We start from the raw sequence: 72089 nt of genomic DNA on the forward strand, positions 1-72089 counted from the left end.
CAGTGCACTCTCTGGACTCACTGCAGTGCATCCCCAGTGGTGCCAGTGCACTCTCTGGACTCACTGCACTGCATCCCCAGTGGTGCCAGTGCACTCTCTGGACTCACTGCACTGCATCCCCAGTGGTGCCAGTGCACTCTCTGGACTCACTGCACTGCATCCCCAGTGGTGCCAGTGCACTCTCTGGACTCACTGCACTGCATCCCCTCTGGTGCCAGTGCACTCTCTGGACTCACTGCACTGCATCCCCAGTGGGGCCAGTGCACTCTCTGGACTCACTGCACTGCATCCCCAGTGGTGCCAGTGCACTCTCTGGACTCACTGCACTGCATCCCCAGTGGTGCCAGTGCACTCTCTGGACTCACTGCAGTGCATCCCCAGTGGTGCCAGTGCACTCTCTGGACTCACTGTACTGCATCCCCAGTGGAGCCCGTGCAGTCTCTGGACTCACTGCACTGCATCCCCAGTGGTGCCAGTGCACTCTCTGGACTCAATGCAGTGCATCCCCAGTGGTGCCAGTGCACTCTGTGGACTCACTGCCCTGCATCCCCAGTGGTGCCAGTGCACTCTCTGGACTCACTGCAGTGCATCCCCAGTGGTGCCAGTGCACTCTCTGGACTCACTGCAGTGCATCCCCAGTGGTGCCAGTGCACTCTCTGGACTCACTGCAGTGCATCCCCAGTGGTGCCAGTGAACTCTGTTGACTCACTGCACTGCATCCCCAGTGGTGCCAGTGCACTCTCTGGACTCACTGCAGTGCATCCCCAGTGGTGCCAGTGCACTGTCTGGACTCACGGCAGCGCATCCCCAGTGGTGCCAGTGCACTCTCTGGACTCACTGCACTGCATCCCCAGTGGTGCCAGTGCACTCTCTGGACTCACTGCACTGCATCACCTGTGGTGCCAGTGCACTCTCTGGACTGACTGCACTGCATCCCCACTGGTGCCAGTGCACTCTCTGGACTCACTGCAGTGCACCTCCAGCGGTGCCAGTGCACTCTCTAGACTCACTGCACTGCATCCCCAGTGGTGCCAGTGCACTCTCTGGACTCACTGCACTGCATCACCTGTGGTGCCAGTGCACTCTCTGGACTGACTGCACTGCATCCCCACTGGTGCCAGTGCACTCTCTGGACTCACTGCAGTGCATCCCCAGTGGTGCCAGTGCACTCTCTGGACTCACTGCACTGCATCCCCAGTGGTGCCAGTGCACTCTCTGGACTCACTGCACTGCATCCGCAGTGGTGCCAGTGCACTCTCTGGACTCACTGCAGTGCGTCCCCAGTGGTGCCAGTGCACTCTCTGGACTCACTGCAGTGCATCCCCAGTGGTGCCAGTGCACTCTCTGGACTCACTGCACTGCATCCCCAGTATTGCCAGTGCACTCTCTGGACTCACTGCAGTGCATCCCCAGTGGTGCCAGTGCAGTCTCTGGACTCACTGCACTGCATCCCCAGTGGTGCCAGTGCACTCTCTGGACTCACTGCACTGCATCACCAGTGGTGCCAGTGCACTCTCTGGACTCACTGCACTGCATCCCCAGTGGTGCCAGTGCACTCTCTGGACTCACTGCACTGCATCCCCACTGGTGCCAGTGCACTCTCTGGACTCACTGCAGTGCATCCCCAGTGGTGCCAGTGCACTCTCTGGACTCACTGCAGTGCATCCCCAGTGGAGCCCGTGCACTCTCTGGACTCACTGCACTGCATCCCCACTGGTGCCAGTGCACTCTCTGGACTCACTGCACTGCATCCCCAGTGGTGCCAGTGCACTCTCTGGACTCACTGCACTGCATCCTCAGTGGTGCCAGTGCACTCTCTGGACTCACTGCAGTGCACCTCCAGCGGTGCCAGTGCACTCTCTAGACTCACTGCACTGCATCCCCAGTGGTGCCAGTGCACTCTCTGGACTCACTGCAGTGCATCCCCAGTGGTGCCAGTGCACTCTCTGGAGTCACTGCACTGCATCCCCACTGGTGCCAGTGCACTCTCTGGACTCACTGCACTGCATCCCCAGTGGTGCCAGTGCACTCTCTGGACTCACTGCACTGCATCCCCAGTGGTGCCAGTGCACTCTCTGGACTCACTGCACTGCATCCCCAGTGGTGCCAGTGCACTCTCTGGACTCACTGCACTGCATCCCCAGTGGTGCCAGTGCACTCTCTGGACTCACTGCAGTGCATCCCCAGTGGTGCCAGTGCACTCTCTGGACTCACTCCAGTGCATCCCCAGTGGTGCCAGTGCACTCTCTGGACTCACTGCACTGCATCCCCACTGGTGCCAGTGCACTCTCTGGACTCACTGCACTGCATCACCAGTGGTGCCAGTGCACTCTCTGGACTCACTGCGCTGCATCCCCAGTGGTGCCAGTGCACTCTCTGGATTCACTGCACTGCATCCCCAGTTTTACCAGTGCACTCTCTGGACTCACTGCAGTGCATCCCCACTGGTGCCAGTGCACTCTCTGGACTCACTGCAGTGCATTCCCAGTGGTGCCAGTGCACTCTCTGGACTCACTGCAGTGCATCCCCAGTGGTGCCAGTGCACTCTCTGGACTCACCGGGGTGATCCCCTGTGGTGCCAGTGCACTCTCTGGACTCACTGCACTGCATCCCCAGTGGTGCCAGTGCACTCTCTGGACTCACTGCCCTGCATCCCCAGTGGTGCCAGTGCACTCTCTGGAGTCACTGCAGTGCATCCCCAGTGGTGCCAGTGCACTCTCTGGACTCACTGCAGTGCATCCCCAGTTTTGCCAGTGCACTCTCTGGACTCACTGCAGTGCATCCCCAGTTGCATCCAGGGCATCCCCAGATCCTGTTATGTACACCTGTTTCCTGGATATCAAATTAAAGTATTTCCTTTGGAAGAAAGATCTCAACATTTTATTCTTTTGAATATGACATCTTTCCAACAGTCCACTTCAGTCAATAACAATCTTCTGTTGAATTTAGCAGTTTGGGATTTGGTCCATATCAAGCAGTTCGTAGGAACAGAGACCCATTAAAATATTCCATTTCATGCTATTATTGCTGCAAGAAGGTCTCAATTTCCATATAGACTTGAAAGAAATTCACAGAATCACAGAATCACAGAATCACAGAATCGTCTAGTTTGGAAGAGACCTCCAAGATCATCTAGTCCAACCTCAAATTGGATAGAATTAATATACGCTAACACAGGAATGTATGCTATTACCTACTGGGAGAATCAAACAACTGATGTCATGTTCTCAGCTAGTAATCGGATATCATTTATCTTTCTTACAGTTCTCTAAGAGAAAAAAAATTGCATATAGCTTTGTGCATTTTATGAGCAATGAGTGGCAGTGGCATAATTGGGATATCAGTTCACAGAGATTGCAGCAGAATCCTGTGTGCATAATGCTCTAGGAAAGCTATTTAGTTACAAGCAGTACAATAATAACAGCTATTCAGAGTGCTTCAAACTTACAAAGCCCTAGGTAATTAGTCAACACCTAGTTAATAATTTAATTAAATGTAATTTTTAGCAGGAGTATTTATATCATTAGAAGATGATTAGTCCTTCAGTGACTTCCTCCTTCTAAGGGTTGAGTCAAATGAAACATTTAACTTTTGCAGTATGTATTAGACTTGAACAGTTATTAATATGGCTATATTTGCTGGGTTTTCTTCTTGTGCTTAACATTGTTGGTATTTTGTCTTCCCTTTTCCTGTACAAATATAATCAATAGATTATTTATTCAAGTCCCACCCCAAAATACGGTGATACTAATGAACATGCATATTCATACATTCAAACTGCTGTCAGGATCAAAGATGACGGTCCTGAATTTCAAGGTAAGTTAATGCTTATTAAAGCTATGATCCTTGCAGTTTGTCTTGTCAACAGCTAGGCAGCAAGAGTACGTATATCCCTTGCAAATCAGTTTGTCGTAGAGGAGGCTATTTTAGGGACAGTAAGTCTGCATAAAGTATCTATAGAGTAGTCTTCAAGATCCTTCACAAGATATGCATGCTATTTCCTGGTGCATTAAAGAGATTAAAATGGATTACAAGCAACACAACAAATCTTTGTATTCTAAAACTTGGAGTGCATGCAGTTCTTAATAACCATGTGATGCTTTTGCTTCTTGTGTTCCATTTGGAACAGACATAATGTTGTGAGCTATTAAACGTTCAAAATTTTTAATGCATAAACAAAAAAATTCATGAAGCAAACTCACTGAATTTTTGTTTTCAGCAGTATGTAATGTTCAGCTTCTTACAGAAGTGGAATGCGGCCTTGTGTCTACACTGCGATGATATTCATTTGCTGTGAAAACATCTGACAGGCATTCACCTTGTTTATTTTAAGAATTTAAATTTCATGCCAAGCCAGAGGAGACAGGGAGGCTCCTGATTTGAGCTCTCTCTCCCCCAGTAGTACAAAAGCATAAAAACTAGGTTCCCAATTCAGGCTGGTAAAGTCATAAACTTAAACTGTAAGCCTAAAGTAATCATAGAATATCCCAAGTTGAAAGGGACCCATCCTTATAATTCACTTTCTATGATTACCTAGTTTGTTGCGAAAAATATGTTCTACTGCTGCAGAAATTGTCATTCAAGCTCAGCTTAACAAAGTGGTCACGACACATCACGTGAATGAAGAAGAAGGAACTGTGACTGCTAAGAGATGAAGCACTTCACAAGACAGAAGACCTCTCACTTCAGGTTCACAGTGGTAGGGGAGAAGGATGAACAAAGAGAAGAAGCTGTCTCTTTTTTTATTCAGAGCTCTCAGGGAGTGGGGGTGGGCAGGAAGCCCCAACTAGAAGTTCCAAGTTCATTTTGTATTTTCTGCTGAGCATGTGCATTGTGTCTCTTGTGGTGTGGAAAGAGAACCATGCTGCTGGTTCAGGGAGCAGAGCTAGGTGGGTTTAGTGGCAAAATGTTATGCTGTATGTTAAGTTACACAGAAGTCCAAAGCAGAAGAGATTGTTATCCATAGCTGATGGGTTTTTGGAGCGATCAAAATAACTGCTTCTATCAAAGCAATATTCTGATTTATGAGAGCCCTGTCATGATTCCTATACACATTCCTGCATGCCCTGGGGTGAGAAGGAAATCTCCCTTCACAGAGAATGCATGGAAGTTCAAGACTTGCAGGATGATCAAGGCACCACCTTTCTCCAAAAAAAAATCTGATATGTATAGCCTTGCTGCATGTATCTGTGTTATATAGTTTGGAAAGGAGAGCAGGTGGATGGTCTCAGTACTGGCTCATTCTGTATAACTGCGAATTAATCCAGTTCATTCTCATGATTACTAGCCATTAAAGCAAACTTTTTATGTTTGCTACTTACCACCTAACTTCTTAAGTAAAAATCTCTCGAAGAGTAAAACATGGCTAACTGATGCTCTCTGACATCTGTACTTGTTCTGAGTACTACCTTAATTCATTCCTGACAGAGTTGTGCTCAATGCTGCATTTGACCCTGTTAACGGCAATTTATGGAGCTTTTGAACTATGAGGACAGTGTCTTGAAACTGCTTTCAAAGTACACAAATTCACATTTATCAGGCTTGGTCTGCGCCTTTTCTGCTTTTATGTATGGAAGAATTATGATCATCACCTTGAACTGTGTTGATAGCAGCTGGGGGAGGTACTGCTTTGATTTTGTTAACAAAGATGATTATGAACAGCAGAAGTTAAGAAACATGAATACATAGTTATATATAATGATTTTGTAAAGCAACCGAGCATCTTCTGATGCAAGCATGTTAAATACAGACCCTACTAAGGCAAGCCAGGAGTTACCGTCTGGTGATGGTAACGGTTCAGTCTGTGGCCCAGTAATTAACAGTCAAACCTCCAATAACTCAGCAGGTCAAAAGTCAAGACAAGCCAGCAGAGCAAGGTCATGATCTGTGTATTGCAAGCTTGGATGCAGCCAACCTTCCACAGCTCACAAGAAAGGTCTAAGGGCAGGGGCCCAAGCCTAAGCCCAGCTTCCAGCCCATGGGCAGAAGCTGTGGAGACCCCCAGGTACAAATTTTCACAGCTCTTTCTCCCCCCCGGAACTGTTTTCAAAGAAGCCCCATCCAAGGTTACACAGCTGTGCTATATTAGTGTTCATCTTGAAAATAGGCAGCTAAAGCCTGGAGAAGGTGGGAAGGATTATAGGGGCAGTAATTACTCTGTTGGAGGGAGTCTTCCTAATTGCTTTAGGGAGGGAGGTGGTTACAGGCTGGTGGGGGCAGCTTGTTTGGTTTAACTGTATTAATGCATTCAGTGCTCTGGCAAGACTGCACTGCTGAAGTTGGAAGTTAAGGCAAGTAGACTTAGGTAGAACTAAGATGTTTAGCAGCTGGAGGAGCTCTGCTGAAATTAAAAGTAAGCTTGTATTTACCATAGAATAATGAGACAGTAATATATTTCTAAAAAGTAACAAAAATTGTTCTCTCTGTTTGCCTCTAAGGCTCTTCATGTATGCAAGTGTGTTCTTGTCATCCTATAAGAACTGCATCCTACAGTTAAGGCTCTTGAAGTAAGAAAAATCTCTACTGTCTTCCCACTTCTGAATTTAAGGACTAAGAAAAAACCTTCCTTGGTTAATTTCTTCCCTCTGAAAAAGGCAAGAGAGAAATAACAATATTCCAGTATGCCCATTTGCAATTTTAGAAACGTTCACTAATTTTGTCTTAATCTTATATTGACAGTGCTGAGATGTCCCACAAATGACTTGTGATAGCATGAAAATCTACTGATTTTCCTGATGTTATTACTGTGAATCTTGAAAGCTACAAAAAAATATATTATTAATATAATAAGTTTTTAAAGACAAGCATCTGCATAACTCTTGCAAAGGTCAAAGAATTCAAGAGTTTTTTGCCAAGTGTAGCTGTGATTTGTGTGAAGATGAGGCCTTGAGTTGTTGAAGGCTTAACTCTAGCACAGCTTCTGAAGGCAAAGAGTTAACTGCTATCACCTTTGTATCGTGTTTTTATCTGTGGCCTTCCTTTCCAGTGATTTTCCACTTATGTCTGAGATTATCTCAATACACTATGTTTAAAGTTTCAGTGCTTTAAGTCAACAAATTAATCATTGCAGCCTTCTTCATTTTGGAAGATTGTTTTGAAATTAAGAGCTAATGTTATTTTAACCTTGTTATTGTTTGGATGTGTGGGGAAAGAGCATAATAGCATTGATCTTTCAAGTTTAAAAAAGTGCAAACTGTCTCAGATAACATTTGAAACATTTTTCTTGGGATATCTGCCCTCTAAGATCTTGTGTTATAAAAATGCGCGGGTAGTACCTTTTTTGTTTATTGTTTTTTTTTTTTTTTGGTGTCAGTGAGACAAGGCAACACACAAACTATTGCAGTAGATTAGTTACGCCATGGATCACTTATTACAGCCCTGATATGGTGTTAGAAGTTGGTGTGGTTAGACTACTTGTAGTCCAAAAGCACAGTCAGTGGCCTGGGGTGAAACCATTAGAAGTATGCTGTTTAATCTCTGCAGGCAGCAATTCTGATGCATGCATCATTAAGCGTTTGAGAAGCACACGTGCTGCTTGATGTGCTCTGATATTCACCCGAGCCACACAGCGCTCTTGAGTTCTTAGCTTGGGGTCTTGGTCTTGCATGTGGGTGAGAACTAAAAGGCTGAGGCAAAAAATTGAGTGAAGAGTGATGCTATTAAGCTAGGGGAACTAATAAAACAGTGTGGGAAGGATGATGACTCCTCCTGTGATTTTAGATAATTGCCAATCCTTTGTAATTCACTTCATACAAGGCTTTTGAATCATTAGTGATTCAAAAAGCATACAAAGCTTTTTATAAGCATTCAAAATTGTGCTTATTGACACCTTTTGTCATCTGCATGCAGAAAAGAAATACCAGCTGTCTTTCAGATGCACCCTTTGTAGCTATGAGCTTTTCCAACCTCAAAATGAGGGTTTGTTATCACAGCCTGCTGTTACAGAAGTTTTATTTCAAATCTATCTGCCATATTGAATAGCTTCCAGAGGAGAGGGAGCCATCAGCTCATAAGCAAGATATGCCTCAGTTTCACTTTCTATTCTTGGTGGCTATATGCATTTTTTCCACAAGAGTCACAGAAGAGAACTTTGACATGTGGTAAAATGCAGTCCTCGCTCACAGCTTTGTTAGCTGGTGAAACCTATGTTGTGATGAATGAAATGAGATGGCTGAAGTTGGCGCAGCTGAGAAGTAAGCTGGAAAAATAATAATTCTGTTTTAGCCGCCTCAGATGACAGCATGCCCCCACTTCTGCTCAGATATGCAGAAGTGACAAAACTCATAACTAGAAGCGGGCTGGATCTAGAGTGGTTTATGCTTCTGCACATCTTTTCTCACTCCAAACTGCCACGACTGCAAACAGTAGGTCACTGAATTCAAAGTACACCTAACTAGCTGTTGTTCTCCACTTCCCTATCCAATCAGAATAAATACGCAGGGGAATGTCTGGTATTTCTTAGAGATAATATGCTAACCTATATTAAATAATAATAATAATAAATTAATTTTGATTCAGTGTTTAAGACAACAGAGGCATCAAGTTTCTTGTGATTTAACTGTGCCTATTTTTTGGGGTAGTTTTCAGAAGATGATATGTAACTAGTTAACTTGTAGATTAAATACTTTCTTTTTCCTTCTGGGTAAAGAAGTTAAAATTATGTGTATAATATGTACTAAAGCTTCAAAAAGCTACTGCTATGAAATATCCCTCTTGCTTAGATTCAGGAGGAAAAAAAAAAAAACATACTTTGTCTTAAGACTAAGCCTGATTTTGTTATTAACTTCAAGACATTCCTTGTCCCCATTACTCATATTTGAAGACTGTTTCAGAGCATCAATGCATTAGAAATTTCTAGTTAGAATCCCAATGGCAGCTTATGCCCATTTTGTGCACACCAATATTATCTTTTAGCCTAAAGAGGTACCCTAAACAGAAAAGACTTCTGCCCAAAAACTTTTCTAGAGGGTGATTCTATCCACGCAGCTTTTCCTGTGCTAGATGGAACTAGCCAAGCTCCAGACTCCTTGTACAAGAGAGTGGGGGTCTCTATTTACTTAGTTGTGTTGTTATTCCTTATCCATAGCTGTTTCAGTTTTTAACATATGGGACTATACATGGTACTTCAGATGAGGTCTCAACAGCACTTTGTACCACAATCCCTCTGATTCTGTATCCCATGTACCTCTATATTTGTAAGCAGTCCCTGCTGGAACTGTTTTGCCTGATACACCCTAGGATTTCTTTCACCTTTTTGACAAAGTTATTGTATCTGTACAACAACAAAGGTTATAGAAATAAAATAATGCTCTCTTAGGGTGCAATTATAAAAATAGTTGTATAGAAATTCAAAGTTGGCTTTTAGTTTCTATGTTTCACATGTTAATATGTGTTCTACACATAAAGAACCAGTTGATACACTGCTGGGCTTGTCTATGGAAAAACACACTGAGATTTATGCAGAACCCTCTAAGGACCTGGATTTTCTCAGCAGTCTGTGAACGGCTGGAAGGCTCATTAGGGGAGAAGAAAAGTGGGAGTTCTGCCACCGAGTCTTTCTCCCAGATCTCCACGCTGACATGCAGAAGGATGTGTCCTGAATACTCAATGTAGAAATAGTGTCTAATTCTTGCAATGAAACAGGCTAAAAAATTCAAAACTTACTAAAGCACTTATAAACACTGTGGATGCTTTAATACAATTGGTATATATTTCTATGTACTTTTGAAAATAAGCATAATTCATTGCTCTCAGTATGAATGTTTGCTTGTGTGTTTGCAGACCTTGTGGGTTTCCACCAAGGACACTTAAAATTATCTGATGCCAGATGATATCAGCAATCCACTCCCCTATAATCAGTGGTATTCAAGCACCAGAGGCTTCCAAAAAAAAAGTGAACGTATTTCTAATATTCCATTAAAAATGCACAATGTTGTACATAATAAGATTTGTAAGAAAAAAAACACCTCCTGACAATTCAGTTTATACTCTACAAGAGTAAGATTTAATTACTCTTATCTTTACTATCATAATTTGGCTTGTGCAGTAACTGCAGATATTATTATCAGCCATAAAATTATTCAGCCAAAAAATTTAGGTGAGGTGCCTAAAGCGCTGTTTTCCATATGTCTGTGACAGTTAAAAATGCTTTGCTTTTAGTCTAAATTCAATGGACATAAGTTTCATGGGAGTGAATTTGATGTTTTTCCGATAAGGGACATAAAGGTTGCAGTTAGTTTTTCAGAAAGGCTTCCATAGTCTATGTCAATGGAAACATTTTATCGTATTTTTGAACTGTTTGTACAGCTTTTACTCACCTTGTGTCCAGATGGAAACATCTTTTGCTCACATAAAACTGTAATTGACTTCAGTTTCGTAAAACTGGTTCAAAGATATAAGTGCATCTCTGCAGGTACTTCTGTGGCTGTTTCAGCTGGTTCTTGAACTTTGAGCTTAAGCTTCTCTATCATGCAGCTTTTCTATTTTTATTTTTTTTAATTTTAAGATTATTTCCTGATACAGTATTCAAAGAAAAAAAATAAAAACACAACAAACCGCTTATTAATTTAATTTTCTAGTGTTTCTGCAACTTTCAGTAACTGCACCAAAAATGTGCTTTGTTCTTCTTTTGCTCTGTGATCCTGCCCCTATTAAATTCAGGCTTTGCCAGACACTTTTGCCAGGTACAACCTCTTATTTGTGAGCTTTTCTTTACAAAAGAAACCTCCTTCTTCTTATGAAAACATCTAGTGAATTACTATGATCAGATTTGAACAGCTAGCTGAGGAAAGAATGCTGAAAAACACCACAGATTTTCTTTTCTGGGAGAAAAGTAAGTTAAAATACATCCAACGAATAGAAACACAATATTTCTGGAAGCAATTAGATTTTGCTTTATAAAAAAAGTAAGCAAAGGAGATATTACTGTAGGAAAAAATATTCTGCCAGAAGTTTGGTTTCTGGCACCAACTTGCATGTACACGTGATTCAGAGGAACTTTTCCTTAAATACTGTAAAAGGTATGGTGGATGAAAAGTAAATGTCTGACTTCCAGAAAGTGCACTAGAATAAGTTGTGACCTCAGACCTCAAATTCATCAGTGTTTTAAAGGTGATTGTTTTCAATGGTTCTGAAGGTTCAGGTGCCTGGGTTTATTCTACTTCTCTTATCACAGGTCCATGCATGGTACAGGCTTTAAGGAGCTGGCTGGGGCAGAGCTGTTCTGGAGACACTTAGGGATTGCACAGAAATTGACCTTGAGTCAATGACTACACAACTAAACTGAGCAAAGCAAGACAATCATTTACTGAACTAGAACTGACCGTCACAGAAGAGCTGTCTCATAAGTTCTACTTGTCCACTGCTAAGGATCAATAAAATGACATTGCAGGTGTTCTGATACATAATTCTGGGCTATTAATCCATGCAATTGTAGGATTGATCAACATACCTTTCAAACATTCCTTCGGTATTTCTGCTTGTGTATACTTGTGTTTTTCTTTAGACTGAAGCTTTCTGTTCCCACAGATAGCAGGGGAACAAATACTTATAACCAGGGACTTCAATATTCATGGTAGAATAAGATTTTAGAAATGTTTTTGTCATTTACTTATTGTTAAAATAACTCAAAGTGGTACGTTTGATTAAATGATCTATAATGACATAGTAACAGCTTTCCACTGTTTCCTTTCCAATGCAGGTAGTTCATGTTGTTGCCAGAAAGATTATTTCTCATAAAATATAGGCAGGATGATACTTAGCAGGAAAAATTTTTAGAATGTAAACTACTTCAAGAGAAACCCCCCAAATCTCTCATGTTCCCTACTTTGTTGCGTTATCATTTACTTGTAAAAGACATCTTAAAAAGCTTCTGAATGGCTGCTTTGTTTACTGCAAGCATATTTTTAGTTCTGTAGATTAAATAAATACATAGTTACAAAGCATAAGACAGTGATTTATTTTTTTTTTTATTATTACAGACGAGTGAAGTTGGATCAGGAACAATCATTCCCCTGAGAAGTACTGCCTCCGAAATAATCTCACAATGCAAGGGGAGGTGGGGGGGCGGGAGGACAAAATGAGTGATAATTAACAGAGCTTGCTGACATGCTGTTCTTTAAAACTTAAAGATGTGCATCAGTTGGAGACAGGATATCGAATATCAGTAGGCAAAGCAGCAGGAAACTTTTTCCACTGGATGAAAGGGATAAAAAGAAGAAAAACAAGTCTTGGCCTCTCATTGCACTAGCAGCTGACTAAGCTCCCGACATGCTCAAAGCACAGCCAATTGTAACGAATACTAGGGAAACCAGTATCTTCTAAACAAAAATCGTTACAAACTTAGAAACTTAAAGTCGAGATAAAAAATATAAGTCTCAGAATAACATCGTGGCAGAAGATAGGTGGATCACAGAAATGAAACAGAATGTTGCGGCTGCAACCTGCTTGCACAAGATGATCTGTGTTCTCGGTGAACTGAGGCCTGTACAGACAGGGGCTGGGAGGCCCGGTTGAGATAGAAATGCAAAATCCTGGCGTGTGAGGGGGAACCAGAGGCACTGCTACTCTCCAACAGTGCTTTGAAGAGAGGGGGGGTGAAGCTGGAATGAATGCTTCTTCCTTTTCACTTGTTAAAAGTTCTGTGGATTCAAACAAATCAGGAAAGTTGTCACATCCTGAAGCATAAAGACTGCTGAGTTGAATCAGCTGTACAAGCCAAAATACTTTAAGGCACAAGAAGATGGGGGAAAAACGGAATTTAGGAAAGCTGATGATAATTAGGGATGTGTTTGTTTACCCTGCAGTGAAGCTTCCGGTTCTCTTTCAAGGCAATTTGATAAAACTCATAATGCCACTTGAGCTGTGAGCTCCTGGTGGTATGGAATGTTGCTGTATGGCAACTTCTGTTCTTTCTTGATTTCCTCCCACTTGCAGTTTGAGCTGGCACCAGCTGGGCAAGCCATCCTCCTCCTCTGTGGTCCTCTGCTGCTGTGATTGGGCTCCACAGCCTTATGGACGGGAACACAGACCTTGGTAAAACTTGGCCGTGTGTGTTTGCTACAGTTTTATTGTTTTTTACTTTTCCAATGTGAATATGTAGCTTTATTGTCTCTAAACATAAAACTTAATGTTCCAAGCTCTCTCTTAACAAAGGCATAAAAGAAGCTGGCTAATTCAGTGATTTGCCATGCGTAGCAGCAGATGCAGATAGGGAATCTGTAAAAGATATTTACAAGCCAATGATTAAATACCAGGCTGTTCTGAGGTGCTCTTCTCTTATGCCTGTGGTTCTTCTTTGGCACGCCCTCTAAGAGGGTCTGTAGGAAAGTAGTCTAAGTACAGTCTGTAGGAAAAGTAATGTAACAGATAATACTAAAAAAATTAAATCTGCAGGACTTTCTAGTGAAAACAACCACCTACAACTTGTAGGTTTAGGATGGAAATGGGAGTGCACTTGTGAAAGTCAGATTTGCTTCCCCAGGGGCACGAATGGCCGTTAGCGGTCCCCTCTCCAGTACATCATCCCCATTAGCCCCTGCCAACTTCTGGCTGGAGGTGATGGGATAGAGCCTGGGGGACAGGCCCCACGTTGCCTCGTGGCCCCAGGCAGCCCCTGCTGCTCCCCACACAGGTGGAATTTGCACCCTCACTGGTGGTGGGCTGAGAGCAGTGAGAGAGCAGAGCTTGGCTGTGAACTTTAATCCAAGCACATGTGACTGTACAGATGTAGCCTGTTCCACTTCATTTGGCTCCTAGTGAGGTAAATGGTAGTTTTCCTGGTGGATGGGCACTGAAACAGGCTGTGCAAAGTTCTGTTCCTCCAGCGTAACTGATTTTAACCAGACTGTGCTAGTTAGCAATGCACTGGCGTGCAACAAAAGAAAAACACTACCAAAGAGAAGGCCAAAAGGAGACAAGAATCTAGGAAAAAACTGAGACAGTAGGGGAAAAACAGAACAAACAAAAATAAGCATATAGATTATAGAACAAAAAGAAAAAGAAAAATGACTGTAGCACCCCAGATTGATTTGAGGTGCTTGTTTTTTGGATGCGGGACTTCCAAGTCCATTAAGGGTCTAGTCAAATATATATGACATACTTCTAGTCTACCAGAGGAAACTTGGAAGGGCAGAAGATCAAAATAAAGACAAAAGAGGCAAAGTTTGAGCAGGGGATACTAAACTAGATTATGCTATCTGATTTTAATTCAGATAAATTGGGATTATGCACCTTTCAAAAGTGCAGGGACCTCTCCATTCAACCCATTTGAAAAGTGGCAAAAACAAGAAGTGTCAAGTAAAAAGACAAAAAAAAAAAGTTACAAGTTCATAGGTAGCAAGAGAACAGATAAAAGCTTAGCTCTCCTCTTCTTTCTTTCAGTGAGAAATAAATTATAACTTTTTATTAATCTGTTCAAGAATTTCCAGAATTACATGATGCAAAACTATCTTTGGGATTTAAATTTCCAGTGAAATTCTGAAGCCCTGCCTCCTAAAGTCATTAAGAGAGGATAGAAAAAGTCTGGTCACCTTAACCTTAATCCTGTAGGAAATACCCTATAAACCAGGTTGGAAGCGAGGCTTAGGGAAATGATACAAAGAGGGACACACAACCAACCAACCAAACAAAAAACAGCATTCAGTCTGGTAGACAGATGCCTGGATGTGCAGGCTGCTGGAAATCTTAAAGAAAGGATGTGATGTTGTTGCCCCCGAGTTCTTCTAATTATCGTCCAACTTGATGCAAAGGGATTAGATACAATTGAGAAAGCAGCACTATTTCTGTATAACTTCTATGATTCTTCAGTCCCTGATTTCTTGAAACTACCAACAAGATCACTTAAGAGTAACATTTTTTTGTGAGGAAAACACCTATGCCAGTTTAGTGATTTCTCCTCATTGACATGGAATCACAAAAACTGCCTATTATTTGCTTTCCCTTCTTTACTACCCTTTTTTTGCCTTTCCTTCTTTATTATTGATTCAAGTTACATGTGAACTGGCAGTAATTTATATGTGATAACCATATTCTTGGTCTCTCAAGACTATACTGTATGTATTTTTTAAATTTGTTTTAATTTAGTTCAGCTTACTCCCCCCCCCCACTTTTTATACTATAAAAATGATTAAAGATTTCACTAGAGAAAACAGAATAGCAATCTGATAATGCCTTAAAAATAAGAAAAAAAGTATTCTAGGCTTCTTTTACAAGCTAACATAATATTTAAATGTACATTTGATACTGTCTTTGTTCACAGGGTTTCAAATTACTGAGGTTTATAACTTTTTCCTCTAGGAGGATGTTTTATTAGTCAATAATATGTTACAAAGATATTTCTAGAAGATATAAAAGCTGTCCAAATCCTCCTTTTACGTTGCTGTGTGTGAATTTATTCTTGCATGTGAGGCATACTAAATCTACCCCAGTAGACTCAATCTGAGTACATACACAGTATGTATACTTGTTGCCCTTGAGAAAAATCTCAGGATATGGCAAACTATTGGATGCGTGTACAGTTCAAATTTAGATCAATCAACTTGCAATTACTCTTCTTTTTTTTTCTATTAAAATAAATGCAGACAGTGGTCTTTTTGTGGTATTTTATTTTGTGCTGCTTTACGTAATCTATATTTTTGAGTAGCATAATTAGTATGAAGATTTTATTTTCTTTCTTTATACGCAAGGGCTACACAAAGAGCCTTGCCTAGTTTTATAAATACCCATAAACAAGCGTACAGTTTAGTCCCTCCAGGACAGAGAAATAAGAATTTCTTGCTGAGCTGCTCGTTGTGATTTAACACCTGCTTAAGCATGTATTTGGCCCTACTGACTTAAGCAGGCTTTGTCTCTTCATTGAACTGAGATTAATTTAAATGCATTTAAGTGTTTTGCTTAGTTGAGGCCAGGTTTCCTGCAGTATGTGTGACTGGGTAACTATCCATGGCAGCTCAACCTGTGGTTCCCAGACTTTGAGCCAGGGACAGAATAGAGGGAAGACATCTTTGCATTTACCTGAAGCAGCCTTGGAGGTAAGCAAGCCTATTGCCACAGTTGTCCAGACTTCCAGTAGGAGAACTGCTAAGGTTTCCAGGTGAAACCCTGAAAAACTGAAAGAGATGGAAACCACTAAGCTATTTCACATGTAATCACACTTGTTATGAAGATTACATTATGCACAGCACCACTCCCATAATGGAAAAATTCAGGGGTAAGATAGCCAGCAACTAGGTTATCATATGGAATGTGTCACATGCATGTCACTAACTGGTCTACTAGAAAATGAAGTAATAAAACTGCAATGAGCATTGAAGCTTTTACTCTATCACATGTGGCTTTCAAAATACGCTTGAAAAAGCTATAATCCATTATTCTGTCAAGCAACTTGCACAAGAGGAGTTTTTACCATATAAACAACATGGCAAGCAGTATCCATCTTAGAGAAATTTATAAACTGCCAAGATTTTTATAAAATAATACATTTCAAGCTAGTCTTCACCAACATTAAAATGAAATCTGTTTATAGAGTACAATAAACATATGATAGAACTATCAACTTTGTGTGTTGAGAGTTGTTGCTGGTAAATCAATATGGATGCTAGGGCACCAGGCACTTTAAAAATCAATATAATGAATAAATATAAGAGTTGAATTACAGTTTAACACTGTGTGTACAGAGATGTGATTCATCTTGACACAAATAATACATGCTGGATAATCAACAGAGATGACATTCTTTAAAGCCCTGAAGAAATGCTGTGATCAAAGGATTGGACTGAAACTCAAAAATTATTTCCAGGCCCACTGACTGACTGGTTTAATGGCAGGTTTAACCTTATGACTCGATTTTTCTATCTGTAAGATTAAGACAATATAAGAACAGTATTTTGAGACTCTCAAGTATGCAAACTATTATTAAAGTTAATTATGGCTAGAAGGGGTACATTTTCGACTCATAGTCACATTTATGCAGAGTTCTTCTGAAGCAATTACTGAATTACTGGGTTTGGCAAGCAGCCAGGAGAACTGCATCTGGGAAGTTACAACTGGTTCTAAGCCTGATGTTTCTTCCTTTTTTTTTTTTTTTTTAAAGAGCTTGTAAAGCATGCAGCACTGACCTAAAAGCAAGATAAAAAATGTAGAAATAAATGAAATGGCAGAACCTGGTTTCTGATTAGCAGAAGATGGAAAAGAGAATGGCAGAATCGTGAGGATAAGCAGTTCAAACAGGCTGTAGGTAGTCGATACCCAGACTGGCTGGTAGAGCGCAGCCTGGGAGAGAACTAAAGCACACGGGTTTTTCCAGTTCCACGTTGTGTACATTTATAAGTTCAGTCTTAGGATGACTTTAATTTAGTATGGTGTGTCTAAAAAACATGCATTTTGTGTTTCCAAGCCTTTATTTCATGAAACATCAGGTCTTTTAAAGAACAGGTCTGTAGCTGACCTGAATGCTTTGTAGCCTGTGAAGATTGCACTAGAGTTCCTATTAATGAATTTCACAGTTTGTAGGGTACAGGTTTCAGGAGGATTAAAATGAGGAAAAATATTTTTTCTAAAAGGAAAAAAATAATCTTCCTGCAAACTTTGAGTAACAGTCCCTGTCTTCAGAACATGTGTTCTGGGGTTTGATTCAGACACAGCAAGTATTTGCAGGAAACATAAAGTAAAGAGGAAACAGAGCTGGTAGCTAGCTCTAACTTTTCTTCAACCATTTTAAAACAGGAATGAAGATTTACTCATGCACTTTGAGGACAAGCAAAAAGGATGTGCTGTTATACCATGACCAGAACAGATGAAGGTGCTGCTGCCTAAACATCCCTAGTTCTTTTATCTATTTGATAAATATTTAGTAGTCTAAAAGCCTAACTGAACTTTAAGTTCAGTTTCCTTAATTCCCAAACAATCTAAACACCATGATGGCTCCAGCTTCTCCCCTTATGTTTAAAATACATTCACAGCCAACTTCTGGAGATTTAGTTAGACTTTGGCAAATTAGCAAGGCTTCTCAGAGTAAACAACTGAAAGTAATACAGCTTCTGGCAGGAATAAGTATTTTGTTCTGTATTAGCATGACTGAATCTCTGTTTAGACCAGGTCATGCGGAAGATGGAGCATTCAACTTCTGACATTTTATTTTAACAAAAATGTCACTTTGCCCTTAATCTGTAAATAAGTCTTATCATCTACCAAACTGCCCAAGAAGAAGCAGAGGGCATTGTATCATCTGATCAGATAGAGTGCTATCATGCTATGCTACTACCGTGCTATTAGCTACTATGCTAATAGTAACTTAAAAGACTGAATAATGTATAAATGATGAGATCTGTGTTTGAAGAAGTATTTTTTTAATAATAATAAAAAAGAGTTTAAACTTTTAAAATGCCTTACATTTAAAGAAGAAAAGTGGAGTGGGCTAATGGAAGAAATGGGGAAGTCCAGTCAGGTGAGATGCAGAAAAAGGATTTTAAGAGGCAGTGAGCCAATGTATACAAAAAGACATGCAAAATGACAGGAAAGAGGGTTATAGAACTTTGAATAGTTTCTTTTAAGGAACAGATTTAAATAAAGGCAAGCCAAAAGCATATGACCACTAGAAATGTACTGAAGCTATAACATTTAGATCTGGAAATGTTATGACATTAGTGACACTAGAAATTTGATCCCCCCATCTTACTCTTTCAATCCTTGACAGAAAAAGGCTATCGATACAGAAAAACATATTAACACTAATAACACCAACCCACAAACATTATATTTTCATTTAAAATACAACAGAAGGGAATTTTGTTTCCTGAACTCCCACAAAGACAGATTACTGTCTCTAAAGATTTTAAACACCAGAGGAGGTCTGAGACAAAGTTCAAGTGGAAGAGAATACTAAGATTCATAATAATGAGGAATGAGAGAAAAAGAGACGTAAGAAGAAAATGACCTGAAAAATTGTTGACAGACTACTCCAAATGTTGAACTCCATCTGAGGGGAGAGGCATAAAGGTGAAGAACAACTATGGGATAAGGTTAGGTGTTCAATAGAAATGATGGGAGCAGAAGTGATGGTGTACTTACTTAGGCTATGCAAAGCCCTTCAGTGACAAGAAGACAGCCATTCTTGGTAAAAAACAAGATGTTCCCAAGTAGATTGGAGTGGATGACATGGCAGGAAGGTTACTGATGTGCCGTGGTTCTGGTGAGGAGTGCATATGAAGTTAATAACTGAAACTGTAGAACTTGCCATTTCCCTCTCGGCATTGTTCATTTTGAACGGATGTTATGCCCTTTCTCCCTGACCTGTGTCTATTTAGAGTAAAAACTCTTCAGGGAAAAGCCTGGCCATTATTCTGTTTGTGTAGTTATTGTGTCTTAGGCTAACCCAATAAACTTGCTTTATGGTAGAACTTCTTGTGTCTTCAGTGTTGCCTACATAGGAAGATCACAGAATGTGATGGGAGGCATGTACTTGTGGGAGTATTATGGGTAATATAAACATGTCCAAAAAATTAGTATCAGTTCCTTTTAAAAAAAAAAAAAAAATGCTTTATTTTGGTATAGTCTGGGCTTTTGTTTTGGCTGAAAACAAGATCTCAAACCGCCCCATCAAAGCTTGCAGGCAGCATGGTTTTCAAGATAATTTTATTCCGCATTGCTTATGCGATGGCTGATCTTTACGAAGATATTTAAAGCAGGGCAGACGCACAGCGCGATACTTCCTCAGTACCCGGAGGGAATACAAATGGTACCGGCTGAAACCGCAGAAAGTGGAGCAAGGCAAGTATACACCCTGCAGGAAGGAAGACCAATGATTAAGAAATTAAAAAAAAAAAAGAAGCGTTACTTAGGCCGGCACAGAAACGAAAGGCAACACACTGACGGCGGCCGACGAGCCATGCCCGCCGGTGCCCTGCTGGGGCTGCCGGGGCTGCCCGGGCGGGGGGCGCTGAAGCGTCAGGTGAGGGGCCGGTCGGGCAGTGCCCCGGCAGGCTCCGCCCGCTGTCCCAGGCTGCTCCGCGCCGCAGCCGCGGGAGGTGGAGCCGCTTTATCGAGAGCCCCAGTGGAAATTTCCCCCTCAGTTGCCGGCTCCAGCGCGGAGGAGACGACAGCGAAAGCCGCCCGTCCTCGTCGCGTCCGCCTTCCCTTCGTCCCTGCCCGCCGCTATGTCCAACTACATCCACGTCCCGCCCGGCTCCCCCGAGGTGCCCAAGCTGGACATCACCGTCAGCGAGCGGGAGGGGCCCGGCTGCCGTCAGGGCGCCTTGCAACTCCTGCGTCGCTTGCGGCCCCACTGGAGACCCGAGGAGGTGACGCTGCAGGTACGGGGGGCGCCGCAGGGCCTGCGGGCGGGATGCGGCGGGGAGGGAAAGGGAAAGGGAGAGAAGGGAAGGGCGGGCGGGCGGCCATTGTGCGGGGGAGCTGCCGCCGCGCTTCCTTCCCCTCCCCCCCTGCCTCCTCCCAGCGCAGCCCCCTGCTCGGCAGGCTGGTGGCGGGGCGGGGCGGCGCGGCCGGGCAGCATCCCCTGCCGGCCCCAGCGCTCGCTTTCCTCTTCCTCCTTCCGCGCCCTTCCCCCCTGAAGCCGGTCTGCGGGCAGGGGCGGGGAACGGCCCTGCCGCCCCGACGGCGAGGGGCCGAGGAGGACCCGCCCCCCCCATCACTGTGCCGAGCAGAGGCTTTCATAAAACTGGGGGACCCCCCCTTCTCCGGGGGGCGGCGAGGGAGGAAGCTGGGGAAGGGAGGGGGCGGCCGCTGAGGTAAAGGCTGCCGCCGAGGTAACAGCCGCCGAGGTAACGGGAGGTGCTGAGGTAACGGCCGCCGCCGCCCGGGGCGGTACCGCCGCGCGTTCCACGGTGCTTCGCTAGGTGAACGAGCGTTCGTGTTTGTGATGAATCATCTGCTGGAGGACTGGGCGCTGTAGTGCTTCTAGAATATACCTCACCTAGCACCGCACGCATCTTCGGTAGGTGTAGCTGGGAAAAGCGGCGCATCGCTTGCAGCCTGCCTTCCTCTGGGCGTTTTCTTCTGTCCTCTTAACCTGTTTTTTCAGTAGTTAACGATGTGCTGAGGTCTATCATTTTCGTGAAGGTTTTTTTTTTTTTTTTTCTGAGGTGAGCTAACAGTTGGAAATAATTCCCATAGAAAAACTGAGCGCGTTGTGGTAATAACACATAAATGGGCTTCGATTTTCTGAAGTTTCTGGATGATAGAAATTTGACTTGCACAACCCAGTTAGCATGAAAACAAAGCTAATGCTTTTTTTTTTTTTTGAAGTAAATTCTCTGTGGGCTGCAGTTGTAAGTGAAGCACAGTCCCAGTGTAGATGGGATATTTTTCTTCAGGGATTATTAAACAGGGTCCCTGTTTGTGGGTATGTTCTAGTTTGCTGATGGGTTGCTTCTCAACATCATGTTTTTTTTTTTTCGTTCATACAGGCATCCTAATAAACTGAAACACTTTCATTTTAAAGTGGGATGTTCTTGACCTTTCAGGAAAGTTCTAGCATGTTTAAAAACTAAACTCCACAGGAACACACAAAAAAACAAACCCACTTCCTTCCTTCACCACTCAATTTGGAAGAAGGAGCAATTAGAATAAAAAACACCAGTACCATTGGTGTGGAACAGGGCCTTATTTGACTGGTCATGCAATAGTAAAGTAATAGGCTACTGCCTGGTTAAATGTTTGTGTCTAAAAATTGTCTCAATCTTGTTTGAACCAAGTGACTTTAAAATCAAACCATTTTTTACTCTTTTTTTTATTTTTTTGTTTGCAACAGCAGAACATCATCTTATTTGTGAAGTTCTTTAGTAGCCTTTTATTTTTACTCTTTAGTCTGTTTTTAAACTGTTATGTCTATACATAACAACGAAGAATTTGTGTGGTTACACATGCGTCGCATATGGTAAGATGCTGAAATTGAAGATGAGTGCTTTTGTTCAGAGGATGGAGCTAACAAGGTCTGCCCTGGATTCTTCTCATTGGATAGGCATTTATTTAGGAGGGAGGAAAAAATGAGAATCATGTATCACGTGGAAAATATGCTTGACTAATGTGAAACAGCAGCATCATAGCAAAGTAGACAAAGAACGTTGGTAGGTGGAAGGAACTGCTTCCTCTGTTGAACTCTGCTGCTAGCTACCTTTGCTCTCAAGTAATTCTTGGCTCAGAACAATGAGTAAGAAGTTGAAGAGTCCAGGCCTTGACTTCTAAAAGTTAATCAACTTCTCTTGCAAAAAAATTTACTGTTCTGTGTGTCAAACTGCTTAGTGAAACAATTCTGGAACTGTATTTAGAACATCTTAATGTTTAATCCTTACTTCCTGTAAGATTTGTAAGTTTAAAGTATACTCATGATTTTAGATTTTTTTTTTCTATCAGTATAGAAAACAAATGTAGGACAGGATGAAAGTAATTAAATATTCATTGTTTAAAGTATCCTTTCAATGCAGAATTTTTAGAAATTCTAGAATCTGTAAGCATTGCCAACTATTTGCTGAATCACAGGCAGTTTATTTTAATGCATCTCCTGTCTCCAGTTATATGTGAATATTACCAATGTATAAGAACATGAATATGTTGTTTTGTAGTGATAAGGAGAAGCAAAATTTTCCTGTCTAAATATGAATTTCATGTACTTTGGTTGTGCAGTAGTCATCTGAGGATGTACTGGAAGCTGTGTAGAACTGGGTATTATATTTTCTAAATCTTAAATTCTCAAGTTTTGCATTCTCTGCTTTACATTTTCTGAAAGCTATGTCTATCACAAAAGGCACATATTTGTTTTAGCAGCTTCTGATTCTGTAACATGATCAAAATAATAGAGTACAGTAGTTCAAGTTGGACGGAATCTCTCTGGAGGCTTCAACCTCCTGGTGAAAGTTTACAGTTTGCTTAATCCAGAAGTTGGTTGAAGTGAATATAGGGAACGATGCCTGGGGATTTCATGAAGTAAAATGCCCTTCAAAACTCAAACCCTGTTTTGGATTAGTGAACAGCTTAAATTGTGACAGTGGACATTACTAATGAGTTGGCCTGAATATAAAAATTGTAATGAAAAAGAAAACCTTACCTGTATTTAACTCTTTCCTGCCTTAAAAAGGTTGTATCATCTTCCTAATGTAAAAATATCGTAAGTTTTCTCATCTTAATTTTTTTCTCCCTTCTTTTATGGAGGTGTAACTTTGTTTCTGAAGGAGGATCAGTGCTTGGTTATGGTACAGGAAAGCCAGTGACCTCTCCCAACAAGTGTAGACTCAGGATTCTTTCATTCCATGACCTACTGAACATCTATAGGTCTGTTCCTAACAAAGGATTCAGTAGGTTAATACATAATCGCCTCTCTACAGCGTAATACTAGGGAGCAGGGAATACTATCTGTATTTGTTTTCATTCTGAAGTATTCCTTAACGTTAAAAATAATGGGTGCTTGCTCTTACTGGTGAAGAGACTTAATAGTATTAATTTACACATTTATTATTTGCATAGTGTGATATGTATCCAAAATTCAGCTGCAAGATCACTTGGGAATCTGGGATAAAATTGCATGCTAGCAAACGCTGTTCTTGTCCTTGCACAAACCTAAGGGGGGAGAAAGAGAATCTTTTTTTTTTGGAGGAGATTCAATTATTGAACGAAATTTACTTTTTTAGAATCTGCAAGCTTCTCTCTAGAACTTTGTTCCATATCACTTCCAAAAATGTTTCACAAGTGTTTCTTGCTCACACACACATTACGGAATATTGTGGTTTAGTGCTGTCTTTGTTCAGAATGTACACGTCTTTGTGTTTATCAACGCTTTGCATGACTTCATTACTGTGGCTTACTATTCTTCATAAGGACTTAGTCGTGCTTAGAAAGACTTGTACTTCAGCCAACAAAATACTTAACTTAAACCTTACTTCCTTATATATCCGGTTAGCTTTTTCTCCCCCTGTCTATCTGCTTTTTTTTCCTTTCTGACTTGTGCTCAATAGCTTTTCTTTAATTAGTATTTTCTGGCTGCTGCTCAGAGTTCTGTTCTTGTGTGCATGTTTGTATTTTCTTTATTACAAAACACGCCTGGCTTCAGATTTCTGAACTACTTAAAATACTCAGTTTATTTAAACAGACTGTATATGGGATTTAAAGCAATGAGATAACTGACTGGGAGCAAAACATTAATCTCATGGGGAACAAAGCAAACTAATATTTTCTGAATCTGAATGCTATTACATTTTTTCAAGAGTGGTGTTTTTTATTGCCTAGCTGTTCTAGGATATCATGATCTTCAACAGTTATGGAAGTAGTTACTACTTAGAGGGAGGATGAGTGAAGGAAAATAACGTGAAATTGTTTTAGAATGGGCTACACTCATGGTGTATTGTGGAAAAACTGTAATTTGAGGTGTACCTTGAACACAGTGTCACAGCAATTGGGAACTTTAGGTAGTAGATGTCATCTGATGCTGATTGGTTTCTCTGTTCTCATTAAGTGTTTGATGCTAGATAATCTCTTGTTGTAAAGGAATTTTTATGGCATCAGTGGGTGGAACAGCAATCATGTTCATGTGGTGAAATCTTAATTGACGTGCCACATCACAGAGTATGATGTAATCCTGCTGTGCATGGAATAGGTGTGTTTGTACTGATGAGTCTCATTCTAGGTACAGATGATCAATTTTTGCTAAGACACAGCCTGTTTGTTACCTGGCTATGTAATGGCACATAACTTCCAGTAAAGGCTTGTGATATCAGAAAGGAAGACAGCTTTCTAAAGATGTTCCTCTTTAGTCTGTGACTTTCACTTTTAGATGTCAATTCATGTCAAAAGTCTCCAGGGTAGGAGCAGCAAATTCATTCTTGGAATTAAAATCTTGACTCCTTTTATACATTACATTAGTTTATTTTTGTGTCTGTAACTTTTAGTCAGTATCTTGTAGTCTGTAGAAAGTTCTAAAACAATTCGCTGCTACACAAGTCTCTTAACTGGTTATCAGATATTGACTGTGTCTCCTTAGGTAGGAGAATATTCTTCAGAAAGAAGATGAAATAATTTTTCTTTGGAGACTTATTCTAGCATAAATAAAAATAATTCATCTAGTAACACATTTAGATCAGAACCAGTCCTTGCAAACAGTGATGTATCTGTAGTATTTTATAATAGATTTTTTCATGTAATTTTAGATGGTCTTCATATTGAGGATATGCAAGACATGAAATTTCACATCTTAAAAAAAAACAAAACAAACCAAAACAACAGAACAAAACACACTGAATTGTTCTTTGCAGCTGCAGGCTTGATTGTTTGGAAGCCAAAAAATGTTTATTATACTATATGGCATGGGAAGCAGTAGTAGTAGTATTGCTTTTTCTCCATGCTGCACTCATGGCTGGGTGCCCCAAGTGTTCACTGGAGAACTGGTAGTTCAGCCTCTGGCCAAACTTAGCATAGAATGGCACCGTTAATTTACTGGCTTCCTGCTAGCTCCTACTTCTCACACCAAATGGTGCTTGTTCATAGCCAGCTGATAGCTCAAGTCATGTAGGCACTGGCTTCCAACTGCAAAGTGTGATGGTGTGATGGCCTAGGGGTTGTGGCTCCAGAGCCTGGGGACCTTTGAATGATGTTTCTCTGACATATGAGACCTGCATTTTCCAGTAGTCAGTACTTTGTCTTCTCTTATGAGTAGCTGAAAAAAAGAAAAGAGAGAAATGACAAGCCTTGTTTCAAGCTATGGAATTCTTGGCAGAGGTGTGCTTGTGGATGTGCCTGCATAGACTGTATTCTCCCAGAAAAAAACAAGTTGCATCTTACAATAGAAACTTTAACACTGAGAAAATTTCAAGAAGCATATATTATAAATATATGCCTTTCTGGAGATCTTGCCTATCATTTTGGGGTTCAGAAACAGAACCTGGGAGAGCCCTTCTTATCGATGCAGAAACTTCACATTCCTGTTTATTTCTGCAGCAGTACAGTACTGCTTCCAATGTTTTTCCTTCAGTGGATGTAAGGACAAAAATTGGAAAAAAATTGTGGAAAAAATTTGCTGGGTAGGTGGTAAGTGCTTTCTACTTTCCCCCTGTGACACTTAATTTCTGCCTTTTCATGCATGTTGCATGTGATCATAACTTGGTTCTCATTCTTTTGAACACCTGGAACTATAGGATCATATACAAGCTTTTTTGAACCACTTATTTATGAGATAGGAATATATCCAGTGCATGCGTTTATCAGAAATCTAATAACCTGATCATTAAGAGATTTTTAAAGTATAATTGCTTTTAAAGTAAGCTGTCTCAAAAAAGACATTTTTCTGCTCTTCCTGGACCTACTTGACCTGTCCTGTTTCTATCTACTGCTTTCTGTGACCGCACTTGAATAACTCATTTGTAGTTTTCTCACCTTCACTTTGTATGTCAGTAAACAATTTGTTTGTTCCCAAGAGCTGGAGAGCCTTGAGAGTCTTGACTTCCAGCTGAATCTCCTCCTGTATTTCTTGCTTAGATCGTGGGCCAGTATAAATATCATTTCCAGGAATGTTGTCAGAATTCAGCTGTAGCTTAGCATCGTATCACCTGAAAGTAGGTACCACAGGGTGATAAGTACATATCACAATATTTAAGTTTTTACGGACTACTAGAGTACCAGAATTACGTCTTTTTTTGTTTATTTATGCACTCAGTTGTGTTCTTTGCTTCCATTGGCTCTCTGTATTTCTAGATTTATTTCAAGAATTTCCTACCTGGTATATGTAACACTGTAGATTTTTCCATCTTCTACATGACCTTGAGAGCTTAATGACTCTTTTTTTTCCTTACCTCTATAATAGGGGTCTGTTCTGATCATGCTTTTGTTACAGAACTGATGTTTTGCTCTGCTGCATCTCAGTTTGTTTCAGGGAAGACCTTCCAAGCAGATTGTTTAAATGTTGCATTAATCATGTACTGAATAAAGTATTACATTCTTTTATTCGTAGACAACATTAAATGTTTTTTCGTGCTGGAGTATGGAAATTGTCTGCTATGTTATTAGAAAAGTAAGCAAACTCTTCTGCCTTCTTAAGAATCAATAAAATGTTCCTGGGTGTAAATGATTACCTATAGCAGCATGTTACAAATAGATGCTAATAAGAACTCTAGTTCCTAAATTATAAGTCAAGGGAGTCCAATTTCCTTGTTGTGGAGTTGTTTTTTATTAATGCTAATGAGGCTTATTTTGAGGGGATAATAGACCTATGCAGTGTGACAAAAGCTGTGAGGTGGCCAGAAGTTTCAGTTTGACCATCAGAAGCAAACCTCAAGTTCTTACTGTTCTTTGCATCAGTACTATTTAGGTCTCTGTTATTTGTGCTGTTACTGTTTCTCAGGACCTTAGAACCTGCTCTTGTTGTCCATAGTGCCATCCTGCACAGAGAGAAGGGCAAACTTGATCAGACAGTTATTTTTATAGACATAGGAAGGGGTAGCAGAAGTTCCAGTGATTTGAAGCTGACTTGATTTCATAGGAACTTTCAGCCAGCATATGGTTGTGAAGAGATTGTGTTTCGAGGTACATAATGGAATGAATCAGGAGCTACCTGTGTGCCAGGTGCTCATATCTTGAAAACATCAGTGCTTTTAGACTAAAAGTTTTCACCCTAAACCTTAATGTAGCACAACTGTTGTATATGTGGATGTCATAAGCAAGTTATTTCTTTCTGAGAACTGCTAAGAACATAAAAGCGTATCCTTCCGACATGTTTCAGGAGCAGATAACTCTGGTGGTGGACTCTTTCACCTTTTTGAGTTTATTCTGTTTGTATACTGAAAAGCATGAGAATCAGTAATTCCACATTGATCACAGGAGGTCCCTTCTGTGACTATACACTTACCGGGGTGGGGGACAGATGATGTCCTTACAGAGGTGTCACTTACGATTTACAAGCCACACTTGAAATGAAGAAATACTCTGCTTGGTCAAATTAGATAACATTGCTCAGGCATGTCATCCTTATCTTAGAGAAAACTTGTAATATCCGTGTGAGTGTCAAACAAAAAAATATAGTAGTGTTAAGAGTATAAATGTATCTTTACCGTGGAAACCAGTAGATATGCTAAACTGTACAGTTTTTAAGTTGTGCTAACAGTGTAACGTTATTTTAGGTGTTTTGAGGACTGTTTAAGGCAAAGAGTTCATTACTTGTCTCCTATTTTGGATTATTAATAGCTAGTAATGAAAGTGTCTGTAAATTATAAAGTCCTAATTCTGGGTGAATCATGTAAATAGGCTAATTTGGCTTTATGGCATGACTTGCTGAACCTATTTGTGCGAGAATGACTGTCCATAACTTTTTATGCAGAATACTTTCTGTATCCTCTACCATTTTTTCTGCTTTTTTTGAGTTTGTCTGCTTAATCACATAAAAGATCTGAGTAAAGCAAGATGCGATAGTTAAAACACATCTTTCTCTGTGAATTCTTCCCTTTCTAAACAGGGAAACTCAATTTCGGAGTGTGTGTGTGTTTGTCTTCAGGGTTTAAAAAACTCTTGGTTATGCTTGATTTCTCCAAATCCATGAGACTTGAAAAATAAACTAACTTGTGTTTGAGTGGTACTACTTGACATTTCAAAACTAGACTGACTTAACCTTAGAGGGGGAAAGAAAAAAGTCAGTTTGTGACTTGTTTTGTTTTCAAAAAAACAAACACACACCTCCTCCAAGGTTTTCAGGGACAGTGATGCATGTAGAGAAGTTGCCTGTTGTTGACATGTGTAATTTAAAAGGGGGGAAAAAGTATTTTTTTAATGTTAAGCTTTTCTATAAGGTCTGAAATGCAGCAGGCCTATTCCTTGGTCATTAGTTTTGTTCTGAGTCTTACTTAGGTCAGTTGTGAAAGAAAATTTCCCCAGTGTTTGTGGGTTGCCTTAAGCAAAAGTGCTCGCAGCTTCCAGTACCTGCATGGCTGGAAAATGTTCAAATGCAGGTGATCAGGCTGTGTCTCCACTTGCCTCATGTGCCAGAAGTTTACTGAATGAGAATTGATGATAAAAGTGCCTCCAAAAGAAAGGTGGTAAGTTAGTTAAAAGATGCCCACCAAAGGGAAAACTGTGCATATCTAAATGCATATGTGAACCAACTTGAAGTTGCCTTCTGTTGGTTGCTTATTTTAGTGGAAGGTCATGAAAGGATGCTTTGTGTAATGGTTGATTCTTTTATAATTTAGTTTTAATTAGTGCTTGGGTATGCAACAGTGTGAGGAAAAGGCGTGAATTAAAACACAAATACACATGAATGTAATTTATGGTTGTGAGTGCCGTAACTGTAATTTTTTTTACTTGCGTTTACAACACCAGGAGTCTGTTAAGTACTCAGAAAAACGTTGGTGTTCTCGTGTGTGATGTTGGCTGTCTGAAAGTGTGCTCGTCACCTGAAAATGTTCATCTATTGCCCTTGAGACACTTACTAGAAGCTGAGTTAGGATGGGTAATGCTCATCTGGCAAGTTTATAAGTGTTCACTCTGGGTTGACTGGGCACAAAGTTTTACAGCACTGAGCACCTATTTTCTGAGCTGTAAAACTGTCCCAGATTGTAGGAGAAGATAGAGAACTGCTGTGATACTCTTGGTTTGCTTTCAAATGCTTGACTCCAACTATGTATACATGGCCTAGTAACTCAGGATTTAGCCTGCTAATCTGGTAGCATCTGCAGGACCTTGTAATTGCTAGTTTAGTCCCATGAAAGGAGAAGCAGCAGTTAGTGGTGGAATTGGTTTCTCCCCCATAGCTAAGAACTTCTAGCAATCATACCCCCACTGTTGTCTGAACGGCAATGAGTAAGTTGCCATTAGATGTAAATAAAATGCTCAAATGATGAATGCTCTTCTTTTTGTGGAAAGTTACTTGCTTCACCTTCTGTATTTTCAGACATTGGTGACTACACTGGTCACTGAAGCAAAAGTAAATTGCAGGGCTTTAAAACTGCTGTTGTATGTATCTTAATAAAGTCTTAAAATGCTTGTTTGTCTTTTGAGTGGCATGTACTAGTTATGAAGTAGAACAATGGAAGAGTGAGTCTTGTCAGAAGCTCTTTAAGTTTGGAGTGGTACCTGATGTTGAAGACTGGGGTCTTGAATTTGAAGTACTCCATCAAATTTGTGCAGTAGCCAAAGTGACTCTGCAAATTGTTCTCAAGCAGCAAAACCTCAAGACTAGTGGGAAGATAAAACTCAGGTCAGAAGCAGTTCACCGTTGCTTTCTTTTAAAGGAGTAGCTTAGGACTCCAAGAATATCTTTCTAGTGTTTGTCCACTGATCAGCAAATAACGAAATTCTGAAGTGCATCAGAACAGTTTCTGTGCTGCCCTGTGTTCATGATCATTTTTCATTGCGATTTTAGGATGGCCACCTTGTTTGGGCTTTGATTTCAGCCATCAGTTTTCAGCATGGTTATGTGAGAATTTGTTTTATAATATTGAGCTTTCAGTTACTGCCTTTTACATATAGGGTTTCAGTAGTTCACTGTGGCATGTTTTCACATTTTTCTCTTGATGTGTTAAATGGAAAAATCTCTGTAGATTTCTTTTTTAATGTTTAGTCTAGTGAAGATTGTCTTCTGAGCCAAAGAATAACCCTGTATTCTTCTCTTGCACCCTGGAAATACAGATCTAAGTCACTTACAGATTGTTTTTACTTTTCAGCTGTTCACTGATGGAATCACCAATAAACTAATTGGCTGCTACGTGGGTGACACAACAGATGATGTGGTTCTAGTTAGAATCTATGGAAATAAGACTGAGCTCTTAGTTGATCGAGATGAGGAAGTGAAGAGTTTCCGCGTGTTGCAGGCCCATGGCTGTGCACCTCAACTATACTGTACTTTCAATAATGGCCTGTGCTATGAGTTCATGCAGGGAGAAGCACTGGATCCAGAGCATGTGTGCAATCCTGATATTTTCAGGTAAACTTTTAAATTTATTTCTCTAAATTTTGTGATACATATATGATGTTCTGTCAGGCCCAAAGGATTTCAGACTTGGCTTATGAGCAGACAAAAAATAAATATTTTTATAAACTTGCACAAAACTGATGCTCACTGTTGTGACTGCTTGCTTTCTGATGTCTTAGTTAAACTGTCATATTTCAGTTTTGAACAAGTGATCCTTGTTGCTCCCATGGAAGACTAGATACACTTGTTAAGAGTTCTGCTTATTGTGAGTGTTTAACACTTCAACGCTTCTGCTAGGCAAGTTATCTGATGTGGTGCAGCTTTATGGGGCTGGGCTTCATTAAATCAAGTCATCCTAGCCCTGTTTCTGGTCGTCTTCATTTGTGAATAGGCTCAGTATCTTTCACTGAGACATAATTTTCATACTATTAGCAGTGAACAGAAGATGCTGATGTTTTTAAGATCGTAGACTTTCATGTGTTTGCTGAAATGTATCTGTTGCCTAAAAACTGTAGCTAATTTAAGTCAACTCTTCTAAAGATAAGCAAGTTGAAGACTGAAAATAGAGATCTATAATGCATGCTGTAGCTGAACTCCAATTACTCTCCCCACTAGTGCTCCCCCCTACCCTTAGTGCTGTTAAAGGCCTTTTGGCTCTTGAAAGATGCTACCTTATAGCTGTGCTGCTCTTATTTATGCTCTTTTGATTCTTTTGCTGGATGTCCTATGATGTTTCTGTTAAATCTATTTTTGCTAGGAAAGATATGATAAAGGCTGTCTAATCTATTGCAAATATAACATTACATTTTTTTTCTTTTAAGACTCATTGCCAAACAGCTTGCTAAAATCCATACTATCCATGCGCACAATGGTTGGATCCCTAAATCAAACCTCTGGTTGAAGATGGGAAAATACTTCTCTCTTATACCCACAGAATTTGCGGATGAAGAAGTAAATAAAAGGTAGTTATTTGATTATGTGCTTTCCTGACTTCCCATTCTTTTAGAATGATGGTTGGAAGAATATTTAAAAATAGTTTGGGTTGCCATCCAATCTAGGAAGTATACAAGATCTTACATTTTGTCATACTCTTGCATACCAATGTAGCTATATATGTGTCAAATATGATCAGGATAGTTTTCTAATTTTTTTGATATATTCTGTGTATTCATATATTTCTTGTTACGATTGAACACTTTATACATAATCACAGTAGTTGTTTATTTAAAGAATGAAGATTAAGTAAAGTATTGAATCAAGGTTAAGGAAAGTATTTCTTCAGGTAGTTGGATCTCAACAGCTTTAAAAGAGCCATCAATCTCACAAAGGCACATGTTCTAGAATGAGTGCAGAAAACATGGTGTTTTCTTTACTGGGGTTGTAGTACTGTTCTTGCTCATTCTAACCTGCCTTTCTTAGCTATCTCCTACATTTGTATGGTTTAAGGACTTGTCTAAAACTGAGTGTCATAAAAGTAAAGCTAACAAAAGGCTGCTTTAGATGATGGGATAAGTTGAAAAAGGGTTTCCAGAAAAGTAAAAAGTAAAAAGAAAAAGGCATCTGCTGCACAGTCATTCTAGACTTGTGTTGTCATGGAGTATGAACAGCAGTTTCTCCTGGGTTTTGGGGTGTTTTTTTTAGTATCCCAGTAGAACTCTTGACTTGGAAATCAGGCTGTTTTTCCTAGGAGCTTAACAAAATAAGAATCCAGAAGATTCTAGAGTCAGTCACTGGAAAAATTGGGATGAAAATAACAAGCTGGGAGAAAACCTAGCCTAAGTAAAATTTGTGCTGTAATTTAAAGCTGGAATTGAAGGCCATGTTTCTCAGGGAGGGGAGATCAATCTTCAGAACTATAATTTGGAAGTGTCTGTACAATATCATCAAACTTCCTATTAGCTGGTAAACAGATTCCAGCTTAAACATTCTTTATAGAATTTCTTTGAAGTCACTGATGTCAGCTGCATCTCTTGCTGTGTTGTAATTAAAGAATACTCTAGCAAAGTTTTTTTTCCTACAACAAAATTGTAAAGAAAACTGGAAAAAGAATAATTGAGAATCTAAAAGAAAAAATGACTGCTTCAAAGTATACTTACTGTGTCTAAAGGAAAAAAAAAGATGAATCTTACTTCATCTATACTTACTGCATATTGTACTTGAAGGAAGTAATGTAATGTGAGCAACAAGTGAATGAAATTAATGCTATAAACCTTTTAATCTATACTCCTATAAAAATGTTCAGGATTGTGTTCAAGTTCTGTACCTAACTGCTGGTCTGCCATTATGTTTACCACACAGATAACCTTTATAGAGTTGCTTTTGGGGAGGACTGAGCAGAATAACTGTCATAATTTGACTGCAGTGGTGCCAGGGGAAATAGTACCCTAATTTTGAGAGAACATCTGTTGAATTATTTGAAATTAGAGTGTAGAGGAAAATAATTAAGTTATTTCATTACAGATGCTTGGTATGGAACACACTACTAAAAATTAACTCTCAAACTTCTTACACCTGAAAAGGTTTTTAAGTGAAATTCCAAGTCCTCAAGTTCTTCAGGAAGAGATGGCCTGGATGAAGGAAAGACTGTCAAATTTAGGATCACCAGTGGTACTCTGTCACAATGACCTGTTGTGTAAGAATATTATTTACAACAAGAAACGAGGTATGTATTGAACTAAGCAGTAAGTAGTAGCTTAGTTTGTTTATTCTGTAGTTGTATTTCCTACATCAGTGGCGTCCGTTCCTTTTAGTGATGGTAACAACTGAACTCAGCTTGAGCTTTTAGCAGTCAAGGTAATGGTAGTGATATCTGTGTAACTACTACGTTGTTTAATTAGCTGATTCTCATCTATATGTTACTGTACAGAGAACAATATTGTTCCTTGCTTTAACTAATTTTGTTAATCCACAGCCTGCCTGTATGACTACATTTCAAAGTATGGAATTGTTTATGGTAATTCTATTTGAATCACATAAAGCTTTGTTTTGGGGCAGAGGAGGGGGGGCATCATATGAGCATAGAAAATAACCTAAAGACATCTCCTGTAATTTGTGTGGTGTTCTGATTTGTGATCGTGTTGCTGCGAGGGAAGACAGCTTTGTGATTATGTATTTTAGTGATACTTAGCACCACATTCAGTTGCTCAGTTTATGTTTTATGAGGTACATAGGCATCTTAAAGATTTCTTTCTTTAATTACATACTTTATTTAAACAGCTGTAGGCAATACACATCTTGGCGAAGATGAATTACTTTTGTTTTTATTATAAAATAACTCCAAATAATTTTATTAAAGAATGACTCAACTAGAATCTGCAAGGCTTCTGTATAAACCCACACTTTCTTTTATTACTTGATTTTTAGTGGTTTGAGGTTCGGTTACTAAATGAATCAATTAAACTGGATATTAAGATGCTAAAATGAAGAAAAGGGAAACTTAAGATGCTAAAATGGCCATAGCGCAGTAAAAATATTTACCTTTGCACAACTTGCCTTGCTTTTCAAATATCTGAGCTCAGCGAAGTGCAACAAATTCATCAGGTTAGATATTTAAGACTCTTTTAATGAGGATGACCTCTTCCTTTCAGAAGCCTTATATCTTTACTACAGTTTAGTGATATGATTGTAGGTATTTTAGCCAAAAGTGTGTGAAAAAAGTAACTAGGAATCAAAAAATTGGCTTGTGGTCTCGCACACATTGGAACTGTGGTATTACAGTACCAAAAAGAAATGTTGTTATTATGTGGGTATTTTCAATGCTGAAATTACCTTGAGTTTTAGTATTCCCCAATTACCTATTAATGTAAAAAGTAACTTTTAGTCACTTTTCATAGTAGAACCATGATTCAATGTAAAATAAAACAGGAATTCCTTTAAAAGGCTCGTTGTCACGGTCAATAGGCTTGAAGTTCCTACTTTTAAAACAAATGCTGTATGCTTTTCTTTTTGTAAACAGAATGGAGGAAAAAACAATGCCAGCAGTGCATCACTTATGAGCAATCCTACAATAACCAGTGTGTGAGTGTTTAGTGTTTGGGGAGAGGGTGGGAAGGAGGGGGGAGCATGTAAAGCACTTTGGCTTCAAGCTACCTATAAACAACTTGGGGGGGAAGAAAGACTTGAAATGTGAAATAGGTAGGTTGATTGTTCAACTTGTTTGAATGTTGCACATGTACTGTGTTGTAAGACTTTTGTAATCTGGATACAACTGGTACTATTTTATAATAACCAAACCTCAATGCAAGCTGTAGAATATTTGTATCTCTGTTCTGAAAGATTGTTTCTAATTATGTACTTTTTACAGAGCAAAAACTGTAATCTGTCTATTAGAAAAATCTGAAAATGAGGAATATGATTTTAGAAGTGGAATTGCAACGTTAACTCCATGTGTATTGCTGGAATTCTGTTCAGTACAGCAAAAGCTTGTATTGATATACAGATAACTTTGTAAGAGCACAAAATAGACTCATTAGGAATGATGAAGCTACTGTATGAAGGTAGCTAACAAGTACTGATGATGCTGAGATTTTTGTGAAATTTACTCAGTTATCTAGAAAAGCTCTTGTGTATCAAAAAGATCTTGGCTGATCCTAAACTGGAACTGAGGGGAGAGAATCATTCATCTAGATTAACTACTTACCTTTTTTTTTTCTCCCTATTAAGGAGTGAGCAGAGCTGGTAATGTTGATTTAGCTTTTCAGAAGCTGGCACAAAACAATTTAGTTATGGATTTTAATGATACTGTATTTGTTATGTTTGTGAATGCTTAAGATGCATCTACTCAGCATGTTTTTGTTTAAGCTACAGACTATCAGCAGATACTAAGACTTCTGTCCAGTGCACGTAGAACAATTGTAGCTTATCCCAATACTTTGCTTTAGACTTGTCCTCTGGATTAAATTAATGTTAAATTTTCAGACTTGAAAGAAAAATCATAGCTGTCATATACTGCTTTCAAGAAGAATCAATCTCATGTCCCCACACTTTATGAGACTGGAATAGCATGTTGAGTGCTAGCTTCGTTTAATGAAGTGTCAGTCATCTGATTTGAATTTGTTCATGCTGTGGCTGAGAGAACTTTGCCTCTTGCTGCTTTGCTAATGTCCGTTTTTAGTCACTCAGGATATGAAAATTAACAAGTGTCATTTTACGTAACATAATAATCATCAGTGTGAACTCTTCTTTGAAGGATGTAACTCAGTGCTTCATGTTGCTCTTAATTACAATTTGGACATCAAGATAGCACCAAGCATATTTTGGCTTGGTACTGCTTATTTATAGACCTGTTCTTATCCTGTTCAAGTTTTCTTTTTTAACATGAGTTGGGAATTTCCAAAATACATGATCTTTTAAGAGTATTCAAATACTTGCTGTTTAAAAAGATCAAGTATTAATATCCTTTTGTCTATATCTGTGTTTTTTTTGAATGTATTAAATTCATCTGCCAGGAAGTTAAGTGTGTAGGTAGATGGCTGGTTTTGTTCTGTTTATTCCCTCTGCCTACCCAATGTTTTCTATGATCTTTGGTAGGAGTCTGTGGGTGCTCAGTGCTTCTGAAGACTGAGGTATGTTTAAGGCTTCTGGTTTTGCTCTAAAAACCTGTTTTAATTTTGCAAAGGTATTTTGGGTATTTATAGCTAAAATTGGTGGGTATAGATAATGTCTTTACTGAAGCTGTCTTGTAGGGCCTCTGTGGCTCACCTGATGAGCAGGATAGGATACATCATTCTGCTGTGGTAACTATTGCTAGGGCTTGCTTGTTGAGTGTTTACCTTACCAAACCATTGAAAGTGAAGGGCAGCTATAGAGAAATATCATCACCCCTTCTACCTTTCTGTTCCCTGAGGAGATCTAACAGATGCCCTCTTGACTACTTCTTGATCTATTTAAAAGGAATTTATTTCTGGTGTATACAACACGATTTCCATTTTGGAACTTTATGTGGTGTTCATAGATTAGATTGTTGCCTATAGTACTAGCTCCCTTGATGAAAGGAATGTCTCGATTTGAAATGCACATTTCTTGACATCTTTATTCCTGTTGATAACAGTAGCTGCTCCAGAGAGATGATAGAGCTTACTTTTAAATAATGGCTCACTTCAATAAAATCCAAGTGCACTTAGACCATCCTGTTGTTGGTCTCCTTGCTCCCAGTAGTAACAGTGGGATGTAAAAACTTTGTGTTTATTTAAAACCGCCGAACAAATGCTAACTGATCAACTGCTAGTGTAACCCATGTATTTCTAGCAGTGGCTTTGTGGTATAAGCTGCAGTAAATCTTAAAAGTAGCTTCTGATGCTGTGGATATTTAAACAATAAATGTAAAGGTAAATATAAAGGTGGTTCTGCTTCTTCTGAAAGCTGAGAAGGTAGCTGATGAAGGTAGCTGAGATGTGTCACTTCATAAATGCATAATGCATATGAACTTTAAGCTTTTGCTTTCTTTATAGAAGAAAGTTGCACCCTTAAGTATTTTATGCCAATATCAAATTTAAGGTTGAGTTCCATAGTAGCATGAGTCTGAAAGAGACATTTTCACTTCGAAGTTTCATCTTACCAAATATGGGTGTGCCAAATTTTCTTCGTCTGCTTCAGGTTACATATGCTGTTGTTGCTGCCTTGTGGTGGTATTCTCTATGCTACTTAAATGCACTGACCAAAGGTTTCACATCACTTGTTCACGTGTACTTCCCCAAGGGAGAGTGCGTGGTAACAGCCTCATCCGTATCTAGTTAGATTCAATTCTTACTTTGTAATACTGTTATTTATAACTGGAAGTAAGATTTAAATGTTAGCTGAATTAAAAAACCATAGTGGCACGTACAGGTATGTTCAAGATGAAATTTGTACATTAAAGAAATTTAAAGTATATCACTTTGTTCTGCAAGCCGACTTTTACCTGCAGTGTTTGTATCATATATGGGGGGGGAGGGAAACTCAGAATACAATCAACATTTAATAATGGTAGGGTGGGGGGTGTCAGGAGGTCAGTTGTGTAGCAGAATATTAACCAGGGTTGGGCTGTGCATTTTGACTGGCTTGTAACTTACAGATGTTTGTTTTAAAAGAAGTACTAAAGAACCAATGAGAAGCACAAATGTATGAGTCTGCCAGTCAGGCAGTGGCAGAAATTGATCTGTGACAGTTTCATAAGATCTTGGCTGCAGCTGCTGTAAAACTTCTTGTCCCTTCAGACCCTTCAATTTTCCATTGCCAACAAGATTTTCCTGGGAGGAGCTTGCCACTTTGCATTCTCATGTTGGTTTGTCAGAGCCTAAAAGGTTTAACCTCATAGCCTTGGTAAGCAATCCTCTTTTTCTGTGGAAGCAAGGTAAACCTAACTTGGAGGATTGTGACTCAGTGATTGTGTTGTGGGGTTTAACTTCGATTACAAGTACTTAGACAAGAAGATGGATGCATTTGGAAAATGTTAATGTGTTTCAAACATGGTAATGATGAACTGCATAGATACAAGGAACACTTCTAACAGTTATTCTGTTATCTTGCTTGGGACATACATCTGGCAAAGCTATTGTATTGATATGTGCAATATTCATAAATCCTAAGGAGGCAGTATATTAGACACTTAAAATCCTTAGCCTAGGAAATACATAAGAGTAATATTCTTAATCTGCTTTTTTATCTAGAGATCTGGTAGTTAGTATTAGTATCTATAAGTGTATTCTAAGTCAGGCTAACAGGATTGTTCATTGTAATAGTAGTATATTTTATTGAGTAAACATGCAGCTAGTCTTTGAAAGAGTGGCCGTAGAAAGGGAAAAGAGTGCAACTGTGAAAGTTACCTATTTCAGCACAGTAGCTTGTACATCTTAAGCTTCTGTGAACAGAACTTAAGTTAACTCATTGCTTCCATTTCTGCTGTTTTTTCTGATTTCTGTTTCTCCCTTAAAATACAAGAGCTGTAGTTTTACCTAATTATTCCAGCTTATTGATATCTTGACTGCTTGCTGTGGTGTAAACATTCTTGAGCAGGTTCAGTGCTGTACCATCTTGAGTGAAGCACTTTTCCCAGCTTCCCTATAGGTAAAAACACTGTATAGTATAAAAGTTAGCAAGTAAGTTGGAAACAGTTGGGACTATTGCCACCTTATCCCTTATCATCAGTCCTTGTCTATATAACACTACATAGTTTCACTGTTTTGAAGAGTGGTCTCTTAATGTCTTGAGGCTAGTTTAAGCCAGTTTAAAAAATGCAACAATTTGAAAATAGTCCTTTTTTTGTAAGTGCAGCTGGTCAAAGGAGAAATATTAACGTACGAAAAGAAAACACGAACATGTTGCAACGTGTGTTAGTCTACCATGGTTGTTGCATACTTCTCTGAGAGTAAATAGGGAAAAATTGGTCTGCAGTTTCCTCAAAGCTTAAACAAAGGATTTTCTACCATATATTTTATTTTGAAGGTAATGGATGCCCTCGTGTGGTAGAAGTTAAAATTAAAATTCTGCTATTCAGACTAAAAGTAGAGAACTGTAAGCTCTAGGTAATTATTGAAGAGCTTTCTAGAATCAATATTCAAAGAAGTCTTATACCACAAAAATCACAGCCTTACCCTGTGAAGTCTGAGTGCACACAACTGGGTACAAATAAGATGGGTGTGTGAGGGTTTTTTGTGGGCTTTTTTCCATTAAAACTTCAAAGGACACCAAAGGATTAGGGCCATGAATTCGTTAAATGTGGATTCTGATGTTGCTGCTGTTGTCTCACATAGGTGATGTGCAGTTCATAGACTATGAGTACTCTGGATACAACTACCTGGCTTATGACATTGGCAATCACTTCAATGAATTTGCAGGTAAAAACTGGATTTCTGAGGTAAAGGTAAACTTGACTGGAAAAAAAAAACACTGATTTCTCATTCTTGTAGCATGTTCTGTTTTTCTCTTTTCTCTGTAGATACTTGTATATCTGTTAAGATGATGGTATCAAAATATGTCTATTGGTCTCTATTTGCAAGCCAGTTATACCCTTTCTTTACAGCTCTGCTAGCCCAGAAATGGAACATAATGTCTTAAGTCTTTGCAGTTAACTGTCATTCTGTGAAATCACCCAGCAGAGACTCAGCACACTATAATGAAATACTGCAGATATATCTTCTACAGCATACACGTGTTTGCATGTGTGTGTATATATTGCCAAGTGTAGAATATACTGTGTGATTCCGCAGTTCCAAATAGCAGACTTCTATGGTGTCTTGCTGATCTTGTGTGTTTAAGTACTTGCCCTTGAGTCATGCTAAACTTGAGTGGTAAAGGCTTATGTGCTTATTATGTGATAGAATAAAAAACCAGGTTTTAGCAGTAAGTTGCAGATAGATTCCTTCATTAAGTAGTTCAGTTTCTTTCGGTGAATGCCTGTTCCCTTCACTCCATAAGAGAAATAGCCTTGAGCATGTGCTATGTTATTTCACAGTATGGGGCAACAGGTAAAACCTATGTAATGTTTAGTATAGATGGAAAGTGCAGTATGGTGAAAATGGGAGCCTTAACTTACTTGTCATTGTTTCTCAAAATAAATCTTAAGTCCAGGTAACTTTTTAGATTTCAGAGTCTATACTCGATAATTTTAAGTATCTGGGAAGTAAGTTAAGTTCTTTAAAAAATATATTTGAAAACTTTCAATTTATTTTTTCTGGGACTTGTAAGAGTCTGAGTACATCTTCAAAGAGCTAACTATGCTAAGAAGACTCTACAAACCTTTTTTTGCCATGGAAGAAGAGTTGTTTCACCTTTGATATTCTCTATCCGTCCAGTACAAATCTGAACTTTTTTTAAGAAAGGAGGCCAAGAAGGTGTCTCAAAGGAAGAGGAAGCATGGCTAAGAATGTCTCTTTAAACACAACTTTTTTAATCCTGCTTTGTGGATAGAATATATTTCCATGTCCTATGGTAATTGGTAGTAAGAGTCAACTGTGATCTGGGTCTCAGAACTCCTGGTAGACTCTGTATGGATGTGGTTGAGCATCTCCAGTATAGATAGATTTGGAGCCACATGCTGTGAAGAAGAACAGGACAAAAGAGTGCAGTTATGAAGATAAGATTTGTCATTCTACCAACACCCTGTAGGAGGGGAGGGGTAGACTTCTAATAGTTTTAGCCTCAAAAGCTTTTTTTGTCAGCTTAATTGCTGACAATGTGTATGTATCTGGATTCGGCTTTAGATAATGTTGCATGTAAGTCCCTGGCTGACATGCATGGTAGGGTTTTGCTTTGCAGCGCAAACTTTTTTTCCAGAGGCTTCTCTCAAAGCCAAACTTGTTGAATTTCAAAACACTCGTAGAGTATGTTTGTGGCTGAGAACACAGCATAAATCTTTCTACTACGTTGAATGCTTTGCAGTTTTCATGTGACAAACTCTTGCTGACTTGTAACTGATAAAATCAAGCCAAAGTAAAAGTAATGATGTTTGTCTGCATCAGTCTGTGTTTGTGCTGGTGGGGGGAGGGGATCAAGGGTGAGGGATGAGTAGTCCAGTTATGTGATTCTGATGTTCCTTTTTAGATATCTTAAGATTCTAATACTTTTTTTCTTTTTCTAGGAGTAAACGAAGTAGACTACAGCCTTTATCCCAACAGAGAATTACAGGATCAATGGCTGAGATCTTACCTTGAGGCCTACAAAGGATATAAAGGATTTGGCACAGAAGTTAGTGAAAAGGAAGTTGAAGTTCTATACGTTCAAGTCAATCAGTTTGCACTGGTAAATAAGTCTTTGTGCTTGAATATATTCAGTGCTGTAGAGAAGCTTACCTACTCTGTGGGAAATGTAATTGCTAATTTTTTAATGTGAGTACTGTGGTGTGTGTGTATACACACACACATATATATATACATATACATATACATATATATATATATATATATATAACACCTTCCTTAATCTGTTCTATGGAAGTTTGAGAATGCTTGGAATAATCTACAGAGCAAAAGAGGCAGTGAGTATTCAGAAAAGGAGATGAGATTTTTAGCAAGGATTGCTCTTGGCTGTTAATTGAACTGAGTCCCTGAGTTGGCAAGAGATTCCAGGGGGTCTGTGGTGATCTTTTCTTTGTAGCAGTAAGATGACAAAAAAGATTTGTTACGAGAAAATATAAACTGAAATTAATAGTTGCTGGTATAAAGCTCCAAACTGCTCACTATCAGACAAAGTTATCAAAACTTAGAGGTACAGGAAAGATTCACGCTTACCTATAATGATTGTTGTTTTAAGGTGTTTTCAGGCATGCATGCATCTTCTACACTTAATGGTGAAGTGTTACAAGCAAGCTCTAGGAAGTAATTTAGGTTATTATTGTAGTCAGTTATTAACTGAACAGAATTATGAAGCATATCGCTTGTAACCTGGGTGGTCCAAAAATGTCTCCCACAAGGACATTATCAAGCTCATGTCTGCTACGTATACTTCAGATGAACTTTAGAACAAATATTTTAGCAGTCACATCTATTATCTACCATTCATGTAATCCATACTTTCAATCAGAAATTGAGCATAGGTCTCCAAGACCATGCATCTGAAGTAGTAAAGGAAGTATGGTTGGAGCAGATGACAAATTTGTGTAAATACTGAGGAGTTTAAGATCATGTCTTTGTCCAAGTTGGTACTGAAAGTGAGTTGTAGTTATAATGGCTTAAGGGGGTAATCAGATTCAAAAGGAATTCTTTATATATGTTAGATTGAGTAAATGTAGGATAGTAACTGTAAGATGTTTAATAAGCAACAATAGAAGTAGTTCAATTTCTGTTTTTAAACATGAGGTATACAATTGCACAACAATTTACTTAATAGATGACCTGTTGACCTGTCTCACAAATGCAACAATTTTCTTGGAAAAGAAACATGGAGGAGAGTTGGGAGGCCAATGGATTTACCCTGCCAGTAACTAACTTTATAATACTTGTTTACCAGTCTCCTTGGTAAAGAGAGATCAATTAAGTTAACAAAAAGATTGGGGTTTTTTGGGGTGTTCTTCTGTGGATAATTGTGTCTCAATGGGAGAATGTGCTTAAATACCTTTTATACTTTTTTATATAATAATAATATTTACCTACTCTTTTTTCCTTTAGGCTTCCCACTTCTTTTGGGGATTGTGGGCTCTAATTCAAGCCAAGTATTCCACCATTGACTTTGATTTTTTAGGGTAAGTGTACTTGCTGTGTATGTAATGGAATAAGTGAAATTGGAAGGGACTTGTGGGACTATCTGCTTCAGTATCCCAGCTATCAGAAACTGAGGTGTGAGCAACAAAGCTGGTCTATATGATCATACTATCTCTTTTTGAAGAGAAAACAAGGCAGTAAAAGCTGTCTGTCCTCCCCCCCCCCCCCCCCCCCCAAGTTCTTGAACTTAATCATAGAATGGCTCAGGTTGGAAGGGACCTCAAAGATCATCTAGTGCTAGGCAGGGGTGCCATCCCCTGATGCCTCAGGTTGCCCAGGGCCTCATTTAACCTGATCTCGAACACCTCTAGGGATGGGGCATCCACAACTTCTCTGGGCAACCTGTTTCGGTGTCTCACCGGCCTCATCTAATCTAAATCTTCCCTCTTTTACTTTAATACCATTCCCCCTTGTCCTGCCACTATCTGATTAAGCAAAAAGTTCTCTGTATTTTTTATAATCCCCCTTTTAAGTATTGGCAATCTGTGATGAAGTCACCTCGGAGCTGTCTCTTCTTAGGCTGAACATCCCCAGTTCTCTCAGCCTTTCTTCAGCCCTCTGATCAACATGTCTTTGGGCTAAAATACGTAGTATAACAAAGCAAGGAACTTAACTAGAGGAGTAAATGTTTTTAAGCGTTAAGTTTTTATTGACAAAAGCACAGAAACAGAGTTGGTCAGTGTGGTACACTGTCAGAAGACCTACATTTCTAACTGCAAAAAATGAGAAATGGGGCTCTTGTACAGAAGAGCTTTTTACTATATGAAGTATTGATCATAGAAATCCCTAATTTTTTAAAAGAATCTACATAATGCCAATGAATCTGAAGTTCCATCTCCTGAGACAGACTAATTGACTAATAGTTCTGTTTCAGGTAGACGTTAGCACTTTTTTTTAATGCTCACAGTGAGCAGAGGAATTTCAGTCTTTTGGGGACTGCGAAAAGTGATAAAGTTAATCACTTTGCTTGGCATGAGAGACTGCTTCAGTTTAGAATTTTTTTCTGTTAACGACTAGGACAGCTTACTATGCTTAGTTGTGCTACTGTAAAGGAGACAAATGTGAATCTTTTCTGTGGCTTTGTGGTTAGTTAGTCCCAAGTAGAAGTACTTGTTAATAACCACTAGATGGCACAAAAAATACAATTACAAAGCGCAGGTGATAGAACCCAAAAATGTTGCAGTTTTGAACAGAATGGCATTCTTGCAATGAACAAGATCAATCTTGGAGTTGTAGCTGTCAATTGTTGGACAGGCTGTTAAGCGTGAAAACACCACCTCTGCACCCAAACCAGCATCTGTTTTGCAAACTTAAGCAAACTGGGAGGGGTGGTGATAAAAGTACCATAATAAGGGTGCTCTATTCTTAACTTCTTCCTTTGGCAGCTGCTATGGGTTAGCATTGGAAATGGGTCTGGAATAGGTACACTTCTGATTAGCCCTAGCATGCCTGTTTCTGTGTAAGAAATTGCCTGTTCTTAACTTCAGATCTTTCTCCATTTGAATAGGTATGCAATTGTTCGCTTTAACCAGTATTTCAAAATGAAGCTGGAAGTCATGGCATTAACTCTGCCTGAGTAAAGAAGAGGAATAAAGTTACCAAGTGGATAGACAACCCCTCAATCTTTTCTGAGAATGGATACTGGAAAAAAAAAGCTAAACATTTGTTGAAGTTCTGTAATGCTCACTTGGTGGTTCTTGCTTTATAAATAATGCCTCTAAACAGTCCTTCAATGTTAAATTTAATATGAAGAACATACGTACTGCTGTTGATATAAAAATGGATTAGAAACTTGCTAAATCTATAAAAAGTTGTAGAAATGGCAGTTTAATCCTTTTTCGTAATTTAACATGTTGTATGTGAATTATTTATTATAAGTTTAACATGATTCCATTGCTGCTTTCATCAGTTTTTGTACAAGTTAGGTGCAGACAGTGAAGTTGTTCCAAAGGATTTGTTTAACAGCTTATTTTATTGAGTTGCATTAACTTATATTAGGGATCTACACAGTTGAGGATATTAACCTTTTAGATCTATACAGGCAAAATGTGACAGAGATACTGGTCACTAGTATGTAGTAACTAGGGGAAAAGGTTAGGATGATCTTTTTTTTAAAAAAAAAGTTAGCTTTCCATCTTATGGTACTTATCTTCTGTATAAGAACCAACCTGCTTGCTGAAATGATTAAAAAAAAAAAAAATGGCTTTCCTTTCTGTGTGTTAAGCTGTAGAAATGTGAAAGTTCCGTGGCCATCAGATTGAGACTCTGTACCATCAGTGTTAGATGGGAATGTACCATCTCTAACTTCTGTAGGAAAGCTGCTTGTTAAGTGTATTTTTTTAAACAGAAGACCACTATTCCGAAATCTGTATTCCTTTTTGAAACTTGATTCAAAATTTGAACACTATTCTGGTCTCTGATGTGCTTCAGCAGTGTCTAATGGAATGGACTATTGAACTGAAGATCAGTGAACAGAGATCCTGTTGCACTGGGGAGCAAGACATTAGGTTTACAGTTTGTGTATTGTTGATGTCTTTTCCTTCTGCGCTGTCACCTTCTAACCTTGGATTCTAGTCTTAAATGCTTGGTCCTGTAGTTGAAAATTCTGTATGTCTGTTTTTCTTCTGTGGCAGCAAATTATTTTTCAAAGTCTCCAGTTTGAAGGATAACATGAAAAAGTATGACTTGAACAATGGGGCTTTGATCATCACACACATCTCCTTATAGCTATTATACCAAGAATGGTCTGGATCACAAAATGTGAATAGAAAAGAAAATGTTTACTGAAGAAAACCATGTGTAAATTTGAGTGGAAAAGAGGCTTTAAATCTGAAGTAGGGGGGGGAAAGAAACCCACAACAAAAATAAAACCCAACAAAGCGGTTTGGAGTTGGGCAGGCATATGCTCAACTCTGGAAAAACTTTGCACTTTGGTTGCTTAAGTGCCCACATGTACAAAGTCTGTGTGTGTACATATACACATGCAAACACAAACTTACCTGAAGAGTAAATATTATGGGGGGGGGTCTTTTGTAGAGACTCTGGCAAAGATATTTATTCAAAATTGCTTTATGACATACTGTTGTGTGTATGTGCATACACATTTAAATAACATACACATACACAGTGCTTTACAAAATTTTTAATTCAGGACAAAGTTAATGTGAATGAAAAATTTTCACCTTGAAAGACCATCTTGAATGGCATTCTGTTATTTTACAAAAGCAAGGTTTGGGTTTTTTTTCCTCTTAACTTGTTTATGTTCATCTCTGAATGTTTCCATTTTTTTTATTTCCTTCAGTCAAAACCTTAAACTGTAATACAAATGGGATAACTGGGATTTTTTTTGTAACTTGAAGTTGGGTAGACCTTTCTGTTAGCATTTTTTAGCTGGAAGCTACTATACTGGACAAACTTTCTTGGTAGTGAAATAGAAACATATAGCTAAAATTCATGTATTTTCATTTATAGCAGATATTGAGGATGTTGCTAGAGCTCATAAAAGCACTGAAGACTCTCTTGTGTTCCGTACTTCCTCCCTCTAGGCATGATTGACATACTTCAAATAATACCCCGCTGTCTTGGTGTGTAGTCCCTTTAAGTTCAGCAAGATGTCTTTGGAAATAAGGTTGATAAAGATTTTAGGACTTGGTTACTATTCTTCAGTTGCTGGCTTTATTTCTGACGGTGTTGCTTTGTGTTTGTAAAGTACGTGAAGGAGGCTGTGACGTTCACTTGGTCTTTGGAAATCCACCACTTGACAGATCCTGTCTTAACTTTCCTAACAGCTGGCAATCCACATTCCCTTTTCAAGTACCAGCTCTGTTTAAGCTTGGAGTTAATGTATCTTTTTTCAGTAGTATTTTGTTTATATAGCTCAAGTAGCAATAACTGTAGGAGTGGAAACTTGCTTCTGCAGAACCAAAGCTCTTCATGAGTGCAGCTCAATCTCATTCTTGTGGAGCTGTCAAGTTCCACTGAATCCCATGAAAGCACTTTCAAGCAGATAGTAAATACTGCATGCTTTTTCTGAGCCACTTTGAAGAAGCACAAGGATTATCACAGGTTAGTGGTCAACTTTGCAGTACTGATAGAGGCTTTCATTTTGCATGTTGAAGTTCATTTTACACACTTAAATACTGCTTTGCATTAGCTTTCTCTCAAGACAAGTACAGATTAAAACAATTCCTGATAAAAGTTCTGAGAAAATACTGTAAACTATTTCTGAAAATGAAATGCCAGTTACCTTGATTCTTGTTCCACACTGGATTTAGCCAGTAGCACTCAGATATTCTCACTTGCAAAGGAATATTTACAGACACGTTAAGTTTGAAGCAGTAGTTTGCAAAAGTACTGCAAATTATAAGGTAGCTTGAAACTGTGAATACAGGACATCCTGAATGTAAGTTAGGTACTAAAGCACCAAACTAGAGAACGTGTACTTGTTTCAATTAGTTCTTCTAGTTTTTCTCAGTCTCTTAATAGCAACTTAAAGATGTTTAAAGGAGGACAAAAAAAAAAAAGATAAAAAGACTGAGCTCTAGAAACATCCTGTAGTAGTTTTGACTGTGACTTGCCAAGAAGATATTCTGTTGCCTTTATGTTAAGCTAAGGGCATGAATGCCAAAATCAATAATTCTTATTGTAGTTAGACCTATATTGTAAATATAAAGAGGGTTATTAATAATGGCATTCTTGCATAAATAGCATCAAGTTAATAGACCATAGTGGCCTGGTTGCTTTTGTAAAGCAGAATAGTGTGAATTTTTTTCTTCTCATTTCTGCAGTCAGATCTGGCTAATCAGTGCTTAATTTCTTAGGTCATTGAAGAGTTATGAATAACTAATCTGTTCTCATATAATTTTAAATTCCTTCATTTACACTTGATTTGCATTTAAAAAGGAATTACCAAATTTGTATTAACCAGGTCTGACTGTACATGTATATACAACAGTGTAAATAACCATTTGTAAATTAGTGTGAATTGTACTGTACCTCGCTTTTATGGACTTGTGAATTGCATTGTATTCTCTCCTATTTTGTAGAAATTTTGATGTAAAGAAGAAATCTAACTCTGTGTGCTGACTTCTGTTAAAATGACCTGTAACAGAGCATAATACTTTTTTGTTTGTGTATAGCCTTGGGCACCCAGTGTCTTTTTTTCCCCTGTTAGCTTTTTAACATCTTGCTCTTGGGAATGATTCTGGGAATAAATTAATTGATACAGTGCTAAGATAAAAAGGAAGTCTAATAGGGCAAACAGTGTCAGAGGTACATGTTAAGTACCTATGGTATACAGAAGGCTGTTAAAATGTTTACTTAAAATTCCAAAAATTTCTTATACATTCTTGAATGCTGGTGACTTCTAAACATAAGCATGTTGAATTGAAGTTCTCCTAAGTGTGCGCTCCTGTGGTGTCAGCGATTGAGTTAGTTGTGATAGAAGTCTCCTAACGTAAATGTTTTTGGTGGATATAGACTTATAGGATTAGTTGCTAACTTGTAAATGCTTATAAGAACCCCCCAGATCACTCAAATAGTTCTGCCAGTCATTTTTCTCCATGCTAGAACTATTGGTAGTCCCTTTAAACTATTTGAAACTTACCTGAGGAGGTATTCTTCCTGTGTGCACTGCGCTCCCTCCACAACCCCCAAACCCTAGTTTGTTGGGGGAAATGTGAATATAAAAGCTTCCTTTCCATACTTAATGATTGATATTTACTTTTTGACTACAATTGTTCTACTTTATCAGTATATGACTTCCCATCAGAATTATTTTGTGTAAAGTCCCTTGCTGAAGAGGCCTTTGATCTTGAAGTGACGAATAGACAGTTGTCCTTGAATACCCAACTGTATTTTGTTAGTGTTGCCTTTCACTGTCAGTTTTGAACTACATAGTGTCCTTCAAGCTGTTAGTCTGTTTTTGTCACTGCTGTATTTAGTAATTCTGCTGGAAAATGTCGGTGTGCAAATCTCATTGTCCATCTGACAAATCAATTTTGATATGGTTTGTACATTGTCAGCTCTACCTGCACCAGATGTAAGGTACACATGCTTATCAGTGTTGACACTTACTGTTACTGGGGTCCTTGGAATTGAGTTTGTCATGGAAGCATTAGTCAAGAGGTAGGATGGGCTCAGTAAGTATAAGTAAAAAGAAAGTTCACATGGAAATTAGAGCTTCAGCTTTTGATGTGGTAAAATATTCGGTATGCTTATTGCATGGTTTAAGGACAAGAACAAACCAGGAAAGTTTGTTTCACAGTTCAAATTTCTTTTAAAACATTTGCTAGCTAGCAACAGCTTACGTTCTTTTCTTGAAATTCCTGCCAAAAGGAGTCTTAAAATAAGGTGATTGCTTTTCTAATTAAAGAAAACTTTTCTATAACCAACTGGAATATAATCTCTGGCTCGGGGTAGTTTTCCCTGTAGTTTATAGTGGAGGCTGGCCACATCCTATCTGTTTATTTTAGGTAGCTGTCTATTCTTGACATGTTTTAATGTTCTTGTTCTTAATTGCCTTTTGAGGTGTGCTAGATGATTACTCAACTACTGGAATTAGCTACTGGCTCTTATCTCTTCCACACCTGCCAGGTTGTAACTATTGTAGCAGATCAGGAAGCTTTTGATCAAATCTACAGGCAATGTCAGGCTGGTGCTGAGAAGTGTTGCAGCTGACTCCCCCCTTTTTTATTACTGTAGGCTGCATGCTGATTGTTTTCATTAGGTAAGAAAGATAAAAAGCCATGACCTTTGGTCTTGTGCAAAGCAGGACTTTTGTTAGCCAGCCACATAAGTTAAAGGAACTCATGGCAGTAAGAAACCATGCAAACCTAGATAGGCATGTCAGAAGAAACTAACTTTTTTGTGGCCTTTAGATCCCTGGGCTGGAAAGGAAAATGTGCAAATTGTATGTGCCATTTGCATGGAGGTGCTTTAAGTGATGTGGTGAGACATTGCAAAATGCATTGCTTAATTTTTATAGTGACTCTTCCAAGCGATCTGTACAGTTTGTTGCCTTGACTAGAGACCAGTCAATTTAGGGGAAGGAGAGGGAAGAGACATTGTAAAAGATAACCTCTATGTTAAGATATGCATGCAGCTCATTAATTTACAACATTCAAGTGTGTTTTGGGTTGGGCTTTTTCACTTATTTAACAGTATATGTAGTTTTCTGTATGGGATTCTTTAATAATCATTATCCTTTTTAAATAGATGATAAAAACTGACTGGAATAGGCTTGAAGTCTGACCTTAGAACAGGTGGTCAGACTTTACCAGGTTAACAAATTTCTGATACAAGATCTTACACAAGTTGTTTCTGTAGCATCTGAAAAACTGTTGAACTCCTGTCTCAGGTTCCGTATTGTGTGGAATTTTAATTTGCGCAACTCCCAAAAATGTTTGATTTTTATGCTCATGGACCTAGGGAAAATCTAGTGGGAATTAAAAGCTGTGCAAATGGTTAGAAAGCACATGTTACTGGAAATCTAATTTAGTTTAAAAATAAATGTTGAAATACATTCAGGTATTGCACTAGTCTACTGTTGTTGAATTAAAACTGCATTTTTCTAAGTATTTTTTTCTATATAGCATAGATCTGTGCAAAACACAAGGTGAAAGACCATGGAAGAGAGACATTAAAATGTAACATAAAATGCCATAAAATGCAGAGTAAATTGGTAAAAAGATTTCTTAACTTTTGGTGAAAGTAACTGTTAATTTATGAAGAAAAGGTAGGTGTCAAGTGTGACAGACTTCTTTCCTTTTTTTTGGTACAGATGTTGTTCCTAACATGTTGTATCTCAAATACAATCTGCGGTAGTCAGTAATGCTGCTTTGTACACAAGTGCTTTAAATAGTCTCAGCACCGAGAATGTATCCAATCTTTAATATGACTTAAAAGCTAGATTCATTAGTTCTGTCTCAAACCTCTTAATCCAGCTATCTAAAACCCTTTAAATAGTTGCAGAAACAGGGCCATAGCATATTAGGGATATATTCCTTTGTCTTTTTTCACTGCATATTTTCCAGTGTTCTGTTAAACATGAATCCATTTATGTGCTGTGAATAAAACAAGTTGAATTTAAAAAGTAACCTTTTATCATCTTCCAGCACTGTCATCCTCCCTGTAAGCCCCCATGACCCTTCTTGTATGTTGTGGAGTTTAGATGCATCATTTATCCATTGGAGTGAACTGTATTTCTTTTGAACTAAATGTTATTGAAGCTATATTATAAGGCCTTCTACCACTGATCAAATGAAGTAATGTACCTTTCAAAGAGATTTATATTGTGTAAATAATTTCAAACTGCAACAATAAAGTTTGTTTCTAACTGCACTGTTAGCATATTTTGTGATGCTTTTGCCTTCCCCAGATTTGAAAACACTTTCTATGGAATACTTAAGAGTTCTTAAACGCTTTTGACTTCTGTTAAGATGCATACCTCTTTCTGGGATTAACAATGAATCTGAAAGTGAAGTGCTTTGAGCAGCCAGTACTTGGCTTGCGTGGAGTTGACTCTTGACACTTCTACATATTAAATAGTCATGGTCACTTACTAAGTTTTTGTATCTGGGAGGCAGGAAGTAGATGGAACATGACTGTCAGTGGGGATCACTACTGAGAAATTGGGAGAGGAGAAAAAAAATGTTGGGGCTGCTACAGAGTTATACTTGTGCACAATAAGGGCTTTGTTCACTACATGGAACGAGCCTTCTAGGCTCTGTGTCCAGTGCTAGGGGCACAATATTAGATAGCTGCATGGGTGTTAACTAGGATGTTACAGGTATTAGTAAAACTTTGCTTCTTCCATTTTGTTTGTACAACTAAAGACAATGATTTCACCAAGATACGCATTTCACTTGGGCTTGAGATACCTTGAGCAATTGCCCACAGTGAATTGATGGAGGGTTGACTCAGAGAATGCTTTCCTCTATAATGGATCTGTCCTTATCACTGGAAACAGGTCTTTGCTGCATACACTAACTACAAAATTTTGTGTTTTTTGTTCATTGTGGGCACAACTTGAGTGTTACTGGAGCATATGTGTATATGAAGGGACGAATGGAACAAGGAAGTTCTGCTAATGTGAAAATAAATCAATCTTCAGGCTTGAGGGAAAGCATTGAGCCAGCATTTTATGAGACTCAAGCTCTATGCATCTTTGCTTTAAATAGGTGTTATATATATATAGTAATTCTTAATTTGCAAGGCCTCCACCTTCTAACTCACTGATTGTGACTATTTCACTAACAGAAAACACAGTAATTGTATGCACAATTGCAGTCAGATTCTCATGTGCTCTAAGTGTTGCTGGCTATCACTGACCTAAACCTGTGGTTTATTCACATTTGGCTTAATGCATGAAGTACTAATTATGCTATAGAATGGGTAAAACTGTGAATTATTTTTCAGTTTAGAAGAAAATACTCATACAGTGACAAGAGATCTAGGGCTACTTGCTGCTTAGAACCAAGAGCTGGTGTATCTCTGGTGTCTATGCCTTGTTTTTACAGAAAATGCAGAGCAAGCTCTAACTGAGCTAGAAGTTATCATTAGGAAGTAATAAAGAATTTTTTGAAGGTCAGTCCAGAGCATACAGTCTTGAGTAGGGCATTTTCCTCAAGATACAAGATCAAACTACAGATGTGATGGGGGGAAAGCAATGGTGTGTGTAGTGGACTTCAATATATAATGTATTGAAGTGTTAGCTATATAAAATCTGCACCCATAGGAAAAAATTTATTCCTTGAGTGAATTCAAAACAGCCCATTTACCATTAAATTTTACGCTTATAATGGATTTATTAAATAGTAGCCCTTACTCCCATTAACACAGCAGAGTCAAGCTGCACAAGAGCACACTGGAATTGGAACGTTTTATGTATGTCAACGCTTGTATCCTACTGGCGGTCTCCATTCAGAACCTGCACTTGTTACTGAATGGACAGGGACAGCTCTTTTCTCTTTTAAGTCCCATAGTGTGCTTTTACTGCTTGCAAGTAAGGGCAACAACATTTCATCAGGAACTAGCTTTTAAATGGGAAGTGTGACCCTTTTCTTGTATACCTTTGAAAGTCTTCCTTGAGGCTCTATACTTAGGCTGCTGACCATGACTTGTTTCCTTCCCATCCCCTGCTAATGTTCCCTGCAATTAGTCTGCAGTTCATCCTTATCTTCGTCTCTTGCAGTGCTATTTAGAATAAAACTACTTGTCAGTTTTTTAAATTTTTAGGAGTGTGAAAAGAGCAGTGCATAGAATTGTTCAAATGCTAGCAGTTATTTAAGAGGCCAAAGGTGGTGTCTACTTCAAATGACTTCAAGACTAACTGGGGCAAGTCAGAAGCACAGCTCTTTTTTGCAGTTATTTTCTGTTGATACTTTTATTTCTTTGTGCCCTGTGAAATGGAACTGGATGACAGACTCCAGCACTTACCCGCAGGTGGCAATGGAGCTGCAGGCTGTCTCATTGTTCAAGAAGCTTTTCGAGACAGCTTATTTTTGTAGTACAGCATGTCATACATTGAGTTAAACAGGAAAAAGGGTGTTCTTTTATCTCTCAATGAGTTGCAGCCAAGATCTGTAATTGCCTTACTCTTAATGTTGCGTAACCGTTAGCAAGACTCAAGCCAAGCATTAATGAATTTCATCAGAACTTCATTTTTTAATGAGCATCATTAATTGTTAGTCATGCGTGCTGCAACCTACACTTCTCTAAAGTGGGGGTTTGCCAATCATGTTGCACTATAAAAACAGCAGCATATTTTCCTCAGATTTTGTCAGTAAAATAGCAACATGAAAAGACTATGAAGGGAGGGAGACAAAAAACAAAAACCCAACAACAACAAAAAAACACAACAACAACAAAACCACAACTCATTTATTTGAACTTTTAAATACTTGAGATGCTCTCTGAAAGTTGGCTTGCAGTTCCAGTTTGTGAGCAGATGCTTCTGCCCTGCTTTCTTCTATCTGGGCGGTGATAATAATTTGACAGCTCTTGTGAGAGCCGGTAGGGGTCTCACATTCCAAACTTAAGAGTTGCACCAAATCCTGGTGTTGATCTGGCCTCTTGGATGGATTCACAGGGCCTCCTCTGGCCCTTGTTATAAACTTCCATAAGTTTTTAAGGCAAAACTTTTTTTCAGGCTTGGAAAAATGATGACTAGCAATCCACTGTCCAGTGTTTGTTCCTTTGGATTGTGCAACTGAAAGTGCCTAAAGGGTACAGAAGATTCATCTGCTTCCTGACTGCCCGGAGCACTTGTCCAGATTTAGCAATTCAGATAACCTGTTGGTGGCGATGCTTTATCTGCACTGAATGATCTTGCAGTTTCATACTTTCTCCATAACCAAGTGGAACTGACTAGCTTGTAGAAGTGGGTGAATTAAGTCATCATGCCGATGTCGCTGTTAGAGCTTTATGAGATACAAAAGTTTTTCCCTGTTGCATATACTAGAGGGAGTATGAGTGATCGTAGCTGTAGCTCATATAGTACAATCTTGCACCACAGATGCTGTTTAGCACCAAGATTTCAGAAGCAGGTTAAAGCAAAAAAAAGTAATCAAATTGTCTAATAATTCCCCACAATAAGGAAAAAGTTTTTTCTGTTTCTTGTGCCTTAGACCAAGAAAATGTATTACTCTAATCTTAACCAGTGTGAATACAAACATTGGTGGTTAAGGTGGAGGAGTTGTGATGAGTTGTGATGTATGAGGAAAGTGTAAAAGAAGGAAACTTCATTTGTAGTGGATCATAATGAATAGTGCACTTCTGAGCACCATGGAGAAGAAAGAGGGGGAAGAAGGGAATAGAGATGTTGAAAGAGTGGAGAGAAAGAGATATTAATGAAAAGGTATACTGACAAGGGGGAGAGTGGAGGGTTAGAACATGGGCATATGAAATAAAGGGAACATCCAAGGTGAGGGGCAGAAGACACTGAATATAATGATGAATAAATCAGAGATTTGCTGCAGATAATCAGTTTGCAGCAGAGAAAAAAAAAGACCTCCTTATGAAGCTGTCATATTTACTTTATTGTTTTCCTGGCATGTTATCAAAAGCAGTTGTGATTTTGCATGTTTTTGTCTGGATGTCCCACTGGATATCCAGCAGTGTTCAGCGTAGCATTCCATGGTTTCTCAAAACTATGTCTACTTGCAAGATCTGAGCTTCATGTTTGGGAAGTAAATTTGTTCTTTAGAGGGTAGGGTTCATTTCAACTGCTTAGGATCTTTTAGGTTAAAAAATTGTGTGGAAAAATAGAAATGCACACATGAGATGTTCTCCAGGGTGGGTGCCCATTTAATGCTACAACTGCTCCTCAAATAAAACTCAATTACTGCTATTTATGTTGTGGTAACTTGAACCTGAAAATTTGTACCCAGCCTTTACCTAGCCCAGCTGATTATGCAAAACTTTGACGAGGAAATATTAAGGTACCTCAAAAAGTCAGAAGCAAAAGAAGAATATTTGGAATAAAAAGGTTTAGCTCGATGGTCTTGAGGTGAGGTGCGTTGCAGAATTCCTCCTGGCCTATTTTCTATGGCTAAGATTAGCAAAACCTGGTGCACTAGACTTGACAGGCTGTGAATCAGAAAGACTGAAATTTTAATAAGGTGTGGTTATTGCCTACTCTGTGTGTGTGTGCACAGTGAGGGTGCTGTAAATATTACTCCTTGCTTTGTATAACCTGGTTGTTAGCAAGAGAGTCCAGAGAAAACTGGTAGAGAGAGACGGCTGAGAAATTCATCTTGCAAGAAAGATATATGGATTGTATCAATGAATTGGTGAGACAGGCTACCGAGATCACTTTTCCATGCCAAGTTTTTAAAGTCATGTCATTCAGTATCCTGATTTATAGCTGCTTCTCTAGAGAAGTACATATTTGTGTTAGGATATTGCAAGTGGAGAATTACTTTGAGTGCCAAAAATAAGTGTTATTTTAAACTTCACCACTGAGTAATATTATTGTTGCCATATTATGTTTCATAATTCTGGACCAAATAGGGTATTACTGCTGCTTCAAATCTTCCCTTGGGCTGTGAACAAATATACATCAGGTGGATTCACTAGGAGGAATGTGACTGTGAGCAGCTGGTTCAGTTTAATACCTTGCTCTGCCTTGTAACCTGTTAGTTAACTTGATTTGGGCCATCCACCTGTGTTCTCAATTTCTTTTTTCCTGACATATTTTATATATTTAGATTGCCCAGGTCTTGGATTTATCCTAGATACAGATAAATAATGGCAGGAATTCCTGGTGTCAGAGAAATGGCTACGACTATCACAATTAAAACAAGCAAATCCCTTTCTGTATATATAATTTTGTATAACATATAATGCACACAAGTAATGCAAACAATACAAATGTAAATAAATCAATTTAAAGAGGTCCTACTCTAAAAGCAAAACAGGGGCTTCTAAAACTGAAAAGCTTAATGAGGTTTTGAGAGTTGAAAATTCCAGGAGCTAGTAGATGGTGTTTTCTCATTGAATCAGTTACTACACCTAGTTGTGAGCAACATTCTACCAAAACCATCGGTCGTCCTAAATGGTATCTATCATACGTACATTAAACAGAGAAAAAAAAAAAAAAGAGCTGGCTAGTGAATATAATTTCCTTGCTAAGGGAAATGATCTGAAATTGCAAAATGTTATTTTATGGTCATATTGTTCTACCAAAAAACACATGGCATAAAATAATTCAATTTCTTCAAATAATTCAATATTTTATTTACATATATAATATTCAAGTCATGGATGGCAGATAATATCTCTGAGTGGCAGTTTCTAAATGTTGACTATATATTTTAAATAGAGCAGGAGAAGAACAAATATTATCTGTGCTACAAATGAGCCAAAAGCTGTCTTGCTTTTTATTTTGTTTGTAAACACACACACACACACACACAATCTTCCACCCAAAGACCTTGTAATGGAAGTAAATGTAAAAGTAGGTCATTTTCCCATTTGACATGTAGAGAAGAACATAATAGAAATATAAATTACAAACCCAGCTTCATAAAATGGGTTTTGTAGCATGAGCAGGAATTAAACACAGATATTAAATTAATCAAGCTTTTCAAATACGTCTTTTTTTTCCTGAGGAAAAACAGTGCTCACTGAAACTAAATTTTCCCTATACTTGTGTTCTGTTTGCTAAAAATTTCCTGAGATCTGGGGCAATGTATAAAGCAGCAATGCTGCTTTATACAGCTTTATACAATGCCCTCTCTTTGGAATCGGGAAGGAAAACAAGTGTCTAGCCTGCATCTGTATGAGTCTCCTCACCATCAGGGCAGTTATTCTGGAATGGTTCTCTTTGTCACCCCCTCCCCCCCCCCCCTCCCCCCCCAAAATAAAGGTTAAAATGCCAGTCTCTTTAGTGTTGGTACAACAGTTTTGAGAAGCTTTTGTGAAATCATTTCCAGGACACTATTTTAAATCCAAATATCCACCTTCAACAATTGTTGACAACACTGATAACAAATTAACGATTTTCAGCATAATTTAAGATCCGCTGACAATTTCCTGGCTATCCTCAGATTATCTGCCATGTGCAGATAATTAGTTGGTAGATTCACACGGATGTTAAATGTAGTCGGTATTAATAGAATACTTTGATCACTTCCATAATTCAGGCCATATAATTTTTTACCTTCTAGTGCTAGGCTGAATGAAAACAATTTGTGGCTCCAGCAAAGCAGCCAGTCTTGACTTGAAGGGAACCCGAAATGGGGAGTTCACTGCTTTGGCAGTGTACTGGGTCTGGCTGGGATGTTAACTTTCCCTGCGGCTGCCCGTACAGTGCTGTCCACTGCACGTGTAGCTAGAACAGCACTGGTATCACACCAGCGTTGTGTCTGCTGCTGAGCAGTACTGGCACAGCATCAGGACTCCCTCCAACCCTCCCAGAGTCAGCAGGCTGGGGGTAAGCAAGAGCTGAGGAAGGAACATCACCAGGGCAGCTGACCTAAACCAACCAAAGGGATATTCCATACCGTGTAGTGTCACACTCAGCAATAAAAGGTGGGGAAGGGGGGGGGAGGGGGGGCTCCCGTTATGAAAACTTCTGCCCTCTTCCTGAACAACAGCTATGTGTGTTGAGGCCCTGCTTCAAGGACAAGGTCAAGCATCACTTGTTGGTGGGAAGTAGAGAGTAATTTCTTTCCTCTGCACTTCCACACAGCCTTTGCTTCCCCCCCCCCCCCCCCCCCCATTTTTCCCCTTTTCCTTTTAGTTAAATTATTTAATTAATAGTAATTTTCCCTTAATAATTATTTTTCCTTTAATTAAATTGTCCTTATCTCAACCAGTGAGTTGGTTCTTTCCTTTTCTTCTTCCCCTCCTCTTCTGAGGAGGGGGAGTGAGAGAGCGGCTGTGGTGGAGTTCAGCTGCCTAGCGAGGTAAAATCACCACAAGCTGGTACCATGTTCCAGTGGTCAGTCAGACTCACTATTAAAAACAGTTGTGTTGCTTTGCTTTTCCTCTGAATTTGTCTGCCTTAAATTCCATGTTATAATTTTCTCTGCTTTAAAAAGCAAAACAAAACAAAACAAAAAAGTTTTACTTTTCTTTTTCCTGTCACCTTTCAGTCTTTCTAACAGGCAAAACCAAGTGAAACTCATTAGTTCAGCTTTCTTCCTTACACTTTTCTGAACACACAATTTTACATCACCGATCCCACAATTGGATGATGTACTCCACAGCTGGTCACCTCTCTGTGTCCTGCTTGCTTCTCCCCCGCATTTATTCACAGCTAAGCCATTTGTCTTGTTGACTAAAAACCACCAATCCCTTTCTGCCAAGGCAGAGTTCCTGTCAGGTGGCATCTTTGTGCATGAGGTCAAGGTCTGGATTTCCTTGCACTGAAATGCATGACGCTCAAGTCACTGGATTCCTGAGGTGATCCTGATTGCACTGTGATGGCCCTGGCTGCTCTGCCAAACTCCTCATTACCTAGAAATTTGTCAAAAGCATTTCAGGATCACAGATGGCAATATTAAATAGCACTGGGCCATGAACAGATCCCTTTTACCATATATATGACACGCAGTAATAATTCACCACTGACAACTATTTTTTGAGATCTGTGAGTTAGCCAGTTTTTAATTAGAGCTCACTAAAACAATTCTTCTGTAAAAAGAGTTCTGTTTGTCAAAATCCAAATGTTTTGCAAGAACGTGTCAATTCTGACAAATATTTTTAACAAGAAAAAGTCAAAACATTTCATTTTTACTTTCTTGATTTATTTTAATAATATCAAAACATTTTGTTTTGATATAAGATAAAATTGTTTTGACTTTATCATGTTTTCATTTCATTTTTTCTATACAAAAGTATCTTTAACATGCTCCATATTAAATATACCAGCTAACACATCATATTTAACATAAAGGCTCAAATGAGATGGATAAACATTATCCAAATGAAATATTGGAAATATGTTGGCTGTTCTAAGTCAGCCTGGAGGCAATTTTTAACCCGCTGGTGATTTTTGAAGTTATGAGATTTTGCTCCGATTTGGAAACTATCTCGGACCCTCTCTACCATCAGGCATGGTGTGTGGCTGGCACCCGAGAGGAGAACAAGGCTGTGTTTTTGGGCAGCAGCCCATAGCTGGGTTGGGCTGTAAGTCTTGGCAGTGGCTACTGTGATGCAGGGGCTTTCTGACTGCCTAAATATGCAACCTTGCGGGGTTTGCAAATATACAATTAGAGACGTACTAAACAAGGGAGAGCATCTGTGGTGACCTGACCATCAGGTACATTTAATGTAAGAAAATGTGCAGCCCTGGGCCTTCTGGGAAGTGCTTGTGTGGCCAGGGATGCGATAAAGCCAAGATGCTCTAAGTGATACCATGCCTGGGGACTACTGAGGCTTACTTTGTAAGATATTCATGCACTCCAGGTAACACTTCTGCACAGTAGGCAGCTAGAACCATGCTGCCACCACCTCTCAGCTCATCAGCCTGGATGTATGGCTGTGGGCAGGATACAGAAATACCAATGTGTCATCAACATCTCACCATACCTCACCTATCTGAATGTGTGTGTGTACATTCCAAAGGACCAAATGAAAGACTTCCAAATCAATAGGGACACCGAAAACTACGGGCTTCCCTTGACCTGGAGGTTAGATAGCATTTATCATCTTATGGTTCATATACGGGTAGGGTGAGGCACAGATGGTGGGAAGTTTGCTCTTCTCCCAGTCCCACGACTGCCTCTGCAGTGTCCTTACCAAACACCACAGCAGATTCGTGTCAGCGAATGTGAAAATAGACCACCAGGCTGGGGCAGGCCTTTTCCTGCAGGTTTTGGCTCAGGTGTAGGTTCTTCCTTTCCACCTACCAAAGGCACCTGCTCACTAGTGAACATGTGAAGGAAGCAGTCACTATTGTGCTGTGGTGAAGAGAGCTTGCTGTAAAACTTGCTTGTTTCAAGGCCAGGCTGGATGGGGCCTTGGCCAGCCTAATCTAGTGGGTGGCATCTCTGCCCATGGCAGGGGGGTTGGAACTGGGTGATCTTTAAGGTCCCTTCCAATCCAAACCATTCTATGACTCTAAAACCGTTGACTCTTAAATAAGCTCTGAGCAAAGCCACCGTGGTCCCAGCAGCACCTGCACCCACTGGGACAGTAGCAGCCAGGGGCTGCAACTCAGCCCTATGTGGGCACAACGTAAAGAGCAAGAAAAAATAACTGAGCTAATAGAAGCATGGCCATAAAACTCCTCTCCCCCTCCTTGTGTGTAGAAAAACAACTGCTCGGTCAAAATGGAAAACTTGATGAAATGGGCATTCCTATGGGAAATGTCTGTTTTCAATTCTGTATCCTGCACGAAGACTTAAATCTGATACTGTTTTTTTTCTCAACAAAAATATTTGCTTAAGAAAGTTTTTTTTTTTTTTTAAGCAATTTCTTTCCAAATTACAGATAAACTTTAAAACTTTTATAATAGCCAGCAAGTCTCTAAGCTGGTGAAATATTTGGCTGAAAATTATAAATGCTATTTTCAGCTGCAGTGTTTCAGTTTGTCCATGTCCAAAACTTTACTTTGAGATTCTGGAAAAAAAGAAAAGTTATGAAAAAAAGTTGAAACAAAATTGTCTTCCCAGTCAAAATTTTTCGTTAAAAAAAATAAAAATCATCATATCTGTGCAACAGCAGTCCCCATGTAGCAGGAAGTACTATGATACCCAGCAATATACATCCCCTACTGCACAGTGGGGATGTTGCTGGCAATGACTAATCTCATTAGAACTCAAAGTCCTTTCTCCATCTGTAAAATCGAGATGTCACCTCCCAAGGAAAAACAATCTTAATGCAGGCTACTTTGGAAATACAAGCACTTACAGTGTTTCAAACTCTTTGCAGGCTTAGATCTTAAGTGCCATCTTACTTCATTAAGTAACTACTTAATTAAATGAACAAAAAGCCCTTTCCTAATCAGTAGATCTTCTGGCTCTTACTGAATCATATTCTGAGTGATAAAAATTTATTTTTATTGTGTTTACTCTCATTAACACTGCAGAAGAATAGTAGCAATGACAGATCTAGGTGTTCTTTTGCATCAGGAAGAGAATTTTTACTGAACTTTGTTCTATATCTCCCATGCAAAGTCATTAAAACACATTTTTAATAGAGAGCCTAATTTTGCTTGAAGAACGTTTAATGCCAGTGATGCATAAGGAAAGTTGCTTTGCTTTACAGCATTCTGGCCATTAACAACACTGATAGGACAGATGAGTGGTTAGATTTTGATTTGGGTTGAGATAGCTGCCTAAATTCTTGGTCCTTTGTATTTAGGATATATCTTTAGGGTTGGTAGCAGTACACATGAGTTTATTGACAGACATAGTACAGTTTATAAACACAAAATGCTATTTCTTTCTTTGATTGCTTTAAACAACAGAAATAGATTTTTAGTACAAATTATAGAAAAAAAAGACAAAAGCAAAAACATTTTGCCAAAATGCTCATGTGAGGTAAACATTTGGAAAAGGATGTGGTATGGATGTATGGAAAAAGTGGTATATATACTTTTATGTATGTGTACTGTAGTATTATAGTATGGATGTTATGCAGATCAGATGATTAGTCTATAAATCTTCACAAACTGTCTTTATTTTTGATTCTTCTGGTAGATATTTTATATCGTCTGGAAAATTTGTATTTTTCTTCTTGTAGTCATCTTCTGTAAAATGTTGACTGAGAGTTTCTCATTCCTCTGATTAAATGAAATTTGTACCCAGAACTCTCCATATCTTTTTTTTTTTTTTTTTAATAAGTAACTTCTATAGCAGAGGAGGATACAAGTACTACGTTCAAGCTACATTTTACAGAAATACGTAAGAAGATACCTTAGAATACTTTCTGCTTAATTTTTGTCCTCTAAAGCAACACCTGTTCTAAATAATAATAATAATAATAATAGTAATTGCAGAATCACAGAAAAGCTGAGCTTGGAAGGGACCTCTGAAGATTATCTAGTCCAATAATAACAACAACAGCAACAACAACAAAAGGTAATTACTAAAAACAAACAAACAAACAAACAAAACTGAAAACAAGTGCCTCAGGTAGTGGTCAATACCAAAGGAATATATAAGAAACAAACTGCAAACAGCAAGATTACATCCACATCTGGAAGCATTACATGTGTGAAATGCATGTCTATTACCCAGTTTGTGCTTTACCCTTACTGTAATATGAACACATAGATACCCTTTTATTTATTACTCAGGAAAAGCATCTTTTTAAAAAGGATGTTTTACTATAGAGAAGCCTTCACAGGTGGCCATAATATCATGCAGTTCCTTACTCTGTTGGAGAAGACCCAACAGGCAGCCTGTGGGGTCTACCTTTTTTGGAAACAATGCTTCTGCTGCCTTTAAGCATGTTGAACCTGCACTAAGACAAAAATAAATAAATAAATAAATAAAAGGAACATCTATATTAAATTAATTCTAAGCTTCTAAGCAGAAACTCTGCCAGATGCTCTCTAAGGTCTCTGGGCAGTTCTGGAGCAGAGCCTATATTTGCAGGTGGACACAGAAGAGAGGAGTTACAAAGCAGAGACATTTTCATCTTAATTAACCTGAGATGTTGACTACATTTGTATACAGGACCTTGTGACTGTATCAGATGTGAATGGAGCGCACTTGCACATACTGAGGACAACACCCAAGAACTGGGAATTTTCAGCTTGGGAACCGTGGTTTTTTTGTGCTGAATAACTAACATTGGGCTGACTTCATGCAGTTCCTCACCAGGTGTAAGAGACATCAGTGAGCAGCAATCTCAGCAAAGGAAATATTCTTTTGCTGTGCAGTATGTCCACCCGTCTTGTTAGACTCTGGCTGAATGCAGCTTGGCAAGATGTTGGATGGTGTCCACCAGAGAAAACGGGTTCGACACCCTTGCATGAGAGGACTGCTTAAATCTGCCTGAGGTAAGGGTGAAAAGCTGCTTTCATCTGTAACCCGCTTGTATCAGATGTCCGGCTTTCTCAAACTTCCATCAGTTGCACTGAAAATTTCCATGCTAGCTCTGTGTCTGAAGGTGATTCTATTTTTTTTAAAGATAGTTGCAATCAAATAATGGAATTTGTTTGCTTGTTTTTGTTTCCAGAAAGACGAGATTACTTTTACTTTTAGAGTGGAGAACATTGCATTTTTTCCCCTCTCCATGCAGAATTTTCTGGGGTTATATTTTTCATAGCTGCTCACTGCTAAAGCTTTTTCAATGAGATGATCAGCTCAGTGTGCTCCATGAGGAAATAGGACTAAAACCTGAGGAGGACTGGCTGCCACCCCCCAAGTTCTGCAACATTTAGATAGGGATCTTACTTTATACCTAATTTAGGATTTGTCTCTGAACGTGCTTTTCAAACTAATCCTTTATTCTACTCCACATATAATCTAATAATGGTTTATGTCCTGCCGTGGCTTGAACAGCATGCAGGAGGACTGTGCTGGGCTAATACTTCACCGTATTCATTTGCTCATGTGGCTTATTCACACTTCTTACCCATCAACCACAGGTCTTTTAACTGGAAGCCTCCAGGGCAAGCTGAACTCACGTACGTATAGCAAGCTGCACAGCGAGGTCCCATCCTGATTATTTCTCTGAATCCTAGCACTTGCGGTTAAAGTTACACACAAACACAACCAGAAATATGAAGGTCTGATGATCTTCTGTAATAGCTTGTGAGAGGTTCTCACTAATTGCTTTAGTCTCATAAATTTTAAAATTCAAATTATAAATCTTTTTCCTCTATGAGTTTTTCTGTGGCCATCTCAGTGGCTTTTTGTCCACTGTCAGAATATTGATGGTAGATTTTTTCGTGACAAAGACATCAAATGCATGGTCCCTCGTCTTCAGTTATTATGTTTTTAAATAGATATTATTCTTCAAAACTGTCAAGCTCTGTGCTAAGTTTCTTCAGAGGGGAGCCATTTTTTCGTTATCTCTCTGGATATCTATAGCAAATACCTATTTGTTTAGATTATCGAACTAAAAAATAATTGCCTAAGTCTGATAATTAACATTTGTTGTGAATTTTCTGGAAAATTAAATTCTGATGGAAAATGAAATCTTAGAAAAAAATTAGGAAAGTATTAATATTGCAAAAGAGCTTGCAAAAAAATCAAAATATGGTTTTAGCTGATTTAATCCAAGTGGAAATAATTAATACAAAACACTTTACTAGGCTTACAAAGAACATTTAATTTTTCATCCTGCAATAAAACACTAAGCTACATTTCTCTTCCAGCATGTTGTTTCATTGAGACATTTGGGCTCTCTGCTATTCCATGAGCAAGGCTCCCTGGAGGACCACATCTCCCACAGAATAGAGTACTTTCCTGTGACTCAGCCAGCTGGTACGTTAAAGGAAGGGGAATCCCTTGAGGATAGAGGGGACACTGGGCTCTTGATTGACTCTTCATAAAGCCACAGTGCCAAAGAAGGCAAGTACTGGATACCCTTGCTCTGTTTCAGAATGAAACACTGCAGGTGAACTTAGTAACATTTGTTACTTAACATAATGTTGACAAGAAACAATTGATTTGGAAAATATCAAACCAACTAGGATTTATTCTGAAGACATAGAAACACTGGAATATTCTCAGGTATTCATTCTACATGACCATCAGCTCTGTTCCGATGCCTTTAGACTCAGGTCCTACCTAAGCAGTGCAACTCGACTGTTTGATCGATTTTACCAGTTCCTTTGCTCTGACAGACATGCTCCCAGTAGCCTTTATTGTTGAAATTCAAGTAGCTGCTTCCATGGGCTTGACAGACCTGTTTTTTCCCGTGTTTTCCCTTGTGCTACTTCAGACTTGGAATCAGAGTTTTCAATAGGGATTTTAAGTTGTTTTATTGTAAAGTAATTTTTCTCACAGTAATTTCTTGTTTGCTATTCCCTGCAATGGTGTTAGCAACCTTCCTTATGAAAGCCTTGTGGCTTTGTGTTCAATGGCCCTTGATAGATTTTTTCCTATCTGAATTTGTCAGATTATGTTTTAAACCAATTTGTACTTTTGGCATCCAGAGTTATCTTTACTTGAGCTTAATTATGTGCCACATGGAAAAGGGCTTCCTCTGCTCATTCCAGTTTAGTTGCAAGATAAATTCATTTTATGTCTTTAGGTTTTAGACGCTGAGAAGCAGCCACAAATCTTCCCCTACTGCCCTTCTCTGCAGCCAGCAGCATTTTGGAGATAGCTGTTGTCTTCTCCAGTCTGGAGAGTCCCAGGGCACCTCGCCATCCCCCATACAGATGTTGCTCTCTAATTCTCATCATGGCTGTTGCCCTATCCCTTCTATATTGTTATATCATTTTTGAGAGGCATGACAGGACCGTGAAGCAGATGCAGGCACATGGTGTGGTTCTGCTCTCTGCTCTGTTGGTTCTTCCTTCCCTCTTAGTTCCCGGTGTCCCATTTGCCTTTTCCATCATTCTGGATCACAGACCTGATGTTCCCATGGCATTATCCACAGTGACACCCAGCTCTTTCCTGAGTGATAATTAGCGAATCCATGCCCAATTGCAGTTCTTTGCTTTTCTTGGTGTTTATTTGCTTCTCCTGGCTACCTTATCACCTCCTCACCCAATAACTTTCTCCCACAGATGGACCTTTGGATTTCCGAGAAGCTGCATGTGCCAAATACTTCTGCTGCTGTCTTGTGTCACAATCCCAGCGTGGGAGCTGCTCTTGAGAAGTTTGGGAGCTCAGCTTGGCTACTGCTGCCCTGCAAGAATTTTCCACTCTGTTCTCACCCTGTTCTGAGTTTTGAAATGAACTGCGCTGATTCTTAAATACTTCTTAAAAACCATTGGTACCAAGTGAATTCTTGCATGTGCTTCCCTGCTGTCTCCTCCCAGCACTCCTTCTTGGTGAGAAGACACTTTCACCAGCTTTGGTATTGTTCCTTTGAAAGAGCATAGGTATTTCTGTGTAGTATTTTCTTAGTATTTTCTGAGATTTTTCCTTTTCATGGCACAAACCAGAAAGCTGACTTACATTCCTTGCTCGCCTAGTCAATCTTCGCCAAGATACAAAATTCAGTCCTGAACACAAATGAACTTTGACATTTTCTCTTCCTACTTTACGAGTTCAAAATTCCATGCTACCGGGGAGCAAATCCCAGAACAGAGTTGTTTTCTTCTAACCCCCAATGAAAGGCTTTATCAACACAGGAAAAACTGCACTACTCTTAAAATTCCTCTTTCTACCCTCCAGGACAAAATGCCCTGCTGATGCCTCTGCTCAGCCCAGGGCTGCACTTCCAGACAAGCAGTGCATACATCCCATGACTGCTTGGGAATGGGGAGCAAAAGTCATTGCGTCTATGTGGGAAAGAGCATGTCTGAGCTCTCCATGTCTGTTAGTCTTCCCAAATACACAGAATCACTCGTACTGTGAAGTCACAGTAACATATACTCCATTTATCTCCCCCTGTGACATGATTGCTGAAAGGAAGGTGCTGGGGCACTGCTATGCCTGGATCCAGTGATGGAGAAGTCTCCTCCAGGATACTTGGTGTTACTACCTGCCATCACATCTCATCGAGACATATGGAAAGGACAATGACAATTTCATGCTGTGGCCTCCTTTCCTTTTAAAAAGAGGAAAAAGCAGCATCCATAGAGTTGTGTTGTGATCAACAAAAACTTAACTGCACTGTACTTTTGCTGTATGCCTGCTACCACAGGCACAGTGTACACATTACCAGGGATCTCACACTGTTTATTTTAACCAGTGTGCAAAACCTGACTCCCTGAAAGAATGAGAAAGTCATGACAATTAATTTACTGCAGCCAGTAATGTTAAAAATCCTACTTTGTGCGTTAAGCTCATGATGTGCCTCAGCTATTGCTGGTTTCCCACATTCTAAAAACAATATAGCAGTCTTTCTTCATGTTAAGCACAATAACAGTGCGACGTTGCCATGACTAGGAGCAATTGTTAAACAGATCTCCTTATTATATATAATTACCTCACTGTCTAAGCAAGCAGCCACACAGAGTAGCTTAATTTTTCTTAAATTTAATTGAAATCTGACAGTATTGCAAACTCTCAGAATACTGTAACAAAAGGGCTCAGTATTCATAAAGTAATTTGTTGCTAATTTTGTTCGGTGCTTTGAAAGGTTGCTGGAAGTAGGGGAACACAAAAGAGAATATACTGCTCTAAGCTGGGATTTTTATCATTTTCTAAATGACATAGTGAATGACAGGGAAAAGCTGCACGATAGTGGCTGAGTGGGTATTGATGGCTGCTGCCGCGCTAAATGATGTACTGGCACTGAAATATAGTGAAAGAACAAATCATCAGTGACTTTTCTATTTCATTCTTTCAGGAAGAAAAGCCTACATCAAGAATTCCAAAACCTGAATTAGATTTGTTAAGAAAAAAAAAAACAAGCAACTAACCAAAGGAAACCCGCAGCAGACAGTCCTGGTTGTGTGCCCACGCTCTCTCACCCATAGCTGCAGTGGCATAATAGGCGGGGGCTCTGAAAAGCACAAGAGAAGTTTTGAGGAGATCCAGGTGGTGCTTTTCAAAAAAATCTGATGAGCTCTGGAGCATGGAGAACTGCTGGAAGTGGAAAACAAAACCTGGGTGGGAAGAGGATGGGTATTCCTTCTGCCTACCATGGTGCACCCAGCTCTGGTGTCTGTAGTGAAAAGCTGTTTTCCCTCAGTGACGGATGGGGACAAGCTCCTCCAGCTGCATACGCAGAGCAGGCAGGAAAAACAGCTCCCTGTGAACTCTGCTGTCCATGCCAGACTGAATGCGATGCGTGATATGTAATAAGCACAATACCTGCTGCTTTGTCTTGTTGTAGGGTAGTGAACTGGGCACTTCCCAGAACACGCTGCAAGTACTTCTCCATTTCAAGTCAGCACACCCTGGGTCTGAGAAGTGGGACCAATTTACTCACCCTGTGGATTGGGCATGCAGAGACACCTAGCCCATGCCAAGTGGGCACCACCAGCGCGTGTGCACTGGTGTTCGTAGGTCGGGCTCCTGGGCCTGCCAAGTTCAGCCCTACGATGCATCATCAGCACGAAATGCGCACAAAGTAGGTGGATCTTGATGGTCACAGATTTCTTTCTGTTGAAGCAGAGAGGGTACAGGGACTTATAAACAAGCTCAGCTGGGGGGCGGGCTGGGCCGTGGAGCAGGCTGGAAATTTCTAACAACCCGCACCCCTTGGCTGGCAGGGCTGAGCTCACTTCCTGCTGAAACCACAGCAGTTGTGCTCCAGAAGTATGAAAAGTGTAGGATTAGACAGGAGATGACCTCAGTGGTGGGAGCTGGACTCCACCCTCCTTTCTCCACAGGGGGTGATAGCTGCCGTGCAAATGAGTGCAAGTTTCCCGCTTCCCGACACGGTCTGGACATGATCAGTGACCTCACAGGCTTATTGTTGTTTCTTACTTCAGTCAAATTTTTCATTTGCATTTTTCATTTACCCATCCAATATTTTAATTATCTCAGTATTTCTTAAGCCACCCTTGGGTCCTATTATTAGCCAAAAAAATCAGGGAACTAAGAATAATCTTGCTTACACTGCTAGAGTAGAGGTCAGCTTTTGGCAGCAAAGATGTTTTTAGTTCTACTAATACAAAAATTATGAAAAGAGAGAAAGAGAGAAAGAGAGAAAGAGAGAAAGAGAGAAAGAAAGAGAAATAACGGAAGAAAGGAAGAAAGAAAGGAGGGAAGGGAGGAAGGAAGGAAGGAAGGAAGAGGAAGGAAGAGAAAGAGGAAGGAAGGAAGGAAGGAAGGAAGGAAGGAAGGAAGGAAGGAAGGAAGGAAGGAAGGAAGGAAGGAAGGAAGGAAGGAAGGAAGGAAGGAAGGAAGGAAGGAAGGAAGAAAGGAAAAGAAAGAAAGAAAGAAAGAAAGAAAGAAAGAAAAAGAAAGAAAGAAAGAAAGAAAGAAAGAAACGGACAATTGGAGTTCACATGACCTAAACAAAGAGAGCTCATCTGCAGCATTCCCTGTCCAAACAGGTCTGTATCCTTGCAGACCTTTGAGGGGACATCACAGCTCACTGTGAGAATGGTCAGAGGCCCAATATGAGGAAGGCAAGAGCCAAAACCATCCAGCAGTCTCTAAATACCGAACCATTCCTTGGGGCAGCTAGAGCAGTGCTCCTGATGGAGTCCAAGGAACAACATTCATGTAATGCCTACAATGTTAGAACCACCAGCAGGCTGAGGGAAGGAAATGAGTATGTGCAAGCAGAGCTGGAACTGCTGCCCATGCTCTGTGGAGTAGAGCATGGACTCAGACAAGCTCAGGGCATGCTGAGCCATCAGGAAAGCATGGAAACAATGTGTAGAGACAAAGGGAACCTTTGTGGCACAGCTCTGACCAGAGAAAGTGATTTTAGAAATAGCTTACTTCTAGCCCAGGTAACCAATGTCCTCACAAGAGGAATTAAGAGTCCATGTCAGTAAAAGTGAACGGGCATCTATGGCTTCGGTAGTTTAAATAATTTTTTCATAAATAAATCATTATAGTGGCTTCAGTGCCATGTAGTGGCTCAGAAATGCCATGTTTTGTTTTAAGGAGCTATGCAGTGAAGGAAGCCATTGACAACCCAAAGATGGGTGAACCAACTGCTTTAATAAGGACATAGTTGGAATGTTCATTTGGGTAAGCTCAGACCAGAGCAGCACACCTGAAGCCTATCCTGTCATGCCTCTCATTGAGTTGTGTGGAAGTGGGACCTGTGCATTTATGAGAAAAACACAGTGTCTGAACAACTAGGCATGCAATGGTATGCAATATCTGTCTTTTACTTGCTTTATGTGTTTTTTAGTGACTTGTTATACTGTATACCTTCTTGGTCAAACACCAGAAGGGAGGTGGGGGCAGACTAACCCTGACGGCGAGGTGTGTTTTGTGCCCCCCAGCCAACTCCGTGCAGTAGCAAAGGGGCAAATAAGCTTGCATGTGGCTGCCATGCCTTGCCTGCAGCCTTCAGAGATGAGAACTGGAGTGCTTAGGAGTGATGAGTGTCTTGTAACTTCCCAGCAAATTCACCCTCACAGGAGTCCACAACCAGCAAGATGATTCAGTAAGTAAAACAGAGATGAGTCAAAAATATTGGACGACAGTGTTACCATCTTGGCTCCACATTGAGGAAGCCTCTGCTGTAAAAAACCCTCACTCCTCAGAAAAAAAGAATAAAGAAAGGCAATACGTAAATTAGGATTCAAATCCCCCACGCAGCAGATTCACACTGATGGGGCCCAGAGCCTAGCAAACAAGCAAAAACGAGCTTTAGGTACTTGTACTGCCAGGGCTTTGGGCCTGAGGGAGAGCAGGTGGCAGCAGTCAGAGGCCATATTAGGCCAGTGCAGGTTTCATACATGTTATAGTGTGATCACCTGGGAACTCCCTTCCCCCCCCCCCCCCCCCCCCCCCAAAATCAGCGGCCTTAGGTCTTCCACCTGCAGCCTCCCTCAAAAAACCCTGTGCCCTATTTCCTTGAGGGCATAATGCTTTAAGGCTGCTCAGGGCAGTGTGAGGGCAATGGCTGCTGTTCTGCTCCTGGACATGGCATCACGCCTGGGGATGGCTGTTGTCAGCCTGAGTGTGGCAGGGAAGAAGCAGCGGGAGGCAGGATCGTGTCAATCAGCGACCAGCGTAGGAATATCATTAAGCAGAAGAGGTTAAAAATAGGATTTCACAATCTAGCGAGCGGAAATATCAACCAGATGGCAGAGGAAGGAAAGAGACATTGTTCCCACCCTCTAGGTAAGGATTTTGTTACTTCATTAAGTATCAGAAGGATGAGGAGGAAGAAGGCAGGTGTATGTCCCTCCACCAGCAGGGCATGTGGGGTGGTGTGGGCTGTGAGCCTGAGCTCTGTGAGGGGGTTGATGTTTGTCTGTCCCTGGTGGTGTGGTATGGCTCACAGAGCTGCTGTGGTCATGCTGATGTGGCATAAGGTGTGAAGCAGAGATGGTATATTCTGCCCGTCAGGTGCTGCATCTGCCGTGGGTGCTGGCTGCGTAGGGCGTGCTGAGGGCAGCAAATGGCATCCTGTGGCCCATGTGGTGCCTGTAGGCACTGTGCAAAGCGTGGATGTGTGGTGCTTGCCTGAGGCATGTGCTGACAGGCCCAAGGCTGCTCAGCTCTCATTGCTGCTTGTGTTGTGTACTGGTAACCTGTGGAGGACAGGGCGATGGGTTTCACCCCGCTGTAGGATGACGATGGGGACAACCATGTGGGTGAGAGACAGCTCAGGCTGGCTTTTGCATTGCCAAGTTGGTAATGATTTGTCCTGGTAAAGTGTCACCTGCTGTTACAGGTGGTGGTTCCTGGTCATTATAGCCTCGTAGGCCCTCACCTCCTGCTGGGAGGAGCTGTGCCCCAGCAGTAGGTGCCTGCTGCTTCCTACCAGCCTAAATGGCTGCGGAACTGCCTGGCTGAAATCAAACTTTTTTTTTCTTTTTTTTTTTTTCTTCCCACCCCATAAAAAAAGAACAT

The 72089-nt window shown here is 39.6% G+C and overlaps 1 protein-coding gene and 2 long non-coding RNA genes across 3 annotated transcripts; 2 read left to right on the forward strand and 1 right to left on the reverse strand.

Annotated features, from left to right (window-relative positions):
• The first annotated feature begins 2905 nt into the window (after positions 1-2905).
• On the forward strand, positions 2906-12058 carry LOC310896888. Its single transcript, XR_014581899.1, has 3 exons — positions 2906-6352; positions 6438-6506; positions 11979-12058. It is a non-coding gene; the product is annotated as an uncharacterized lncRNA (long non-coding RNA).
• A 1023-nt stretch (positions 12059-13081) lies between these two features.
• On the reverse strand, positions 13082-19381 carry LOC310896883. Its single transcript, XR_014581898.1, has 3 exons — positions 19066-19381; positions 16012-16106; positions 13082-13215 (listed from the first exon to the last, which is right to left on the reverse strand). It is a non-coding gene; the product is annotated as an uncharacterized lncRNA (long non-coding RNA).
• Positions 19382-19989: 608 nt separating this feature from the next.
• On the forward strand, positions 19990-51405 carry ETNK1 (ethanolamine kinase 1). The gene is made up of 8 exons (XM_083829795.1): positions 19990-20306; positions 30645-30904; positions 31714-31854; positions 33412-33554; positions 39622-39705; positions 41448-41608; positions 42973-43046; positions 44573-51405. Exons 1-8 carry the CDS (start codon positions 20151-20153, stop codon positions 44643-44645), a joined length of 1092 nt encoding a protein of 363 aa, XP_083685921.1. The 5' UTR covers positions 19990-20150; the 3' UTR covers positions 44646-51405.
• The last annotated feature ends 20684 nt before the right edge of the window (positions 51406-72089 follow it).

Source organism: Anser anser (assembly GCF_964211835.1).
Source record: "Anser anser genome assembly, chromosome: 1".
Classification (NCBI taxonomy): domain Eukaryota; kingdom Metazoa; phylum Chordata; class Aves; order Anseriformes; family Anatidae; genus Anser; species Anser anser.

Bases quoted from the DNA above. Each gene is read 5' to 3' on its own strand.
- ETNK1 (XM_083829795.1), top strand. From the start codon at position 20,151: ATGTCCAACTACATCCACGTCCCGCCCGGCTCCCCCGAGGTGCCCAAG. The intron at 39,706-41,447 runs GTAAAAACTGGA...TTCTTTTTCTAG, and splicing joins TCACTTCAATGAATTTGCAG to GAGTAAACGAAGTAGACTAC. The intron at 41,609-42,972 runs GTAAATAAGTCT...TTTTTCCTTTAG, and splicing joins AAGTCAATCAGTTTGCACTG to GCTTCCCACTTCTTTTGGGG.